The 72,089-nt window shown below is 37.0% G+C and overlaps 1 protein-coding gene and 2 pseudogenes across 1 annotated transcript; all 3 read left to right on the top strand.

Moving 5' to 3' along the window:
- Positions 1-23,785: 23,785 nt before the first annotated feature.
- On the top strand, positions 23,786-24,588 carry LOC145064607 (uncharacterized). Its single transcript, XM_079012021.1, has 3 exons — positions 23,786-24,027; positions 24,131-24,200; positions 24,277-24,588. The coding sequence occupies exons 1-3, from the start codon at positions 23,871-23,873 to the stop codon at positions 24,419-24,421; spliced, it is 372 nt and encodes a 123-aa protein (XP_078868147.1). The 5' UTR covers positions 23,786-23,870; the 3' UTR covers positions 24,422-24,588.
- Positions 24,589-30,107: 5,519 nt separating this feature from the next.
- On the top strand, positions 30,108-31,088 carry LOC145061880 (nuclear transcription factor Y subunit B-3 pseudogene; annotated as a pseudogene).
- Positions 31,089-62,288: 31,200 nt separating this feature from the next.
- LOC145062027 (fasciclin-like arabinogalactan protein 2 pseudogene) lies at positions 62,289-63,811 on the top strand (annotated as a pseudogene).
- Positions 63,812-72,089: the final 8,278 nt, after the last annotated feature.

Genomic DNA, 72,089 nt, shown 5'->3' on the forward strand with positions numbered 1-72,089 from the left:
TGACACGTCGCTTCGCATTACGCCCAGCGTCCGAAATGGAGTACGCCCCGCGTAATTTCGGTCCTGACCCCCTTCCGAGTGCGAGACAGCTATGCACCGCTGGCAACCTTATCCGAGACTACGCCCAGCGTAGCTCCTTCGACGTGCAGCGTAGATCCGAGCTTCGCAGCCTATAAATAGCTGTGGGGATTTCCGAACTTTTCACCCATTTTTCACTTCTCTCTCTACAAACTTTCTCTCTCTAAGTGCCCTAAGCCTCCCAAAACCCTTGGTATATCCCCTTAGCTCCCGAGGGAAGCCCCGAGGCACCCGGAGTCCCGAGAAAAAGTGTCTTTCGGTTTCGAAACACTGCTCCAAATAAAGCCCAGTTTTCTTTAAAATCCGCTGTAAATGAGCTGCGCTTATGCAATTTTTAATATAGCTTTCAAATAATTATAGTAATGTTATTAGATCCTTAAAATAATTATTTGGGCTATTATTATGAGTTATATTGAGTGTTATTTAACGCTTATATAATAATAATAATAATAATAATAATAATAATAATAATAATAATAATAATAGCTAGACTATTAATTAGTCGCGGTTGACGTTAGACTAAACCCTAGTGGTATTGGTACTAGGTTTTATCGAAGGAAAATTGTTTTGAGAGTATCGAAGCGCTGTCCAAGTGCTGAGTCGCCACCTTTCAGGTGAGTGCATAGTTACTTTCAGCTTACACATAGATATGAAGTATTTTATATAAATTACATGTTATGTGTGCATATTATTTGAATACTTGCTATCTATGTTGGATGAACGTTTTTATACATGTTTTCAATGATTTAAACTGTATATGTATTTTATATCTACGAAAATGTTGGGTAAAACATGGGTAGATGTAATAGGTGATGTGTGATAAAATGATGAGAGGCCTCGATGTTGATGTTGTTGATTCTGTCATCTAGCGGAGTATGGATGACGACCACGGACTCTTCTAGACAGTCTAGTGGAACACTAGCAGGCTCTCAACCTGTAGGTGTTTGTGAACGATGTGTTCACCGGTGTACTCCATCCCCCACATGGTTGCCTTTAGGACATTTATTGCTGAGTAATCCCCTTAGCAGTAGTGTCCATCCCGATGATGATCCTTAGGCTAGGTCCCTTATGATAGGTGTTTAGGGACGTAAAGTGAGGATAACGGGAACGGGTAATCGGGTTATTGTTGATTGATGAAATTAATAAACTTATTTACTGTGGCTTGAAAACCCTATGTTCTCACCAGGCTCCCCAGCCTGACCCACTCAGTTTCTTGTATTACAGGTAGTGGCGTATGAGCATAGATGTGATGTTTGGATGAGGGATTACGGATATAGGCCTGTAGATGTGAAATAATGTAGTAAGGCTTATATTGTACTGTTTATGCTTTTGATCTGTATCGAACGTGACATCCCAAGTCTTTTAATGAAATACATTTCTTTGGAAATGCTTTTGATAAATCTTTATCATATTTTGTTTTGGGACAAATTCTGCAACACTTTTATTTAAAATGTTACTCTAATTTTTAAACAAAGCATAAACAAAATCGGTCTTTTCTGGCCGTGATTTTGGTGATGTCATACAATCTTCCACCAATTTGGAATGCTCTTTTCACCATTCTATTTAAGTCCTTCTCTGAAAGAGTCACAGGAAGTGACTGTGCAAGCAAACTCTTTCTGGGACTAATGTACTGACTCTACACTAGGGAAAACATTGACTAGGGTTCTATTCTTTGGGCTCAATTCATCCAGAGCACTCATTCTGTAACTCGTCATAGTGAGATCTCCTGTGCGAGATTTTGGACTGTGGTGGTCAACAGGGCTATTAAGCAGCTAAAGATTATAGTGATGTATGATGTGTTGATGGCTTCTATTGCAACATTCCACACAACAGGGATTATCATGGCAGACCGGTCAAAGTTTGATTTTGTTGTTTCAATTCTGGAGGCATTGTTTCGTGATGTTCCTCCATCAAGTAAGATTCTCAAAGGACATCGTACTCTCACTCCTTCAGAACTTCGTCCTCTCACTGATGAATTTCAAGCTATTTTGGCTAAGGCTAACAAACCCAAGAAAGGGGCAAAGGATCTAAGAAACCTGCCAAGAATGATTCTGCGAAAGAAGGACCCTCTGCAGCTACGAAACCTCCATCTCAGAAGCGAAAGGCTCCTTCAACTTCTACTGCTGCACCCAAGCGAAGGAAGCAACCTGCAAGAAGGCGAAAGTCTCCCACTCCAAGTCCTTCTCAGAGTAACGACGAAAACTCAGATTTTGAGACTGAGTCAGAGATTCGCATTGAGGAGGATCCCCCTATTCGCAATGAGGATGCTGAACCTATTCACATTGAAGAACAGGAACAAGTTCGCACTGAGCGAGAGGTAACTCCACCCGTTCATGATTCTGTTCCTTCTCCTCCTCCCTCACCAAAAACAACTACCTTTGTACCAATAACCATTGCTCCGCTCCCAGGTGTATCATCCCAACCTCCCACAATGATTCCTATCTCCATACCCATTTTCACTGATTCCACAATTCCACCCCAATCCTCTTCAGCTCCTGAATGTTCAGTCAACATATCTGATACGGGGGCTAACACTTCAGGTTTTTCAACCCATGTTACCCCACCCATCTCTCCCATTCGTACTGACGATCCAAAGATGCTTTTTGGAAATGATGACAATGAAGATTTAGATGCTTTCTCTTTCATTCCTTATCAAATAAGGGTTGATAATGATAATGATGTATCTATTTCAAAAGCAGAGTTCAAGTCTATCCATGAGAAGCTTGATTAGTTGCTTCTCGCATCCAACGCTTCTGCTTCTGAAGCTTATTCAAAAGCTGATGTTGAAGCCATTCTTGAGCGAGTCACAAACGAGCATACTACTAATTCTTCCTCTTTCTCTAAAGCACTTTCGGACTCAACTGTTGTATGCAAGGAAACGACCGAAAATGGCGATAAACTAATTACTGATACAAGGTTGTTTATGGATGAATACCAGGTTACCTATAACAACAACACCTCCACCACCAACAAAGCGATTCAAAATGTTGGTGCCATGTTTAAAGCAGAGAAGGCAAGCTTTGTTGAACTTCGCACTGAGTTCAAGACTGATCATGAGGCACTACAGACTACTATTGATGCAAGACTCTCAAAACTTCAGGCAGACTTGGCAATGGAGAGAAAAATCATGGATGCTCTAGCACTAAAAGAGGAAAAATGTAAGGTGTTGGAGACCAAACTTCACCATACTCAAAAGAAGGTCTGTGATTTGCTAGCAGAAAAGGCAGTCACGCGTAGTTGCATTTCTGATATTAACGGACTGATATCTGATATCATTGAGACCTGAGACCCTATGATTTCAATTACCGTCCGAAAGCATCTGCTTGAAAAGCTGAGACCGGTGTTCGCAATGTTGCATCGTTTGGAGGGTGTTTCGACGCCGATGTCGTTTCCGAATCAAGAGGTAGAAGATAGCTCAAAATTTCATACGGAGGATGTCAAACCCAAAGTTTCTGTTAAACCACCTCCTGTCGTCAAGCAAGATTCGAAAGACAAGGTTCCGTTATTTAGCAACGAACCCATCATAGACAACAGTGAAGATGAACAACCTGATGAGGCTGAGATTAAAAGGCAAAAGGCTCATGAAGCAGAGATTGACGAACATGCTCGCATTATCAGAGAGGCTGAGGAAAAAGAAAGAGCTGAAAAGGAAGCTCATGCCACTCTTAAAAGTAAAATCTTGCTTTTTCCAAAATGGACCCTGAAGCGCATGCAGAACCAAGTTGTGGATATGCCAAGTCAAAACTAGTTGGATCCTATTGCTTCCTTTGAAGTTCAAAATTCACAGGATTCGCAGTTTGACCTTCCCATCACTCCGAAGGTGTTCAGGTTTTGTGCCTTCATAAAGGTTGCCAGTGTTCCTTTCTCGGATAGCGTCGGTGATCAAATGCTGTTTAACTTCTACTTGAAACATATGAAGCCTCAGTTCGAGACTTGGAGTGCAAACAAAGTTGTAGTTGTGAAGGTTACTAGTCCAATCGAGATTGAAAGCTTCCCTAATGCAAAGTTTAAAGTTGCGAGAGGATCTGCATGTCAAGCCTGCAAATTTACTCTCACAGATTTGCCATGCTTGAACCCCAATGACTGGATGGTGATTTACAATATCTTGCTGCGAGAGAAGGAGAAGTACGAACCGGTGTTTTCCCATCTTTAGATTATGATCAAGTCTTACATTCAGGAAGTTGGGACGATGGATGTAGAAATTGATGCGGTTATAAGACAAAAACCAAGTATTGTTCCAAAAGAAGCTCTGAAAGACTTCCAGAAGCTCAAGCCCAGAAAGATTTACAAGGAAGGATGGTTTGTTGTTTATACTGCGAGAGATCGTCCAAGTGCAGATCGACGCAAGTTATACTTTCATCTTGAAGACAAGCACTGTTTGCTACTTCTTGTTTGGAGTTCATTTTGGAGCTTGTTGTGAAGTATAAGGACAACAACAAAGATGATGTGAAGTGTTTCACTGATGTGATCACTTGGAACATTCATGTTCGCAAGCTGCTGCTGAGTTTCATTCCTAAAGTCTATGAAGTGCAGAAGCGAATTACGAATTAACATGGCCATGGTTTCACTTAACACAAATGGGGAGATTGTTGAAGATATTATTTTGCGTTGTGTGCCTATGTTATTTAGTATACTTTGTATTCACGGTTTGGGCCTATCCAACCGTGTTTGTTATTCTAGGGTTTAGTATATTAGGTGCATGCATGCATTCTTATCATTAACGCTTTTCTTAATTGTCTCATTTATTGTTCTGTAAACCCTAGCGCACCTCTACAGAGGAAGTTCTTAATCAAGCTCTTCTGAGGTGTGACTATATTTTAATCATTCGACATACGGATTGATTCATTGATTGTTCTTGTGTTTATTGTTCGTAATTATTTACCTGTTAAAGATCTAATCGATCTAAATATGGGTTGAAAATGGACATTTTCTGCAAAAGGGGTAAAATTCTGACATATTGCAGTGAACAATGGATGCAAGCTGTCATATGTACTTTTAGCACGGGCTGGTTCGGAACTTTGAAGAAATAAAAGCTTAAATTCAAAAGATGAAGTTTGATCCGTACATTGGGCTGCATTTGATTCTTCACTGATTCTCTAGTGGTCAATTGTGTGACTGTGATGAAATATGATTAACATTCTTTGCAATTCACTGGTATCAAAGAACGAACGAACGAAAAAAAAAAAAAAAAAAAAGGCGAAGGCTTTACAGAAAACTTGCATTGGCACAATAGGATTCGCATATGGAATTTGATGTTCGTCTCCTAATCGGTGCAGCAGTTCTTAATTCGTTCATTGAAGGGAAGATGTACCAAAAGCGAAACTCAAGATCAAGAACCGAACCTTACAACCAGAAACGAACCTTACAATCATAGACGCGAACTCACAAGAAGCGAAAGTGAAGAAGCGCACTTGAAAAAATTGGAACCCAAATAAACCGAATCGTTCGGTCTATTTCGGGGGTGTTTGGGGTATCTTTTCAAAGGGCAAAAGAACTTTTGGGAAAAGTTCCAAAAAGTCACGTTTCCCTGACTTTTCCAAAAAGTCAGTTTTCCCTCTTTAAAAAATTCAAAAGGAGCTTTCAAGAAGCTTTTCCCAAACATCTTTCGTATGTTATTTTTCCCAAAAAGTTCTTTTCCCTCTCAAAAAGATATCACAAACACCCCCTTCGCTTTGGGTGTGTAATCGACGGATTTGGAGCCAACTTAAGAGCTTTCGGTCCATGTCAATTTGAAATCGGAGCCATAAGGAGCTAACCTGCAATTGAAAGCGAACCTAAGACTCGCTTTTGGTCCATGGTCAACTGAAACGAAGGGCGAAACTCAGGCAGCAGGTCTTGGAATCGGAACTTCAATTTATAAAGCGTTCAGTTTAGAACTTAGTCTCGAAATCGTTATTGGCAAACAATCTCAATCGACATTTTCTTTATCAAAATTGACGGTTTCAGAATCCATGTCATAGTCGAAATCGGAATTTTTTTTTGGGATGAAATCAAAATCGTCGTTATTAAAAACGGGAATCGGGAGTTCTTTGTTTTGGCGTCTGTAATCGGAATTTACAAACGGAATCGGATTCGCTCTGCAACTCTTTTGTCGGCACTCTTCTGTATCGAAATCAAATTCAACATCGTCAAAATCAAAAGCGAATCGGGATTGAACATATTGCTTGGAATCGGAATGGTAGTGTTCGTAATTGCTTGGACCGATTAAAGTCAAAATTTGGGTTCAGGAACAAAGTTCATGATCACATTATTCATCTGCGTGGATTTGCGCACAACTCAATTAGAATCTGTAGGTTTCGACATGGATTATAAAAATCGAATTCGGAGTTGCACAACACAGTCGAGATGGAAACTGGAATTTTTAGACATCAATTTTATCATTTTCAGAAACTGGATCGGAGGATTGTAAATGGATATTTAATTTTGACTTTCAAAGTCAAAAGATGCGTAGATGTTCGTCTGAATGAAGAAGATGACACATTTTACATTCTTGGTCCTTGTAACTTCAGCGCTTTAACAGTTCCAGTTCTCAAATGTTTATAGACTTTTTAGTTTCTACCCCTACCCCTCCTATGGCATATTTGGTTATTTAGGGAAGCCTTTTTAGGGTTAATCATTTTATGATTCCCTACAATGCCTTTACAGTAGAAGTTCTTAATCGAGCTCTTCTAAGGCATTGATTTTATATTATGCATTTATTTTATATTTATGGTAGATATTTATTGTTCCCTATAAATAATCATTAGGTTTACTTTTGGTGTAAGCTTTTTACCAGATTAGGGTTTTTCTCTGTACGTTCATCTCATAATCAATACAAGAAAAACCTTTATCAGATTACTTGCATATGTTGGTGATTGATTCTTGAATGTTCTTGATATTCTGCATTCGTAATCTCGGGTTTATTCCCAACAGCCCTAAATCCACAACCAGACAAGGAACAGGAATTAAGGCGGCGGAATCACACACTCTAAGTCTGTAGAATCTTAATTATATATGACCCTGCGTTCACACTAAGCCATCATAGCTCCCTGCAAGGATCTTTAGTTTTTCTATGAATGATATGATTTATTCGGATGAGGGAGAAATTTACGATTATGATTTTTAATTGGTGAAAATTCGATGCTTAATTTTTGTTGTCTGGAAATGTACCAAAAATCCCAGGAGGGTTCCTTGTTGCTTTATCATGTCCTGTTGTTAAACTCCTTCCGCTCCTCCGTCACTCCACTTTGTTGGACAGTCTCTCTTGAAATGTCCCGTTCCACGGCATGTGCGGCATACCGGACTTACTCCAGCATCGGGGGTTGGAGAGATACATTGGGCCATGGTCTTACAGTGGCGGGCAGCGTGCCCCTTCCTGTTGCACCTATTGCAATGCAACTCCCGGTAGACTCCATTATGATGGAAGCTACACTTGTTGCATTTTGGGAGATTTTCAGCATATGGTTTTCTCAGTGTTGAGGTAGTGAGGTCAGTGGGGGTATGGGCTGCTACAGCTCGTTGCCTTTTGGTAGGTGCTTGAGTCAAACTGCCCCCTTTCCCATTTCAGGACTTTCGTTTCATGTTCTTGGGTTTGGGGTTTGGGGTGTCCTTGTATGCAGCCATTCATTGGTGCCCTTGGTTAATTATCATGATTGGAATCATCGACACCGATTCCATTTTTGTTTGTGTTGATAGTGTTGAGTTGTGTCATGACAGCTGTCACAATAACTTGAAAAATAGCGAAGTCTATCTGCAGGATTGGTATTTTGTTGGTTGGCCGCTTGTTTCCATGTGAAGGCATGATTCCGTTGCATGGCGAGAAACAAGCTCGTAAGTAAATTTGGTTGTTTCTAGTTGTATCTCATATATATACATTTATGTATACACATATATAAATCACATGTTTTGTTGTATGATTTTCCAAAAGTTTCGATCATATTATCGTATTGTACGAACTTTTAATTTTATCAAAATAGAATATAGCTATCAATACAATTACTTGATTCGAGATACATGGATTCTTGGAGGGCGTACCTCCCTTGATTTACTACTACTAGTTGTGATGAAAGACATAATAACCCTAAGACATAATGCTAGTAGTGTAGTCACTAGCTCAATTGACTGTCCTAGTCTATCATATGCCGAAATGACGGACAAGGTGCCTAGCCATTTCACTCATCTCATGAGTGGCCTCTTCCGCTCTCGGTTCTACTAAGGCTGCCCTAGCCTCAGCTGCAATGATTTTTTGTCTCAGGATGACCACTTCCTCCTCTAAGGAGTGTAGACGGTTTGTAAGATCCTCTTGCTCTAATTGCTGACTCATCATTGCTCCTGAATGGTGTTCTTGTCCTTCGCGGAGGCGTCGAATTCGCATTGTCGCATTTCGGGCTTCGCCTCCCATCTCCCTTACTTCATGATGGAGAGCCTGAACTTGGGTGCCTAAACGAGCCATTGGTGGTACAATTAGAGGTAATGCTTGATGGGTGAGGGTGTTAGGGCCCGAGATGTGGTGCTGTGGGTGTATGCCTAATGTGGATCGTTGCTCGTCTCCTCTAAACCAGACATGTTGTTGGGTTACCCCTTGTGGAGGTGCATCCTGGACAAGGTGAATGTTAGCAATGAAGCTTGCCCTTGCATGAGCAATATTTTCTTAATAGGTATGTTCATCCCAATAGAACTTCTATTGGATTTTTACGTACCTGGGAGGAGAGAGATGAAAGGGTCTCTTGCCCGCTCCTGTTAAGTTAAGACTCGCTAAGGATATCCCCGGCGCCTTCATCCTCGTCTGAGTCCTCATCAGAACCCTTCCCTAGTAGTCCATTTTTTGGTATTCTTCAGGACTCACTTCTGGGTTCTCCCCATGAACTTCTTCTGGCTCCTCCTTGATTCACCCATTAGCTACTAAGGCAGGATAGTGGGGGTCTTCGTGGTCAAACTCATCAATGTAGCTTGTGCGAGAATAGAGGTATTGTAACACTCTAAAATTTCCAACCAATTTAAACTTTTCAAAAAAAAACCCATATCATCAAGTTATTACAAAAAGGTTTTCAATACATTTATTATCAGAGTATTCCCAGAACCATATCATAAAACATAAACATGAGGAGCGGTACGATCATCCTTTGCCTTGCCACGGTCTCCTGAAGAACCTGAAACATTAAACCACAACTGTAAGCCCGAAAGCTTAGTGAGATACCCCCAAAATACCAACCACATATACCATACACACAACATATCACAACATAACAGAACAGAACAGCCATGCACTTCGGGTCTGCTGTGTGACTGGTCTGTCGCATTGGGCCTACAGTCTACCTGGTCCACTCTCCGAGTCTAGCCATATACATCGAGTCTACAGTGTGATTGGTCCGCCCGCACTGGGCCTTCAATCCACCTAGTCCACTCTCTGAGTCTACAATATGACTGGTCCGCCCGCACCGGGCCTTCAGTCGGCCTGGTCCACTCCCCGAGCCTCGGTACATCTGGTCCGCCCTCTTAGGGCCTACAGTCTATCCGGACCGCTCGCTGGGCCTTCGGGATAACCAGTCCTCCCTAGGTATGTTGGCCTACAGCACAAAGCAGGACCCGCCTCAACCCAACCCCAGTTCATCAACCATGTGCACATAAACATATAATCATATATCAAATCACAACTAACCAAACCGATCTTAGCAGATCACATACATAGCACATCCCTACCAGGATTCCGACCTAACCAGTCACTAGCATAGCATCATCCTATAAACCAGGCTACCGACCCTACCAGGTCTCTAAGATACACCATCCTAACTACTAGGATGCAAACATAACAAAGCAATTGTTGGGTTTTGAGCATTCTAACACTCCTTAGTGTACATGCAACCCTAAATACCTTGGATCTATGTTTTCTCTATTATACATGCAAATAAGAACTTCCAAGGTATTATCCTAATCTAGCATACAAAAACAATGAATGTAACAAGATAGAATACATACCTCTTGATGTAGGAAGTCTTCATGAAGCTTGAGTGCCTAGTGCCCCAAGTGTGACACCTCAAATGGAATCACAATCATCAAAACACTTAGAATAGCTTGAGAGAATTCTACACTTCATGAAATCGGCTAGCCCTCTCTAGAATAATACTAGTCACCGATTTTGCCAAGAATAATATCTTTATATAGTGTTACAATTAGGGTAAACTCTTAATTGTCATGGCTTTCCATTTCCCTGGATCCATGGGTACAAATACACCATGGAGCATCCATGGACCATCCTATGGGTTTTAGCCCAACTTGATTATCCATGGAGCATTAGCCCACTATACAAGTATGGATGATTTACACAATCAACCCATATATTTAATTAGTCTTCTTTTGATCACTTAATTAATCCTAGATTAATTCTTGATCAATACTAATTAAATAATCTTATTATTCTTATTATTAATATACTAGAACTTATAATATATTAATAACCATAAGTGTCTTATTTCTCTCATTATAGTCTATCCAAGTGCATGATGGTATGCAACCCAAATGGACCATGCCGGGTCGGGTCAAATCTTACCAATTATAGTTATGGACTTAGACATTAATCCAACAGTCTCCCACTTGGATAAGTCTAAAACTATTATTGCGTATGACTTCAGGAACCAACTGGCAATCGTAGCTCTCAAAAGCTTCTGTCGAACTCTGACCTTGTAGATGAACTCTGACCTTTGTCAATGACTTGTCCATTAGATAAGGGATCATATATTCCTCCATTCTAGATATCATATGGACTGAGACATGGATTATAATCATTCTCTCTGTCCATTTGTTGTTTCCCGATTTCCGATTTATGACGACTGACTAATTAAACAAATCAAATCAGTCCTGGCCCGGCCGAGCACTTCCATTTGTCATCATCAAATCATCGAGGGGCCCACAGATATCGCTTTTATCCCGAAGGTAAAAGGAACAGATAAACTTCGACTCATATGGCTTGTTCTACTACTTGTTGAATCATACACAAAGGCACGTTTTATAGCACCGAGTTACCAAATGCATTTTCGTGCTATCAATGTACTATCAACTCATAGTAACAACTCATATCTCTAGGTTTGAAGAATATAAGATATTATCGTCTCATGATCACTCGTGATAAAATCCATGAAGTGATTCCAATGAGCGCGGGTTGAATCCAATACTCAGAACTTATGAGCACTCATGAGTGTTGTAGCCCTTTGTCCAACACCTTAGACCTCTACAAGCCAACTCATGCCAGTCTTAATTCATATCTACTTCCAACATATGACCGACTGTGGATGGTTTGAATAACTTAGTCATTCCGGAAGAATAACCCAGTTTATTCGGGAAGTCAAAACATGCAAAATGAAACACAATAATAATTGAATCCAATATGGTATCAAAACCTATCACCATATGATTACACATTATTCATTGTATACTGTTTCAGCTATCAACTTTATTCTTGAATTTAAAACAATAGTTGTCCCATGCTCCAAGCATGTACACTATGTTTTCTAAACACTAGTCATGCCACACACCAAGTATGCATACTATGTTTGTCTATGATCTTTACTTTGTGAACTAGATCAATTGAACATAACTTCAATGATTCTCTTTTCACACTCCCAAATCCTTACTGCAAATGCAAGAATTCCAAATTCATGCCATTTACTGAAATCTGGTAGATTCTAAACTTATATGCATTGATCCTCTCGTAATGATTATGCACAAAGTCATAAAGACTTGGCAACAATCATTACAGAGTATTCCAAAGGAGATCATCTCCTTGGAAACATCCTTCTTGCATTAAGTTTCCTAATCTTAAACAGATTGAAAATTCAAACTTTGAAACATTTCCAGATTCCATTTTTGACTATCACTTCTGAACAAGAGTTGCCTCCTTACAGATTATGTCAATATGGTCCTTCCAGAATTATCACTATACTTCCAATTGTCCTTGAGTAACCAATCTTTGGTAAACCTTAGATTGTCCTCGACAATTGTTTAATCCTTTTAGTCATATCTAGTTCTAAACCTTTTCCCTTCTTAATGCCCCAAGCATTTGGAAAATTTTAGAACGGATGATTATAGCACATGTAATCGATCCTATATCCGAAGCATATGGGACACGATTCATCATGTCTCACATAAAGACTAAACCAGTCTTTTGCTATAATATTTCCATTTCAATTTGCCAAGTTCTCATAATTCAGATTATGAAAAGGGATGCCGTAATCATAATCGAATTTTAGAACGCAAATAATGGACCCATATACATAATTTCCTTATGTTGAGCCATTCCAACATGAAATTCATATATATCCTTGACTAAATGATTAAAACCTCACGATCTAAGCTTATAGATTTGAGATGAAGTATAATTTCCTCTCCCTTAATTATAGCAAAACAACTTTTTCCCAATTGAAACTTTTGTTTTCTATAATTAACATTGCTAACTTGCAATACTTATCATAATTATCTTGCTCCCACTAACATGATGATTATTAGCATAACACTTATGCTCCCACTGGCTTTGACATGTACCCAGAAATCAGCTGGACTTCAAGAAATCAATACTTCATTGATTTTCTTACCAAAGTTCAGATTTCTGATACTAGATTGTTTTGATAAGACTTTATCAAAATCATACACCTTCCCTTAGATAGCACACTTGTGTGTCTAAACAGTTATGAAGAGGTATGCCGTAATCATAATGGTTAGACCTTTTTGCCACTTCTCACAAGTCCATATTAGTGTGCCGGTTAACCACACGCGCTCCCTAACGACTTTGAGAATGCAAATATCACAATTGCTATCTAGATAAAATCTACTTAGTGAAAGTGTTTCCTCACCATCATTTTCATGAATCGGAGAGAAACCTTATGACACTTAGATTTAATGGTGTATGAGTTCCTACCCATATGAATTTGTCAAAACCATAATCATAAGACAAAGATAATGACAAATCCAAAACCATATGGATTGAACTCAATCTTAACTTCTTGCCACCTGGCAGCTCAAGGGCCTACCATTGCTTCCAAGTTGTTGTGCAACTAATTGAGAACTCTAAGAACTCATATGCAAAGCCAACTTTAACTGGAATGGGCACAGAATATGTCAACACGATAGGTTGTAAACCGCAAGTCGTGTGCTAGTGAAGAACTTCAGGTTTTATTCTTGATTAGTTCCTGAGACTTTCAAGACCTTTAAGACTCCCACTGTCCTCTTGACATATAAGACTTCCTTGTCAAACATCCAAGAGATAGTGCGGATTCTAATCAAGATGAACACTTCACACCATTGGCCTTAGTTGGTCTTTGTTTTATCCAAAACATCACAACTTACCAATTTCAAATGTACAAGAGTAGAAAACTTTTACTCTTACATTTGACAAGTGTTTTAAACCTTCTTTAAGACATGTCACTCAAGTTACAATCTTGGAGTATGACTCTAAGTCTTGTATTGGAACGAAGTATGACTCATCCTCTTGATTTAACCATTTCAACAATTCAAGATCCCTCTTCTTAGTCATAAGAATGCACTAAGATTTCCTTAGAAAACTAATTGTGATATGGTTTCTTAATCATTTAGATGATCACAAAACTGATACTAAAGTACTCTCCCATCTTTTCAGATTTGAGAAACTTTTATCCTTCTGCCTAATTTGATTCTTCTTATTCGCTCTGCCATACATTGAAACCTTTTCCAATGTCTCAGAGTTACACTTAAGCTTGTAAGTATAATCATATTTACTGAACTTAAGTAAATCATGACGAATAGTCTTATCAATCTTTTGTGGTGGACTTAATCAGTGCACAAGAATGTGTACTCGATCCCTTAGTCCATTACTTGACTCACACATCCATGTGATCGAGTAATTAGTCTTAATTTTCCAAAACTTGAAAGTTCTCATTCATCATGCTATACAACTTGCATGATTCCAAGTTCCGGTCCAATTGAAACTTGGGTGATGAGAATCTTTCCTTATTTGGTAAATTTAGACATTACCACAAATGAAAGAATCAATTTCATATTTCCACTCTTGCTATTATTGGAATCATATAAGCAACAATTTTTTTTCTCAAATGCCATTGTAAGGATATTTTAAAATAAATAAAAATCAAAAATTTTCTTTTATTTTAACACTTTGCGGAAAACTTATCCTTACAATCCATATGAAAACTTGTTGTTATCTATTCCTAAGCAATATCTCATAACTCCTGAGAAGTAGCTCAAGAATCCGATCTTCAAACTATGCGATAGAAATCCATCTATGCGATCAGATTCAACATATTCTTTCTTTAAGTTTCTTCACTTTTCTTTGATTCTTAAAACATCACCATGCGACCCGGTCACATCATGTATCAAGAATCTCAGAATAGAAACTTAACAGAGTTAGATAGTGGACTTTACCTGAAGTAGAGTCAAACTCATTGACTTTAACATCCTTAGGTAAATTTGGCAGCTTCGCAACCAATGCCCCTTTCTTTGGCAATATAAACATATGGACCCTTTGATAAAGGTGCACAGGACTATCACAGACTTAGTTTTTCTCTTTACCATTTGGTCAACCGAGTTGACTATGGCCGATCCCTTTCCATTGGGAAGAGAATGCTTTTCTGGATTTCCTGTGTCACTATTGTCAATGTCCATCAAGTTTTAAGGAAGTTGATCTTAGCAAATAGATAAGATCATTAAGGGTCTTGTCATAGTCTGTTTCATAGGTGTTCCAAAAGAACTCACTATGTGACTTAGAAAGTGATTGAACCACCAACTTTCTCAAGACTTTGACACCCAACTCTCCCGGCTTGTCAATATGTGACTACATCTCCAAGACGTGACCACACCTAGACCTTGCCTTGCCAATAGGGCCTGAGTGACCTTAAACTTTTTTCAAGAACTTGTGGGTTGGGGAGAATAATTGGAGGAGGTGAATGAAGTATGATTTCCATGGGACATCATCTTCATTAGGAAACCTTGTTTCAAGAGATTTGGGAAGATCATAGGTGTCTATTACAGACATCTTTTGGGAGATATTCAAGATAGTTGATTTAAAGTACTTAATATGACACCCAATATGAAATATTAAGGCTAGGACCCAACAAACTATTTTATAACTTAGAAGAGGTATGCCGTAATCCAAACTATAAAATATTTGAAGGTAGGTGAATGACGATTCACCAATTTCCACCAAGATAAACGAAATGTATTATTAGGTTTTAATTGGTTTTGAAACTCCTAGATCTTTGAGATTCATTGAACTGTTCAAAGGCATGTTTCAATCTCGAGTGTGCCCTTCAGGTTTTGTGACTGGGATGCCGAGGATCACAAAACAAGGTGTGAAGTAACCATTCAAATCACTTGGTACCCTTAATAAATTACCCCTCAATCGATGTGCCGGTTAACCACACACGCTCCATCGATACTATGATAAATATTAAGTCACCCTTTACCTACCTTGTTAAGTCCAAGTTAGCGTGCCGGTTAACCACACACGCTCCACTAACGACTTAGACAAATTGTAAAGTGTAATTTCATGGGTTAGCACCTTATTCACATTTTTCCTAAGTAACTAAGATTGGGTATTATTAAGAGTTTAGTTACTTAGTATTATCATTAATACTTTTAATGAAGGGAGAATTCTAGTCCTGTCAAACTCGTTCGGCTAACGACCCTCCACCAGTCAAGCAAGCGGTGGGTGAGAGTGGACACCCATTAAGTTGCCATTTTATAGGCAACAACCTTATACCCACCTTATAGACCGGCTTCGTGAATGAGGCGTACTAGCGGTAAGACTGACTTTACTCTTATACATATATATATTATTAACTTATAATATTATAAAGTATAAGGGTTGAATTTTAACTTTTAAAATTCTAAGGGCTAACTTGGAATTAAAGTATTCATACTTGAAAACTTTTTCAAATTCCAAAACTTGAGGGCAAGTTTTGAAACTATTCAAAACTAATTAATTCCATAACTTATGTGTTTAAAGTAATTTTAATCCAAAAACTCTTCAAGTTCCATAACTTGAGGACAAGTTATGGAAGACTTTAAACTAATAAAAGAACTAACTTTTTCTTTATTTTATAACTTATGGATTTAATTATGGTTACATATTTTCCTTTAATGAAGTGACTCTTGAACTTCCATAACTTGAGGACAAGTTATGGAGTCATAAAAGTTATTCAATGACACAAGACTCTTCATTTTGTAACCATTGCCAACTCTTATGAATTTTTATGAGTCTTTAATGTGACTCTTCATGTAACTTGAGGACAAGTTACACAAACACATTTTATACTCAACTCTTAGATTAAAATGGATTGAAAACAACTATTTCTCTCAACATTTCTATTAATCTAAGCAACTCATAAGAACAAGATAATCAAATCAAACTTTTTCATGTAATTAGTCTAAACCTTAAACTAATACAAAACATGAATCTATTGACAATTATCTTTGAAAATGGATTAGCATGAACATTACCACACCAAAAACAAGTTTATAAGTTCAAAAACAACTTAGGGTAATGTTCCTAGTCCATTTCTAGCCAAAAACGTCGAATATATGCTGTCTGGGGCTCCTACTCGGCGAGTGCATGAACCTACTCGGCGAGTAGGATGGTTTTACTCATGGACTCGGCGAGTTCATCAGTGGACTCGGCGAGTCCAATGCCCAGAAAGCCAGAAAATCGAGTTTTTCAGCATTTTTCAGCAATTTGCATCAAGTATAAGAGAAAGCAAGCCTGGGCTCTGATACCACTGTTGGGTTTTGAGCATTCTAACACTCCTTAGTGTACATGCAACCCTAAATACCTTGGATCTATGTTTTCTCTATTATACATGCAAATAAGAACTTCCAAGGTATTATCCTAATCTAGCATACAAAAACAATGAATGTAACAAGATAGAATACATACCTCTTGATGTAGGAAGTCTTCATGAAGCTTGAGTGCCTAGTGCCCCAAGTGTGACACCTCAAATGGAATCACAATCATCAAAACACTTAGAATAGCTTGAGAGAATTCTACACTTCATGAAATCGGCTAGCCCTCTCTAGAATAATACTAGTCACCGATTTTGCCAAGAATAATATCTTTATATAGTGTTACAATTAGGGTAAACTCTTAATTGTCATGGCTTTCCATTTCCCTGGATCCATGGGTACAAATACACCATGGAGCATCCATGGACCATCCTATGGGTTTTAGCCCAACTTGATTATCCATGGAGCATTAGCCCACTATACAAGTATGGATGATTTACACAATCAACCCATATATTTAATTAGTCTTCTTTTGATCACTTAATTAATCCTAGATTAATTCTTGATCAATACTAATTAAATAATCTTATTATTCTTATTATTAATATACTAGAACTTATAATATATTAATAACCATAAGTGTCTTATTTCTCTCATTATAGTCTATCCAAGTGCATGATGGTATGCAACCCAAATGGACCATGCCGGGTCGGGTCAAATCTTACCAATTATAGTTATGGACTTAGACATTAATCCAACAGCAATAACATAACAAACAACTACCCAGATTTCCATCCGATAAAGGGCCGACCTTGGTGCCTTAGACCCTGTCGATAAAGTGAGGATAACTCACCTCGCAACTGCTGACTGAAAAGATAAGATCACGCTTCTCCAACCTTCGACACGAACTCCACCACTGCTAATACCACAAGACTGAACATAGTAAATACCAATAGTTACCAAAATACCCCTGGAATTTAACTGGTCAACTCTTGGTCAAAGTCAAAGTCCTCAGTCAAAGTCAACCTTCCTGACTGACTCTACTCGTCGAGTCAACCTGCTGACTCGTCGAGTCCCTATCCTCAAAAACTCCCAATCTATGACTCAACTCGCCGAGTCGCACCAAGACTCGCCGAGTCCAACCAACTCTGAGTTACTTCCTGCTCAACTCACCGAGTCGTCCCTCGACTCACCGATTCACCGCTCAACCAAAAAGGTTAGGACCTTACGACTAGACTCGCCGAGTCTAAGGAAATCTTCAACAGACTCGCCGAGTTGTTCTTCCAACTCGTCGAGTCCATGCACATATTCATACAACTCGCCGAGTGAACCCATGTGACTCGCCGAGTCCAGACGTGACATCTTCATCCAGACGATTTCAGGCCATTCCAATGCTTCCAATACATAGATCTGGAATCCTAGGGCCAGATTCACATGTAAAGTTTCCAACTTTACGTGCATGCAAGGTTCAACAAGCTTTAAACAAGCTAAAATGAAGGTTTAAGGCAAGGACACTCTCAAACAAGACCCAAAGTTATCACTTTCCGAATTCATGGGTCACGACCAGTCTAGATCTGTAGTAGCAACCACAGATCTGAACCCAAAACTCGAAAAGAGACTCATATATGACGATTTGGCCTTAAAACTTCATTCATGAACAATCTAAGCACAACCAAGCCAAGGCAATAGCTTTTTACCTTTAATCTGATGCCAACAAGCAAGGAAATCAGATCCACTTCGCTCCTCTATGATCCCACCAACTCTTGCTTCAAGTAACCTTCTTCTCCAAGCTCCACAAAACACTTAAATCCCTCTCACTCTCAAATTAGGGTTTGGAAACGATGGGGAAAACTTCTAGACATCAAAGGGGTGCTAAAGAGGCTGGGGTGGGGCTTAAGGTTCCTTATATAGGGTGCAAACCCCAGGAATTAGGGTTTCTCATTCCAACACGGAATCGTCGAGTCCAGCCTCTGACTCGGCGAGTCCGGTCACTTAACATATACCCGACACCCGCTTAGACTCGACGAATTATAGCTCCTACTCACCGAGTTCCTTTCTTCCAACTTACAATTTTACCCCCCTGAACTCTTGATTCTGACTTTGGGATGTTACAGGTATGAGAAATACGTAGGGGTGTAAGTGTGTGGTTTCATAGTATCCTAAATTACTCCTATAGTATTTTAAATGTTGCATATGATTCTGGGTATCTTGGTGTTGGTAAGTGTAGACTCGTCGTTTACTATGACTATTTCCCAGCATATTCTAGTTACACCTCGGATAAATATAGTTGATCATGCTATATTTATTCAAGGTCTAATTACATATCTCGAGGCCTACCCGTAGTTTTCAACTCATCATACTACTTTTATTATGCCCTCGTTATGACACTGCCCTAACTTGTATGTACTTATACTTAAAATATTATTATATTTTTAAAAGTATATTTGTAGTCAGAGTGTTTTAGCCCCATGGTATTTATAGTTGTATATCTTGTATGATTTGATATACTAGTTCACTATAAACAATGCTCTGATACAAATCTGTCACACCGCCAAACCAGAACGGCAAAAACATCTGGGGACAGGTATTCAACCCTTCTTAAGTTTTAAATGAATTTGAAATTCCTAGATTCTTTTGAGATTCATTGAACTTTTCAATGGCATGTTTAAATCTTGATTATGCCCTTCAAGTTTGTGACTACGATACCGAGGATCACAAACAAGGTGTGAATAACCATGCAAATGTGCTTGGTACTCTCGATGTAATTTATCACCTAATAAATGTGTTGGTTAACCACACACGCTCCATTGATCTATGATAAACATCGAGCTACCCTTTGTCACCCTTTCTAGTCCCAAATTAGGGTGTCGGTTAAGCACACACGCTCCACTAACGACTTGGCAAGGTGCAAAGTGCAATTTCATGGAACAACATCATTTTCACATTTTTCCTAAAGTAATTAAGATTGTGAATTTTACGGAAACATTCAGTTACTTTATAAATCATTATACTTATTAATGAGGAATTAGTTTGTCTTATCCTACCCGTTCGGCTAACGACCCTCCACTAGTCAAGAGTGTGGTGGGTAAGAGTGTATACCCTATGACGGTCATTTTACAGGTCGCTTCCTTAAACAACCCTTATAGACCAGCTTTGTGAATGGGGCCTACTAACGGTAAGACTGACTCGTCTTATACATATATATAATTATTAATCTTTTAATATTATAATAGTATAAGGGTAGAATTTTAAACTTTTAAAACTCTAGGGTTTAGAATTTAAATATTTCAAAATTAAAACTTTTTAATCAAAATTTAAATTCCAAAATTTGAGGGCAAGTTTTGAAACTTTTCAAAGCCTTTCAGATCAAATTAAAATATAATTTAATTAATCAAATAATTTGTCATTATCTAAATTTGACTTAATTCAATTTATTGCAAGATCATTCACATCAAAAATACAAATAATTATCTTTATCAAATAAACTAATAATTATCTTATAGTTTGACAATTATCTTCTAATTGGATTAAGATATGCATTACCATAACAGATAAAATGATTTTTTTATTAGAAAAACAATTTATAGTAATCATCAAAATCCAATCTTAGCCAAAAACCCGAAAATTTCGTCAGATCCCATTCCGTGTCGTGGAAGGCTATTCCATGTCGTGGAATCAGATAGAATCAAAAAAACGAAAATTTTCAGCTTTGAAAAATTAACATAGCATCAAATACAATAGAAAAACGACCTAGGCTCTGATACCACTAATGTGTTATGAGCATTATATTATTCCTATGGTGCATATGCAACCCTAAAGCTTTGGATCTAGGTTTTCTCTAATTGTACATGCAATAATAATCATCCAAAGCTATAACCCTAATCTAATCTAGCATGCAAAAATTGAGATTCATAACTAAAACAAAGTTAGAATCTTACCTTTCAATTGTAGTTAGCTTGATCTTCAACCTTTGAAAACTTAGCACCTCAAATGTGATGACTCTAATAGATCACAAACACCAAAAACAATGGAAGAATATTAGAGAGAGGCTAGGGATCACAAAAATCGGTTGGTACTCTCCTTAGGGTTCAAATGGCCGAATTCTAGAGTCCCATGGGGTCTTTATATAGTTGAGCAACTAGGGTTTCAGTCAAAACCCTAATCCGGTTGCTTAGTCCTTAAGAAGCCCATAGGATCCTTCTAGAAGGCCCCTTGGATGAATTCTATGTGGACTCCCACATAGATTTCGTCCATTGCTTCCTTATGGATCCTAAGCCCAACTTTGTAACTATCTTATAATTACAGTACCGGTCCCCTCAATTTAATTAATTTCTTTTGATCACAAAATTAATTCTAAATTAATTCTTAACCAATATTAATTAAATAATATGTTTTCTCTTTTAATATATTATTCCTATAATATATTAATAAATCATAATTAACCTCTTTCTCCATAATTCATCCAGTTAAGTTGCTATGGTGAAGGCAACCCAAAATGATCATGCCACTATCGGGTTAAGTACATATCAAATATAGTTATGAGCTTAGACACCTAATCCAACAATAACTGATACAAACAGAAGCACAAACTTTATAAACTTTACAATAATTATACTAATGGCCTAAAACTCTTTGAATCTCTCAGCATAATGTACCTTCAAACCATTACATGTGATATAGAGAAACTGAGTGGGCCAAGTTGTGAAACCCGATGAGCACATAGGGTTTTCAACCCACAATAATATAGTTGTATATTTTATTCTACACAATTAACCCAATTACCCATTCTTGTTATTCTCACTCCCTGATTCTAAGGTGATGATATCGTTTGACCTATCCTAAAGGATCTCAATGAGTAGACAATATTACTATGGGGGTTCTGTAGCAATACATATCAATAAGGCAACCCTGATGGGGGGGGGGGTACCCGAATGAACATCTTTTCTTTTCCCTGAAAAATATGATCATTAACACCCCCAATTTGTGTTCCATACGACTACCTAGAAGTTAGTGGTCATCCTCTATACCATGTTAGATGACTAGTCCCAGTAATACATATAGACAATGCGTGACCTCTCATTGTTATTTTATTCCCTAAAACCCTTACTACCCCAATACAATTTAATTATGATAAAGTAAAATCATATCACTTTATCGTATATAATACACATGTCAAGAACAAAGATATAAGCACGTATAGCATTTAAGAATACTTCATATCAATATGTAAGCCGAAAGTAACTACACACTCACTTGGCAGAAGTATGTGACTCAAAGTCAGGGAAGTGTTTCGCCTTCACACTTTTCAAATACCTAAATGTATAGCACTAAGTATTAGCCTAGTTTCATAATCTTGGCAACTGTTTACATAATAGTCTTGATTCCTCATTAATACCAAGGTCTACATCAAGATCTATTAGTTAGGAATAACTAGGTAGGATCATATCAGAAGTAGGGTCCATTTGGTATACAGAGTATACTGTTTGAAAATCTCACTTTAAACACCTCACTAAATCCAACCTAGACATCACTCTCGTATGTAGATCAATCGGTATAATGACTTGGAATAATTTGATTTATAGGTTCATAATAATGACTTATGACTATAAATATAAGTCACACTGAGAAGTCTAGAGTGTAGCTTAACTTACAGATATTTTTCTGATAAAAGTCTGGAAATTGCACTGGAAGAGCTTCTACTTGATAGCTACTACTACTTCTGGGATCGTAGGGCTCCGGAGAAGACTAAAACTAAGGGAATATATGCCAAAATCGAAGGAAACTTGTAAGAAAGAGAGAAGAATGGGAAGTGTGGAAAACAAATGAGGGCGACTGTCTATTTATAAGGCCAAAATCGGACCTGCATGCCGCACCCAGACTATGTGTGTCGCGTACCCCTGAGACGTTGTTCCCCCCGTTTTTCTGCCACTTGTCGCAAATATGGTGGTCCACGCCCCACCTTCTAGAAAGTACGCTTCGTGCAACCTACTTGCGCGTGACGCTTCTTAGAAAACTTCAGAAAATTGTATCTGCTTCAATACGAACTCCGTTTTCGACGCTCTTTATATCCACGTGTAGCTATCGATGAGATCTACAACTTTCGTTTAGACTATGTCGGCTAATTTCATTTTATTTTTAAAGTTATATATTTAACGGACTTAGACTGTTAAAGTTCGTGTAAAAATCATAACTTTTCCAAATGACATATGTTCTCGATTGTTGTTATATCGACGAACTGGTATTGACGAGATCTCCAACTGTTGTTTAGATTGTTTTTCCTAATAATCGACCGATTTGAATTTCGTTTTCTATGCTAACACAACTATGCTGAAACTTTTGAAAAATCATAAATTCCTCTTTTGAAGTCAGATTTGGATGTTCCCTATTTGCTCAAGTTCACTTTTACGAATACTACGACTTTTATTTAGATTATCTCCCCTAAATAATCTTCTATTGAAAATAGTTATTTTTCGCCATGAAGAATAATTAGGCTATTATTCTTTAGTCATCTAACTCTATCTTGCGGGCGTTACACTCGATCACTCATTATATTGTTATAAATGTTAATATGATGTGTGTGTGAGAGAGAGAGAGAGAGAGAGATAAAGGGTCCACCGACCCTTTGTGAAATTTTGTCTTTTATAAAAAACAAAAAAAATCATTAAAAGTATCTTGGTAGGTTCACATAGCTTTAACCGGAAATTTTAACAAAGTTAATTGAAAGGACCACTAGTGGTACAAAATTAAAACTAAAAGGACCACCAGTGTAAGGTTTGCTCCATAATAACTATCTATACAATAAAGAAATATAAAAGTCCTAAGAATTATTTTAGAGAAAAAAATGACAACCATAATGAACATTTGTGAAATGTTGTCTATGGGTTATTTTCTTCATTATCAGTAAAAGAATCTAAATATGATTATAGAAATATATTAAACATATGAAAAGGCCAAAAGGGAAAGAAGATGCCAAGGCTTTACTGCCACTACTTCCATATCCAAAACTCAATAGATATACCAAGAGACACACCTTCCCTTTTGAAACCCCATAAACCATGGCTGCCAATATCGCCATTTCCACTTCTTCTTCTTCTTATTCTGCAACTTCACTAGCTACCAAACTTAATATCCCACCAAAACCCTCTTCATTTCGATCCATCTGTCCTCCAAGAGCAAACTCAAATCGTCGCTTCAAACTTCATGCAAAATTAGGTTTCTGCCCTTTTTCATGATCAAGTTACAGTCTTTTCTTCAAATTCGATCTTCTTTTGGGTCTTTTTGCTGTTCTACAGATGGGTTTTTCGTAATTTTGCAGGAGGAGAAGATGCGGAAGTCAGTAAAGACGGAAAGAAGAAGTTCATTACTAAAGAACAAGAACCAGAACAGTAAGCAATTCGATTCTTGACGTTTTAGAGAGAGCAAAATTGCATCTACTTATGGTGTGTAATTTGCTATGTGCAGGTATTGGCAAACAGCAGGGGAAAGGGAAGGGGAGAATCCGATGATGACGCCTCTACCATACATTATCATATTCGGCATGTCGACTCCATTTGTCATATTGGCTATTGGGTTTCTTAATGGTTGGATCAAGGTGCCCATCCGATGATCAAACCAGTCTTTGTTTAAATTCTAAATGTGATTGATACCTTTCTTGATCTTTTCATTCAAGATATGCATAGTAATTGTTTTCATGAGTTTAACTATACGAAATGTTGTTGTATTGAATCATATATTTAAATTTTGTATGAAAAAAGAGGCTCTAAATTTACACGATTAACTTGTTCAAATGGTTGAAATTTCATTATGATAATTGATAAGTTAAAGGTCTTACATTTAAAATTAAATGAATATGTATATATCAATATATCATTGTAAACAACCGCAAGTGCACCGATTTATTTTTTGTCCATATGGTGTCCTTCAATTATTATTTTTCTTTTTGGTTTCGCTATGGCCTTTTTCACTAGCTATTGTTTGGTTTCACCTCAAAACATTGGGAAGGAACTATTGCACCAAAATCCCATTTTAGTCAGAAATTCGTTTTGTCTATAGGAGGCCCTTAAAATTATTTTTTTGTTTCATTTTAGTCCTTTTTAATGCTACTACCCATTTATTGCTTTGGTTTGTCTAATGTCAAGTCCATGCCACGACGGAGACGAGCTCAAAATCTCTAATAAATGAAGGTTTTTTTTTTTTTTTTTTTTTTTTTTTTTTTTTTTTCAACTTGTCACTCTCTTATTCAATTTGTCAAATGTCATTTTGTGGTTATTTTGAATTATATATATTTTTCTATATATCATTTTATGAGTTTTTCTATTTTATTAAATTTCATATAATATTTTAATGTAATAATTGCATAAATGTAGTAATAAATAAATATTAATTTCAATAATAAACATATATTTTAATTTCAAAATTCTCAAAATTAAAGCTTATTAGTTTCTTTTCTTTATTTAAATTATTTGTTTAAATTTAAAATATAAAAAACATTTCAATTATAATAAAGGTAAAATGAAACATTTGTCCTACGAATTTTTTAGGGTTTACCTGTAGAGTCCCTAAACTATTTTCTTGGCTTTATAAGGGAACGAAGTCGTGAGCAACCTGTCTTTTTAGTCATATTCACCTATTTTAGCAGGTTTCAATGCCACATCAACAAGATTTGACCCATCAGCCATGCCATATCATCGATTACCATTACCCCACCCCTACCCAATACCCTTCTACTCTTCCCCACAAGAACTTCATCGGTGACCATCTCCGATCACCATCTCCTATTCGAACCACCTGAAATTAATTTGCCCCTTTTTCCATTTGTCACCCATTTCTTTTATATGAACCCTAACCCCACTTTTACTCTTGATCTCTCGACAGAAAACAAAGCAATTCTCTATCTCCAATCATTCTTGTCGTCCTTAATTGCGACTTTCTCAGCACTTCATCTTTTCCTCTCTCCTCTTTCTCTCTCTATCTCTACATCGATATATAAATTAGGGTTTTTGGCCCTTTAATTGGTTCTTTCAGATGAGTGCCTTGTCCGAGCCTGTTGCCTACAATAATAAAGACTCCGATGAAGAATCCTCATCTATTGGTACAAGTATTGTTTCCACTGCTACAACTCTACAACTGATACTTCTGCTGTTAACGAGCCTTTAGAAGACGCTATTGTTGTTGATTCTGGTACCTATGGCAGCGATGATAGTGATATTGGTAAATGAGGTGGAATTACAGGGGATCCTCTGAGAAAGTTGTTGGCGGGGGAGAGCGGAATCGGGTTGATGGAATGGTTCTATGTGTCCAAGTTTCTGGCTCGATTTGGTTTTACGGTGGATGGGTATATTGATGGGAAGAATGACCAAAGGCTTGAGGATTGTCTTCACTATTGCATTGTTACCGGTAAAAAGGCTCTTGAAGATGCTGATATTGGTGGTGAGAAATGCTCTAAGGTTTGTTGTTCTATTGAATTCCATTTGGGTAATTTGAAATGTATGAGTGGAATTTAATGGATGTGTGTGGATTTGGACGATATCAAGCTTGAAATTGAAAATATGGGATGAATTAAAATGACACCAACTGAGGTTTAGTGAATGGATGCCCAGTAAGCATAAATGGAAAAATGTGAAAGATTTCATCATTTTGAAACCTTTTCTAATCGTTATTTATCTTCATATGCATATATCTCTGTAAATTTTCTGATTGAAATCTGTTTAGGATCTGTTATTTATCCCTTCAGGTGTTTAGATGTTAGTGTGTTGGGTAAACTGCTTGAGAGGAAGAAGACGATGGTGGATGCCTGGTAGATTGTGTTCTTGAGAGAGAGAGAGAGAGAGAGAGAGGGAGAGAGAGAGAGATGGTCCAAGGGTAGGAAAAATTAAAAGTCGACGTGGGAAAATTTGTCAACAAATGTCAATATGGCAAAGGGGTAACCGAATGACCCCTTCACTTTGGTCAAAAGGACGTAATCGACCCGACAAAAACGACTTCGTTCCATCGTAAAGTCAAGAAAATAGTTTAGGGACTTTACGGGTAAACCCTAGAAAGTTCGAAGGGCAAATGTGTCATTTCCCCTATAATAAATCATTAGTTTTCTTATTTTCTTATAAATTCAAAGTTCTCAAATATTTTGATCTTTATATTTAACATTTTTTTTTAAATTAACTCATGTAATACATGGATCTCACAACTAGTTACGCGAATATATAAGATATCATATAGGAAATGGATATAATAGAAGATAAAGGAGAAAGAGGCAGTTGCCGATGATAAAATAAAAGACATGTAGTTATGGTTACACTACAAAATAACACATCTTTATAAATTAAATGTGTTCATGTCTATATATAGGGTACATACAAAAATAGATGGATTGCTATAAATCTAAATTCCTTTATGACCAGTAGTCATATGTAGTTTCTTATTTCAATCAACTCTAATAAATGAAAGTTTTTTTTCCACTTGTCACACTCTCATTCAATTTGTCAAATGTCATTTTGTGGTTATTTTGAATTAATTTTTTTTCCACATATCATTTTATGATTTTTTTTCTATTTTATTAAATTCCACATAATATTTTAATGTAATAATTGCAATAAATGTAGTAATAAATTGATATTAATTTCATTAATAAACTTACCTTTAATTTCAAAATTTTCAAAATTAAGATTTCTTTTCTCTATATATTACATAAGTTTATTTTAAAAAAATTAAATATGAAATTCTAAATATTTGAGAAGTTTGAATTAATAAGAAAAATAAGAAAATATTGAATTATTAAAATTAAAGTGTTTTTTTTTCTCTTTTAAGTTAAAAAAAATAATTTAAATAAATAAACAATGAAAACTAATGAGGCTTTAATTTATGAATTTTAAGATTATAAGGAAAGTTAATTAATGAAATTGATATTCATTTATCATTACATTTAAATACTATATGAAATTTAATAAAATAGAAAAAACCAAAAAAATGATATGTAAAATAAAAATTAATTTAAAATAACCACAAAATGACATGTGGCAAATTAAATGAAAACGTAACATATGACAAATTTATTATAATATGATTCAGTGAGCTCATTGAGCATAATTCTAAAGTTAGTATAAGATTTGGGAAGCTTATTTGTCCTCACAAAGAAATAAAGTCATAGTCCACCAGCCGAAAGGATTACCATACAAAGTGTTGAATCCTCGAAAGGATGAAACCATTACAAATTCCACCATCCGAGTAACACTATCGCTACACAATAATCATTCACCACCTGTAAAAACACACAGGCGCTTTCACATCACACAAGGGATTTACACATGTTTATCAACCATGTCTCGACTCAAAGAAGATACTGAAATTAATGTCCAGCAAACCCATGACATGTTTGTTGAGTACACGACATTTGAGTCAACTAAATTATCTCACAATACATGTTATTGATGCACCACCCATCCATGTGCTGATCCAAGAAAACATATAGATAAATTTTTGATCGGTCAAGAAAACTTAGAGTCGTTTTTTGGTAGATTACTAAGGGGTCTAAATAGATCTAGTTGTAACATTCGTAAAGTGGAATTAAAGTTTTAATTTCTAAGTATAAATTTTTATAGATAAGTTATTTTTTATTTAGTTAAAAATATTATTTAAAATGTTAACATTTAAGAAAATGTATTTTAAAAATAGGATTTGACTTTTCAAGATTTGGAGTTACTGTATTTGATCTTGACTTACCATTTTGAACTAGATTTTGGATTTATTTTGTAAGGGTGTTAACTTTAGGGTTGAAATGGAATTTTAAGGACTTAGAAGTTTTAAATAGAATGTTATATTTGGTTAACTGAAAAATAGCGAAGGAGGTTTGCTCTTAGAACGAACTCAAAATTTAAGTGAAATTAAAGTCTCATTAGAATTCTTTAGGGATGAACATGAGTCGGTTTGGATCGGTTTTTTGTTAAAACCAAACCAAACTGTAGAAAGTCGATTTTTCGGTTTTTAAACCCATATAGGTTCGGTTTTTGCATGGTTCGGTTTTTCGGTTTTCCAGGTTGAGTTTATGGGTTTTTGGTTTTAAACAGCGGGTTTATAAGCTCCTCCTTTTTTTTCCTAGTTTTTGGGTTCAAACCCAGTGAAAATACGTTGCGATAAATAATATTGTATCTACTTTAAATAAAGAGTACAAATTCTAATATTCTAAAAACATAAAAGTGTTTAAAATATCAAAGTTTAACACCATTAACAGTTTGTTGAAAATAAACATAAATTAAAGTCTAAAGTCTAAAACTAAAAGTTTAAAACATAACTAATAATATATATGTGGGTCAGTTCGGTTTTTATGGGTGGTTTTATACGTCAAAACCGAATCAAACCGTTATTTTTCGGTTTTTGTAAAATCCAAACCTAAACCGTCGGTTATTGTTTTGGTTTCGGTTATGTAGGATTTTTGGTTTTCGGTTCGATTTTTGTTTATCCGTAGAATTCTAACAGCTATTGAAATAGTCTGATCTCGATAAAAAACTGTTTTATGATGACACATTGGTCTTGATATGTTTGAGACGGAAGTGGAGATTGGTTCACTCATTGTGCTCCACTTATGATGGGACTATTTTATAGAATCTCCATATCACTTGTTTGCAAGATACCTATTCATGAATTTTATATAACGCTAGACAGCTTGATGATGGAATCTCCATTTTCAAAGCTCGATGATGGAATCTCCATTTTCCCGTTTTCTCTTTACCAAAGAAGTGGCTGTGTTAGGTGGATTATACAAAATTCAATGGGGAGAAAAGAAAGGTCTTTCATGTCGTAATTTTAGTGGTCGATTTTGATAAAATTATGTTTCAATCGTTTTATTTGCTTTCTAACAAATACCTATACATGATGAATACATCAGCCTACTCTAACCTTTTTTATTTTTATATTTTCTGCTAATTTCTTACTATTTTTTAATAAAATATTAATTGTTTAAAAAAAGTCATAGTGGATTAGTGGTTCATTACTATCAGCAATTCCAAATAAATGTCTTATTCTTCTTTCTAGGCTTTTTTGTTGGTAGGACCAAGTTTCGTTGATCGGATGGCATGGGATGAAAATTCTAATATTTATGACCAAAAGTACAATAAATTCCCAAAGGGGAAGTTTATACAAACGTAGGGTTACTCAAGGGACTATTTATGCAGTTCCTTCAAGATTCCCTGCGATTTCATACGAGCAAAGAGCCACAACATCATCCAGCCGTCCATTTTTCTCTACCCCACCTCCCCATCCAACGGTAGATAAACGTCCCACGTCACATTTTTCTTATCATGAAACAAACAGCTCTCATTCCACCACGTGTCACAGTCGATGCGTTATTACTACCTCGATCCGACGACCGTCGTACTTTTTCTCACAACTCAACGCTTCTTACAGACCCCAAGCTTCCCGGAGCTCCGGCGTACTCATCACAGCCGGAGGATTACTTGAGCTTCGCGCCAAATAATCCGAATTATCCTTTGAAAAGATTAGATATTCAAGCCTATGGCGGATTCGGATAACGAATCAGGAGGTCACAACGCCGGCGGCGAGTTATCGGCGAGGGAGCAGGACAGGTTCCTGCCGATTGCAAACGTGAGCCGGATCATGAAGAAAGCGTTACCGGCAAACGCGAAGATCTCGAAGGATGCAAAGGAAACGGTGCAGGAGTGCGTATCGGAGTTCATCAGTTTCATCACCGGAGAAGCGTCCGATAAGTGCCAAAGGGAGAAGAGGAAGACAATCAACGGCGACGACTTGCTGTGGGCGATGACGACGTTAGGTTTTGAAGAGTACGTGGAGCCTCTGAAGGTGTATTTGGCAAAGTACAGGGAGATAGAAGGGGAGAAGACGACGTTGGGAAGACAAGGCGAGAAGGATGGGTCATCGGGAGGCGGTGGTGATGCGGCTGCTGGCGGTGGAGGGAGTGGTGGCGGTGTGAATTCGGGTGGGTATAATGACAGCGGTGGAGGGATGTATGGAGGGATGCAGAACAACATGATGATGGGTCGCCACCACCACCAGATGTACAATTCGGGTTCTTATCATCATCAAATGGGTATGGGGTTAGGGAGTCCAAAGGGCAGTTTGGGCAGATCGGGCAGCATCGGTGGTGGAAGTGGTGGAGCTTCCACTGTGAAGCCTAGGTAGGTGGTGGCTGAAATATTTTTAAAAAATCAACTTTTTTTTTTTCTAGTCTTTTCTAATATATTTTTAATCAGTCTCATTAACATGTGGAATTTTCAAATATAATTCAACAATCTTATTTTGTTTTACTTTGTAAATAAATAATTGTTAATGAAATGTGTAATTATTTTTCATGTAAAAGTAAGCGATTTTAGATACTTAATTGTGAAGTGAACATTTTTTTTTTCTAAAATAAATATTATACTTATACTGTATATTATTAGAAAATATATTAATTAGAAATGAACCGAACAGACTTTAGATTTTTATATTTTATATTTTTGTCATAAAATTTTTGGATATTTATGCGTTTGGTACTTATAATTTTGTAATTTACAGAAAAGATGTGTGAGACTTTTTATTAAAGAAACACTAGTTATACTTAAGATTTTTATATATTGGCAGGTCTAACTATATATAGAAAATAAATTATAAAAATTGTTTTCCTAATTTATATAAAATTGTGTTTTTTTTATAGAAACATTCTGTGTGATTGAAAAAATAAAAAAATAGTTTGTAACAAATTTACATATTACTTCCCCATAATATATTGTCCTGTTTCTTCCTTACATTTTTTTTGTTTTCACATTTTGGTCACATCAATTTTGTATATTTATAAGTTTAACTCCTATATTTTCGTAGTTATGTTATTTCGACCCCCAAGAGGGATAGTAACTTCGTAGTTGAGGTTGACTTAAAAAGATATTAGTAGTATGTTAAATATGTCTTTAATTGGTGTAAGAAATAGTTAATGGATTTAAACGTTATTTAAATGTTGTAAATTTGAATAAAACTTGTTCTTTATTTAGCTTAATTCTTATTTATATAGTTATATGGTTTAGCTATTTGAGTTTAATAATCTAATATAGTTTTGATAGAGAATATTGAATTATTCAAGCTTTAACAGTAAAAAAATCTCGAGCCATTCAGGCCTTCATGACTCGTCGAAATAATAAGTAGATTTCAATTGCGAAAAAAAATAAAAATAAATAACAAGTAGATTGCAATTTTACGAGTTGAACTCGAGTTTTTGTTACTCCTTTTTAACCTACTTAGAACACAATTGTTTTACATTTCATCGTTTTATAGGATAACCACAAAACGACAAAAAAATGGAACAGTCTTATCATGGAATTTAGGTATCACATTCAGTTTGCAGAATGTTTACATGAATGTTCTAGGTGGTTTGGTGTAGTCTTGGTCATTTAAATTGGCCATGCCTCTTTCATTTTGTTTAGGATTTATTCTTTTATTAGTTGCGAGACCCGTATATTATACGGGTTGATAAAAACATAATATTAAATAGGAACGATTAAATGAGAAGTTTATTTGAATTTGAAATATGAAATAAGTGAAAATTATGAGAAAAAAAGAAAATGCAAAAAATAAATTAATTAAAGTTATATGTTTAATTGTTAGACCGTGTATTAAACCAGTTATTATAACAAAATGTTAAATACAAAGGTTTAAAGTGTAAATTTATTTGAAATTGAAATTGAAATTTCAAATTTGAAATTAATAGTCATTATGGTAGGTTTAATTTATAGAAACTAAATTAATGATATATTGAAAATGAATAATGAAATAAATGACAAGTGGAAAATAAATATATCTCAAAATTATGAGAAAATGACATGTGGCTAATTGAATGAGAGAATGACAAGTGGCAATAACATTTTTATTTATTAGGGTAGATGTGTAGATTAAAAAAAATTTACGTTATGTATAACTAACTAGGTGTGAGACCCATGTATTACATTGGTTTACTTAAAAAAAATTAAATATAAAATTTTAACAATTTGAAAATTTTGGATTTATAAGAAAAATGAGAAAAAATTTTATTTATTAAAATTAATGAGGCTTTAATGTATTGAATATATTACATATATAAACCTTTTCTAATAAATACTTACATATATATATTACCTTACATATTAAATGTGGAATTTTAATTTGATAAAATGAAAAATACAATAAAATGACAAGTGGAAAATAGAAAATCTAAAAATTTTAGAAAATGTCATGTGTCTAAATGAAGAAGAAAATGACATGTGGCAAAAAACCTTCATTTATTATTGTAGACTAGTTGTGAGACCCGTATATTATACAGATTGATTAAAACAAAATGTTAAGTACGAATGATTAAATAGAAATTCTATTTGAATTTGAAATTGAAATAAGTGAAAATTATCAGAAAAAAAAACATGCAAAAAATAAATAAATTAAAATTATGTATTTAGTGTGTACTAAACGGGTTAATTATAACAAAATGTTAAACATAAAGGTTTAAACTGTAAATTTATTTGAAATTGAAAATTTGAAATTAATAGTCATTATGGTAGGTTTAATTTATGGAAACTAAATTAATGATATATTGAAAATGAAAATTAAAGTAATGACGAGTGGAAAATAAATATATCTCAAATTATGACAAAATGACATGTGGCTAATTTTATGAGAGAATGACATGTGGCAAAGTCATTTTCATTTATTAGGGTAGACTAGTTATGAAACCCGTATATTATACGGGTTGATTAAAACAAAATGTTAAATAGAAACAATTAAATGAAAAGTTTATTTGAATTTAAAATTTTAAATAAATAAAAATTATGAGGAAAAAAACATGCAAAAAATAAATAAATTAAAATTATTGTTTAGTTATCAGACCCGTATACTAAACAGGTTAATTATAACAAAATGTTAAACACAAAGGTTTAAACTGTAAATTTATTTGAAATTGAAATTGAAATTTAAAATTTAAAATTTGAAATTAATATCATTATGGTAGGTTTAATTTATGGAAACTAATTAATAATATATTAGAAATGGAAAATGAAATAAATGACAAGTGGAAAATAAATATATCTCTAAATTATGACAAAATGACATGTGGCAAATTGAATGAGAGAAAGACATGTGGCAAATTGAATGAGAGAAAGACATGTGGCAAAATCATTCTTATTTATTAGGGTAAATTTTTTTTAATATATTTATTATTCAGTAATAATTAATACTAAAGTGCGAAAATAGTTTACATGGTTTCTTGAAAATTATTACTTTTAGTCCAAAAAATTTATTTTATTGTAGTTTTGGCCCGTAAAATCTTGTAACTTTTTATAATCCATATTAATATGATTTTCTTTTCTTTTTATTTATTTTTTTAATTTTCCGATTAAAAAAATAAAAAAATAAAAACAAAACTCTCCCGTACTACCACACTCACCCACCACATCTTTAACATACATATTATCCATCTCTCTCACTTTATTGTGCCACCGAAAACCATCACCACCAGCTGGAAACTACTGCTACTGATGGGTTTTAGTCATAAGAACATCCTATGTGCTCATACAAACCCTAATGCTTGGATCTAGGTTTCTCTATTGTACATGCAAGTAATCCAAGACTATAAACCATAATTCTAGCATACAAGTAATCATATTAACATAAGAATGGGTTTAAGATATTACCTTGATTGTTATGTAGCAATAACAATCACAATTCCTTCTCGTAATGACTTTAGAAAGCTTAGAGTCACAAATGTCACTCCTCTAATGGTTCACAAACACCAAGAGCAAGAGGATGAAGAATAAGGAGAGAAGGAGGCTGCCCAAAACGTGTGGAAACCCTAGAAGGAAGCTTGTCCACGTTTTTGGGGCATAAGGGCTCTATATATAGTGAGGCTATTAGGGTTATCTAACAAGGAAACCCTAATTTGGATACTTAAGCCCTAAGCAACCCATGGACTCCTTTCCTTAAAGGCCTTGGACGATTTCTAATGGGTTTCCCCATAGAATTCGTCCACTCCTTAATATAAGGCAATCCATAGCCCAAATTGCAATTATCTTATAATTACAATTCTAGTCCCTTAAGTTTAATTAATCTCTTTTAGTCACAAATTTAATTCTTATTAAATCTTGACTAATATTAATTAAACAATATGATTTCTCCTTTAATATATTATTCTCATAATATATTAATAAATCATATTTAATCATTTCTCTCCATAATTCATCCTATCAAGTTGCTTTGGTGAAGGCAACCCAAAAGGACCATGCACCATCGGGTCAAGTACATACCAAAATAGTTATGGACTTAGACACTAATCCAACAGCTACCAGCCGAAAACCACCGCCACAACCGTCAGTCTTCCTCTACTTCGTCTCTCTTTTTGTCCATTGTCTCATTCTCCGACATCGCCTACCTGATGTTAAAACATATCTTTCTGATTTAGTTGGAGTTCTAATCTGGAAATCCATCTCGTCGGTCTCTTTCTGGAACGTCATTGCTAGGGATGAGAACTTGGTATGAAAACCCGACCCGAACTGAAACCCGAATCGAACCGAACCGAATTATGCCCGAATAAGCAAATTTAATTCGGGTTTCGGGTATCTATATTATGCTTATTCGGTTATCGTGTTATTCAGTTCGGGTTACACAAATAAGAGTTTATTCGATTCTAAATACCTTACCTGAATAAGCATTCCTCGTCCTCTTTCTCTGATCGATAGAAATCAAAATCACGATTCACACTTCTGTCATCGTCGTTCATAACAGAAATAAAAACCCTATGTTCGTTGTAATATCCTGACTTCCATGTATATGATTTATTTCTTGAAAGGCAAAATCCCCTTGGATCTCATCGAGTTGATGGCCTCAACTCGACGTGTTGAAAGCTTTTGGGCCGCAGACTTTTTTGGACCAAATCGACGAGTTGGTAAGGAAGAACTTAACGAGTTGGCGGCTGGATGAGAAACCCTAAATTTTAGGGCCTGCACCATATATAACCTCCTTAAGTCTTTGAGGTTGATCTCTTATCAGCCTCCAAACCCTAATATCGACCTTGTGAGCCCTAATCTTCATTTCCTCTCATATTGTGAGTTAATGTGGCATTTTGGAGCAAAGAAGGAGAAGATTATGTGAAGGAAGCAAGGATCTAGAAAGCAAAGCCTTTAGTCTCCAGTTTGACACTCTTGTGGACTGTTGTGAGTATTCAATATCCAATTTATATATATATATATATATATATATATATATATATGTAGCTAGATCTTGAGTTTTGCCCTTTTTCCTCCTTATTCTTGGTTGTTGCATGCATGGACTTTATAAAGTTGGAAACTTTATAAATATCCATGGCAAGATGGCCTCATAGTGGGTTAGATCTGGCTTTTTGCCAAGCTTTGATGCCATGCATGGATTTTAGGGCGTATTTCCCCCTTTTGGCCCATTTTGGCTTCAAGACATGCATTGGACATGCATGTCTATAAAGCATCAATCTTTGGGACGTTTTTGAGGTTAGGACCTCTTCTGGAAAGGATGGGTTTTAGATCTATAGGGTTTTACGCTTAATGGTTAAGCCTTTGAGTTTTCAAGCCTTGGATAAGAGCTTTTGAGCATTTGGGGTAGTCCCAAAGGATAAAGTTGGAAACTTTATACTTTAAGACACATTTGGAGTTCAGATCTGAGCCTTAGAGTCCCTGGAATCGAAGAATAAAACTTGACAAGTTGGCTAGGGTTTTCCAGACTTTCTGAGTACTAGAGGAACTCGACGAGTGGCTAGGTGCACTCGATGAGTTGGGTCAACATGGACTATTGATCTTGACCGTTGACTTTGACTTTGACCATGGTTGACCAAGTTTGGCTTTGAGGGCATTTTGGGTATTTTGGGGTTTTGATAGAGATGGTCACCTGTTGGTTGTAGGCATTCGAGTCAGGAGCTGAGATTTGAGAGTTGGATCTTATAAGTCAGTGCTGCTTGTGAGGTGAATTTTCCTCACTGTACTTATGGGTTGAGGGCACCAATGTCGAACCTTTTGGACTATTATCCTGGTTATCTTAGGATATTATTATGTTGTTATGATCTGTTAGATTGGTATCCTGGTAGATAGGAACATGTTATGCTTATTGATCTGTATGATTGGTACTTGCATGTTGATTGATTATGTGTTTATGAGTTATGTATATGTCGGCATGTGGGTTGAGGGGGTCATGATTTGTGTTGAAGGCCAACAGACCCAGGGAGGCCTGCGAGGTGGTCAGTCAGGCTAAAGGCCCGACGAGCGGTCCGGATAGGCTGTAGGCCCTACGAGGTGGTCCAGTCATGCCGAAGGCTCGGGAGCGGTCCAGATAGGCTGAAGGCCTCGTGAGGCGGTCCAGTCAGGATGAAGGCTCATATGTGCATGTTGTTGTTGGTTATGTTTATGTGGTGGTATTTTAGGGAAGACTCACTAAGCTCTGAGCTTACTATTTTTGGTTGTGTTCAGGTACTTCAGATGATAGCAGAAAGGCGAAGGCTTGATCGTGCACCTCCTCGTATTTCATGTTATGATTTCTAGGAAAAAATCTGATGCGAAACCTATTTTGAAAACAATATGTAATAAATGATGGTTTTTGGATTTATGTAAAATTTTTAAATTTTTCAAAATTTTATGGATGCTACACTCGTTCTCGTCATTTCAAAATGACCAATATTCTCATCTATTTCCAAACTCGAAATCACTTTTGTCAATTCTTCCTCTTGTTTCATGCTTTCAAAAATCGACCTTTCTTATTGTCTCTAAGAATTCACTAATTCCTACTTTGTCTAGTCATGGAAAATTGGGCTCCAACGTAAGAAACTCAAGTAAGAAATTAATTCTCATTATGTTAATCTACTATGTAAATGTTATTCTTTCAATGTGTTATTGTGTTATGTTATTCTTTGAATGTTTTATGTTGATGTATAAAAGTACATTGTTATTCTATTATTCATGTTATTCGGGTTATAGAATCCTAATAGGTCTTTAATCATCTTGTACATGTTATTCAGGTTATTTGGGTAATAACTGAACCGAACTGATTAATACCCGAACCGAACCGAACCCGTATTGGTTAATCAATTCAGTTTTTGGTTCATGCAATTACCCTTATTCGGTTTTCAGGTTATTCGGGTTCGGTTCGATTCGGTCCAGTTCCGACCCGAATAACATCCCTAATCGTTGTTGTCGGAAAACACATAGAGGGTTTGTTTTTGTCTTCGCTGAAAGATAGAAGGTTTGTTTATCTGCACTGCCAAAACGATGGTTTTCAGATTCGAGGTTTTCCAGGAGGTAGTGGTGGTGTTGACTTGTGGTGGCGTAATATTCTACATATTTTTGTTTTCTCATTTTGTCTTCTTTGTTGTATTCGTCGGAGTCGTTGCCCAGATTTGTTCATCCAACCAAGCTTCAACAACGATGGTAACCGATGTTGTAACTCGAAAAACCTAAAGAATTCCTCATATTTTAAGTTTGCGGATCAATTATCGTTTGGAGATCAAGTTCAATGACATTGGGGTATAAGATCGACGACGCTAGTGTTAGGGTTTCCAGATGGTAGTGGTGGCGTTGAGGTTAGGAGTGGTGACGCTAAGATCTTTGGGGAATGAGAGAGATAAATGGGAAGTTCGACAATGAAGGCGAAGTCGTCAAATCATTCATCATTGGAGTTCAAATTTGTAGCTTGATTCGCCAACGCCGGTGAATGTGACACTAGGGTTACAAATAACGACGACGCTAGGATTTTGTTGCCTCCAACAGGTGGTGGGAGTGGTGTTTTAATTTCTTGACATGTGGTCGTGGCAGCGACGATAACATTCTTATTGTTCCACCAGGTTGACGTCGTGGTGTTGAGAGGAGATATAAAGAAGTTAAATATGTGGTAGATGTGGTAGGATAGTAAGGGTAGATGGGTGAAATTTTTATTTTTGAATTTATTATAAATACATAAATTAAAAGAAAAGGGAAAAACATAAAAGTAAGGGCATAATCCTCATTTAAAGACGTTTCAAAAAAATTTAGACCAAAATAGCTATAAAATTTCTAATTTGTACCAGTGGTAATAATCAAAAACGTTTTACATAAAAGTGGTATTTTTAAGTTAAATAGAGGGGACAACTTTTGTAGTTTTGTTTAATTAGTAATATTAGAAAATAAAATGGGTCCCACACTCATTCTATCCAACATTACCCTTATAAACTTGGGTTTTTGTCATAAAAGCCCCTAAATTTACATAAAAAATCGGTTATGCCTAAAATCGATTTTTTTTTGCCACAGATGCCTAACACTTGCCCCTCATGTTTCATTTTAATGTTTTTTACCGTTTTCCCTTAACCAACCGGTTACATTCCCATTTGCAACCGGTAACATTGTTAAGCCCCTCTCCTCCGTTTTTCCTCCGTTAACACTTTGTCAACATTGAGACAGACACCTACCACCCTCCCATGCTAGTACTTCTTCAGACGTAGGTAATAGGAACTCAAACGTTAAACTCCATTTGGTGAAGCATTTTCATTGTCTGAAGCTAGGGTTTTTCAAGAGGTAAGAAATTACGGTCTGATCATGGTTTTTATGAGAAATCATCTCCATTAATTGCTTACTTTTCATGATAATGGTTGCGATTGTGCAAGGGTTAGAAATGGGTTCTTCAGACGATGGTTACGACGACCCATTTGCTGGAGTTTACGAATCATTTTCTGGGTTAAATGAGATGGATTTACATGGATCATGAACCATAAAAAGAGTTTGTATCAAGGCTTGATAAATGTAAGGATCATTTTCTTAACATTCTACTTTGTGATGCGAACATTAGAAATGCAAGTATGACTGATGAGGTGAAAGATCGAGTGGACCATGGTAATGATTTGCCAAATGATGAGGAGGCAGAGGAAGAAGTGACTAACAAATACAGAATACATGATCCAAATGTTAGGTGGGATAAGATGGAACCTAAGTTAAGGGACGTGTTCGAATCACTTGCACAACTGAAATTCTGTGTGACAAACTATGCAGTAAATGGAGGGTACCAAATATACTTTCAAAAGAGTGACAATAGAAGAATTGTTGCAAGATGTGGTAAGAGACATGAAGATAATAAATGCCCTTTTAGACTTTATGCAACTTGGATGTACAATGATAGAACCGTCCAAGTCAAGGCAATGAATTATGAGAATCTTTGTTCTAGAGTGTTTAAATTTGGGTCTATTGTTACCCCGGAATGGATTGGAAGAAACTATGTTACTGAGATAGCAAATAAGCCCAAAGTTAAACTTAGGGAGATGATCAGTGGCATCAAACAAAGATATAGATGTGTGGCATCTATAGGACAGGTTAGAAGGGCAAAACAGTGGGCAAAAGAACTGATTGAGGGTAAATTAAATGAACACTATGTAAGAATTTGGGATTATGCCCAAGAGTTGTTGAGATCAAACCCCGGGTCTACATGCAAAGTTGGTGTTACTAACAATCCAGATGATAAGAATTATTTTAAAAGGTTTTACATATGTTTCAAATTTGTACGTGTTTGCTGGAAAATAGGGTGTAGGAAGGTAATAGGGTTGGATGGATGCTTCCTAAAGGGTCAGGTAAAAGGTGAATTACTCACACCCATATGTAGAGATGCTAACAACCAGGTGTTCCCAATAGCTTGGGTTGTTGTTGATGTGGAAAACAAGGATAATTGGACCTAGTTTCTGGAGCTTCTGAAGGATGATCTTGACCTTGTTACTGGTGTAGATTTGGTTGTTATTTTTGATCAACATAAAGTAAGTTCCCTTATAATCATAGTATATTTCAATTTGATTATTTCAATATGGTTATAAATACTAAGATAATATGTTTGTTCACAGGGTTTGCTTGAATCTGTTAAGGTTATTTTGCCACATGTGGAGCACAGGCAATGTGTTAGACACATTTATGCAGATTTTAATAAAGCTTTCTCTGGATTGGAGTTGAAGAAGTTCTTTTGGGCTTGCGCAATGAGTTGTGTTGAAGGTGACTTCTTGAGAAACATGGAAAAAATAAAGACCATAAGCCCTAGTGCATATGAGTATCTAATGTCAAAAGAACCCAAAACATGGTGCAGAGCTTACATGAGTGTAGGGTTTGCTTGTGAGGCAATGGAGAATGGTATTTCAGAGTGTTTCAACTCCATAATTGTAGAAGCTAGGAAAAAACCTTTGATTACAATGCTTGAAGAGATAAGGATATACATAATGGACAGGTTTTCCTTTATGAATCATGAATGCAGTAAATGGAAAGGTAATATATGTCCAGAGGTGATTAAGAAGATGAATCTTTTTGGAAAGAACTTTAGGTAAGACACAAAATAATTGTTTCTTTTTCTAACTTTCATTATAATTGATATATAATGACTAATACATACTCTTTTGTCTTCATGCAGGCTTTGGTTAGTAGTGCATAGCTTAGGAAATGTATTTGAAGTGAGAAGAGCATGTTCTAGTTACAAGGTAGACTTGGATAGTAGGGTTTGTTCTTGCAGATTATGGGATTTGTCTGGAATCCCTTATGTCCATGCCATAGCAGCCATTAATTATATCCATCAAAATCCAGATGGATGTATTAGTGACTACTTTTTAGTGAATAAATTCAAGGAATGCTACTCTACAAACATCAGACATGTGAATGGGAGTAATATGTGGCCTCTAACTGGATACAACAAGCCTTTGCCACCTGTTGGTAGGAAAATGCCTGGTAGGCCCAAAACTAAAAGAAGAAGGCATGCAAGTGAGAAAGAGAGTAAGTTTAGTTCCACTTCAAGGGTGAAACCCCCAAGGACAGTAAGATGTGCTAATTGTATTGAGTATGGGCATAATAAAAAAGGCTGCAAGAATGAAAAAAAGGTACCAATTCCTATGCCACCAAAGAAGATTGGGAGGCCTAAGAAATGTGATGTAGCTAGATTCAATCCACATGTTTCTGTACCCACTCAGTCTAGTCAAAAAGCAAGTCAACAGGGCAGTCAACCACTTGTGACATCAACTATAACCACTCAACCTAGTCAACAAGCAAGTCAACAGGGCAGTCTGCATGCTTCAAGTTCTAACACTGGCAAGAAAATGAGGAAATTAGGTTTAAGAGGCCCAAGTTTCAGAGTTGGTGACATTGCATCTGTGGGTACTCATTCAAGTGAAGTAACTGTCCTAGATATTAGAAGGAAGAAATTGGCTGTAAGAAGGCAAAATAGGAAGTCAACAACCAAATTTCAGGATGAATTCAACAACCAGGTTCCAAATGAGGTTACTCAAGCTCCTGCTCTTAATGATGTTCCTTTGGTGAATGAGATGATAGAAGAGGAAGAAACTGAGGTGTCAGTGAAGGTGACAGAGCCAGTTTTTAATGAAGTTCATTTGGTCAATAACCAAGTTCCAGTTGTTAATGATATTCCAAATAATGTTGCTCAAGTTCCTGCCGTTAATGATGTTCCTTTAGTGAATGAGGTGAATGAGGTGATAAAAGAAGAAGATGACATTATGGTGCTAGAAGAAGAAGCAGTTATGGTGCTACAAGAAGAAGCAGTTGATGTTCCAACAAAGGTTGCCCAAGATCTAAAAAAAAGTTTTGATGAAGTTGGAGAAGCAATTGATCAAATTCTTGGTTCTGGAAATGCATCAGATGCATCTGATGTTCCATTGGTGAATGAAGGTAGTGCAGAACCTGAATTCACTGAAGGACATGCATCAGATGTTCTCCCAGATAAAATAAAGATAAGTGTTGAAGGAATAGCATGTAACATCCGGGTTCCCAGGTATCATATTTTTGTTCTTGTATTTTTGAATGTTGTGGGGAGACTCGGCGAGTTGGCGTCTAAACTCGCCGAGTATGGTCGCGGATTCGTATGCGAGTTCACAGCTGGACTCGGCGAGTTCACGAGTGGACTCGGCGAGTCAATAGTGATTAATGAAACCCTAATTTCCAGGGTTTGAGACCTATTTAAAGGCCCTTAGGGCCGTCATTTGCGTCCACCAACCCCCAGAGAGAAACCCTAAGAGATCTAGAGCGTTTGTGAGGAAGGAGAGGCCATTTTTATCCTTTTGTGGGTGTTTTTGCAAGAAGGAAGTGACCAAGGCAAGAGGAGGCTGAAGGAGGTGCGATTTTGGGGGTTTTTGAGCTCATAGAGATTGTATTGAGGTATTATTCTCGGACCTTCTTCAGTTTTGTTGTTGATTCTTAGTGTTAGGGTTTTCTAACCCTTTTAGAGGTTGATTAAGTGGAGCATTTGGTGTAACACCGTAAATTTCAAAACAATTTTTCATTTAAAAATAATCGTTTAATTCTTAAAAACACTTTTCTTAAAATCTCATTCATAATCGAATTACAAAAACATAACTCCATTTTCACTTGCATAATAAACCAGGATCCTCAAAACATGACTCTTTCTCTGGTGTGTACAATCGAGTCGGTGCCGTCCCGTGATCCTGAGAGAAACCTGAAACACATAACACAAAACACTGTAAGCACGAAGCTTAGTGAGTTCCCCAAAATACCACACATAACACATATTAGCCACTCAAGGCTATAACTCTGTGGGTCCGTGGACCCTACTCTGTGAACCTTCCGGTCCTAACTCTGTGAACCCTCCGGTTCTAACTCTGGGAACCTTCCGGTTCTAACTCTGTAAACATGCACATCATAAATCACATAGAAATAATGCAGTACAACACATAACATACATAGCATACAAATACTCTGTCACATAACTTTGGTTACCTACTCAAGGTAAAGTATAGTGAGAAGACTCACCTGGCAAGCAGTAAGCAGATATCCTCATGCTTGCATCTCGAACTCGCCACCATCTATCACATAAGGCAAATGCTCTCATGAACATAACTCTCGAGACTAGACTCAAACCTCTCTTGGCACTCTCTTAAGGGTAAAAGACCATTTTACCCCCCCTCCCCTTCTTGGCCTAAAGACCACATTGCTGACCAAACCCTAAAAGTCAACAGAAGTCAACGGTCAAACTTTGACCCAACTCGCCGAGTGCACTCTGGTGACTCGGCGAGTACACACATGTCCACTAACTCTTTGTCCCACTTGGTACGTCGAGTCCCTCCCTATACTCGACGAGTCATACCAAACAGGAATCGCGGGGCCACCCCGACTCAACTCGCCGAGTCTCAAGAACAACTCGGCGAGTACCACCTTGAACTCCAATCCTCTAACCCCCTCCTGACTCACTGAGTCATCCCCCAATTCGGCAAGTCTATTCACTGAGCAATTTACGTGAAACCCTAACCCTACTCGCCGAGTCTCAAGAACAACTCGGCGAGTTCATGCCATGCACAAACTCTACTGACCTCCTGAGGTCAGATCTGTTTCCCCAAACCATAGATCTGGCCTCCCCAAGCATGAATGTCACGTAAAGTTCGAAACTTGATGCTTGTAGAACCACAACAAGGCATCAAAAGGAGATTTAGTCCCAAAAATGGCAACCTAAGGCCAATAACCCCAAACTGGTCCATAAAGCTCCAAGGGTCAAGGTCTCTGGACCTCTTTGAGTCCAGATCCAAGGCGCAAAATCGAAGAGGGACCATTTGCTTCACATAATCACTCTCCAAAGGGGTTAGAAAACCCTAAATCTAATGATTAACACCAAAACTGAAGGAGGTTCGAACCATTACCTTAAAATGATGTCTCTAAACTCTGGAACTGCTTGAATCGCACCTCCTCTTTGCTCTTGTCACCTTCTTCTTTCTAAACCAAGGGTTCAAGGATCAAAAAGTGACTTCTTCTCCCTCACAACGATTTGGCTCACTTAGGGTTCTCTCCAGGGACTGGTAGCCGCAATGGGAGGCTATAAGTGCCCTTAAATAGGCTCCAAACCCGGGGGATTAGGGTTTCATTAAACAGCGTGGACTCGTCGAGTCCACTAATGGACTCGCCGAGTCCGGACGTGAACCCGGATGAACATCCGCGACCCTACTTGGCGAGTCTTGGCTCCAACTTGCCGAGTTCCTCCTTAAACACCAAAATAATTAAATAAAATAATATACCTGGGAAATCAGGATGTTACATTTGGTCCCTTCTCGAGTTTGTGCTCTGGATCTGGACCCAAAGAGGTCCAGAGGCCTTAACCCTTGGAGCTTTATGAGTCATTTTGGGAGCCATGAGCTTGGGATGTCATTTTTGGGGCTAAATCACCATTTTGGACCATTTAGATGTTATATGAGTGTCAAGGTCCGAACTTTACGTGATTATCATGCTTGGGAAGGCCAGATCTATGAATGTATGGAACAGATTTGACCTCAGGAGTTGTATGGAGTTTGTGCATGGCATGAACTCGCCGAGTCCGAAGACAGGCTCGACGAGTAGTATGAAGGTTGCCCGTAAATCACTCAGTGAGTGGACTTGCCGAGTTAGGGAATAACTCGGTGAGTCAGGGAGAGTCAGGGGAGACTGAGTTCAAGTGGAACTCGCCGAGATGTTCTTGAGACTCGGCGAGTTGAGTCGGGGTGGCCACGCGATTCATGCCAGGTGGAACTCGTCAAGTCAGGGGAAGTACTCGACATGCCAAGAGAGGGACTAAGAGAGTCAGTGGACACGTGTAGACTCGCCGAGTCGCCCTAGTGCACTCCACGAGTCGGGTCAAAGTTTGACCGTTGACCTTGTTGACTTTTAGGGTTGAGTACAGTTGTATTTATAAGAGTATTTACTTTATGTGATTAGGCGGAGGCTAGATCACATTCCTACCGAGTCAGATATTTACCGAGACACCGAGGTGAGTCTTCTCACTATACGTTACCTAGAGTGGTATATTGTGTGGACCAGAGGGTCTTATGTGTTATGTATGAGATTATTTGATATGTGTTATATGTATGTTGTATGATGTTATAGACCGGACCGAAGGGTCCAACGATACAGACTGGGCCGGAGGGCCCAATGAGCTATGACCGGACCAGAGGGTCCAACGAGCTACGGGACTGGAGGGTCCCGCTGAGACATATCGACCGGAAGGTCGTATTATAGCCTCGAGTGGCGTATATGTTGTATGCAGTATTTTGGGGAACTCACTAATCATTTATGCTTACAGTTGTTGTGTTATGTGTTTCAGGTACTAGTGATGAGCGCGGGAAGGCACCAACCTGATTCGTACACACACACGCATTGGAGTTTATGTTTGAGATTCTGGGGAGATGTTTTGTGATGATAACATTTGATACAATATGTTTTGACATTATTTTATGAGTAAATGTATGTTTTAAAAATGAAAAAAAAAAATTGTTTCGAAAATTTACATTGTTACAAGTTGGTATCAGAGCCTTGGTTTGAGGGATTCGGATGCATCTTCGGGCGTATCTGAACTCAAACTGAGGATTTGAGGAAAATCTTGATAATGAAGTAAAATTTTTGAAAAGAGTAAAAAGAGTTTTGAGACAAACAGAGCAGAGCCGTGTGTACAATCAGCCAGCGCCCGAACGGTGAATCCCCAAAAGTACCCTTACATTATGTGTTATGAGATATGTTATGTTACATTATGCATGCTAGAGTAGGCTAGATATACATATTAGGACTAGAGTGGCCTGATTTGTGATGCCTTAGCCTAGGAGATTTCTACTGCTGAGATGCTTTGAGAGCGAGTAGATAGCCGTTAGGAGCTCATGAGAATAGAGTACTTGTAATCCAAGATCCAAGGAGGAGGACTTGGAGTGAATGCTGATGCGGTGTGGTCAGTAGTATTGGGCCCGTACTACTGAAGACAATAGATTAGTGGGCATTCCAAGTAAGAATCTTTTGGACAACGGAGGACAAGTAGGGTTGCGTCATCGAGTATGTGTATACTCGATTGAGTCTCTGATAATTTTTGTTGTATTTCAGAGGCATCATGGTTGGGACTTGACACACACCTGAGAGCAGTAGTGTCAGCGACGAGGATATCCGTTGATTGATTCATGAGGAGGTGGTTGCGGCCATCCGGGCTGAGATTCCTGAGATGTTTGGGGAAATCAAGACCACGTTGATTGAGACTTTTGATGAGCAGCACGCAGCTCTGACTGAGGCTGCTGCAGCTGCAGCTACTGCTGCTACCAGACCTCAGGGAGGTGACTCGTTGTTGTTCTGGGAGTTCAGCAACACGAAGCCACCAGAGTTCGATGGGATGCAGGACCCAATTACCGGCTAGAATATGCTACAAGAGTGGGAAGGAGGGGCATATCGCGAGGGATTGCCCTAAGGGATTTTCGGTTTGCTTTCATTGCATCCAGATCGGCCATCGGAAGACCGAGTGCCCTCAGCTTCTTCAGGAGTCAGCGCAGGGATCTGCGCCTGCTGCTAGGGCTACCGAGGTTCGGCCGGTGAAGGCCGAGGCCCCGAAGGCTCGTGGGAGAGCATTTTAGTTAACCGCGAAGGAGGTCCGCGCGGAACCCGATGTTGTGGCTGGTATGTATTCTCTTTTCATCTTTTATTTGAGTTGAGTTTTTATGCTTATATGATGATATGCGTAGGTACTTTTCTTGTGAGTTCTGTGCCTGCGTTGGTATTATTTGACTCGGGTGCGAGTCGGTCGTTTGTTTCCGTAGCATTTAGTCAGCATATTAGTATCCATCGAGAGGCATTGGATCGGCCTCTGCGAGTTTCCATAGCTGATGAGCGAGCAGTGTATGCTTCAGATGTGATTTGAGGATGTGTCCTTGAGATCTTTGGTGTGGGGTTCCCGATAGATCTGGTTCCGATCGCGATGGGGGACGTGTGTGTTATAGTGGGTATGGATTGGTTGAGCCGGTATGGGGCTGTGATAGACTGCGAGCGTCAATTGGTGACGATTCGAGACCTTAGTGGGGGAGTTCTTACGGTGTACGGCGAGGGTACACGTACGGGGTCAGCATTTTGCTCGACCGCCAGAGTAAGACAGAGTCTACAGCAGGGCTATAGGGGATTTGTGGCATATATGATGGATGTGAGGGTTGATTCAGAGAGACCAGAGTCAGTTGATGAGGTCTCGACGGTGCGTGAGTTTCCGGATGTGTTTCCAGAGGAGTTGTCGGGTGTGCCTCCGAAGAGGCAGGTAGAGTTCGGTATTGAATTGGTTTCGGGAGCTGCACCTATTGCCAAGGCGCCTTATCGCCTTGCACCTCCGGAGATGCAGGAGTTATCCTCGCAGCTTCAGGAGCTGCTGGGGAAGGGGTTTATCAGGCTGAGCAATTCGCCTTGGGGGCGCCTATTCTTTTTGTCAAGAAGAATGATGGTTCGCTCCGGATGTGCATTGATTATCATGAGTTGAATAAGCTAACGGTCAAGAACCGTTACCCATTGCCGAGGATTGATGATTTGTTTGATTAGTTGCAGGGAGCACCTTGGTTCTCCAAGATCGATTTGAGGTCTGGGTATCATCAGGTGAGGGTGTGGGAGGAGGACATCCAGAAGACAACATTCCGGACTTGTTATGGGCATTAGGAGTTCGTGGTGATGCCTTTCGGACTCACCAACGCACCGGCGGTGTTCATAGATCTCATGAACAGGGTGTGCAGACCGATGTTGGATCGCTCAGTGATCGTGTTCATCGACGACATATTGGTGTATTCGAGATCCAGAGAGCAGCATGAGGAGCATTTGAGGGAAATCCTCGGAGTTCTGAGATCGGAGAGGCTTTATGCCAAGTTCTCTAAATGTGAGTTCTGGCTACGAGAGGTTCAGTTTCTGGGGCACCTCATTAACCAAAATGGGATATTGGTCGATCCGGCCAAGATTGAGGCGGTCATGAGGTGGGAGGTGCCGAGATCACCCACCGAGATCAGGATTTTTCTGGGTTTGGCCGGCTATTATCGGAGATTTATTAAGGATTTCTACAAGATCGCCGTGCCACTCACCAAGTTGACCCGGAAGGGTGCTGCATTTTCTTGGGGTCCGGAGCAGCAGACCTCGTTCGAGACACTTCGCCAGAAATTATGCGAAGCCCCAGTGTTAGCCCTTCCGGAAGGGATGGAAGATTTTGTGGTATATTGTGATGCATCGATATCCGGATTGGGAGCGGTGCTTATGCAAAGGGGGCATGTGATAGCATATGCATCGAGGCATCTTAAGCCTCATGAGTCGAGATATCCCACTCATGATTTGGAGCTGGAAGCGGTAGTGTTCGCTCTCAATATCTGGCGACATTATCTGTATGGGGTTCGGTGTACGATATACATGGACCATAAGAGCTTGAAGTATTTGATGGATCAGCCCAACCTGAATATGTTCCAGAGGAGGTGGTTGGCTGTGGTCAAGGATTATGATTGTGAGATCCTGTACCACCCGGGCAAGGCTAATGTTGTAGCCGATGCATTGAGCCGTAGGGCGGAGGGCGCCCCAATACGAGATGTTTGTTTGAGATTGACAGTGATGACCCCGGTGTTGGATGCTATTCGTGGGGCCCAGGCTAAGGCTGTGAAGCCAGAGAGCCAGAAGAGAGAGCGAGTTGTCGGGATGGTATCAGAATTAGTTACCGATAGTCGGGGGCTTATGACATTTCAAGGTCGGATTTGGGTACCGTCCGTGGGCGGCATGCGTACCATTTTAATGGAGGAGGCTCATCGATCGAAATTCTCGATCCATCCCAGGGCCACTAAGATGTATTTGGACTTGAAAAGGGATTATTGGTGGCCCTATATGAAGAGGGATGTCGCATGGTTTGTAGAGAGATGCTTGATATGTCGCAGGGTGAAGGTCGAGCACCAGCGTCCACATGGTAAGCTGCAGCCATTAGAGATTCCCGAGTGGAAATGGGAACAGATTACCATGGACTTCATCACCAAATTGCTGAGGACCGCGAGGGGTGTCGATGCAATTTGGGTGATTGTGGACAGGTTGACGAAGAGTGCTCACTTCCTGGCCAACAGTGAGAGCTCTTCTGTGGAGAAGTTGGCGGAGATGTACGTGAGAGAAGTGGTATCGCGACATGGAGTGCCAATCTCGATTGTCTTAGATCGAGATGTACGTTTCACTTCTAGATTCTGGAAGAAGTTTCATGAGGAATTGGGTACGAAACTGCATTTTAGTACCGTATACCACCCACAGACTGACGAGCAGAGTGAGCGGATGATTCAGATGCTCGAGGACATGCTTTGAGCATGTGTGTTGGATTTCGGCGGGAGTTGAGACACGTATTTGCCCTTGGCGGAGTTTTCTTACAACAACAGCCATCATTCGAGCATTGGCATGCTGCCCTTTGAGCTGTTGTATGTGAGGAGGTGTCGGACCCCTATTTGTTGGGGAGAGGTAGGGCAGCGTGTGATGGGTAGTACCGAGATTGTGCTTCAGACGACAGAGTAGATCCAGCAGGTCAGACAGAGGTTGTTGACCGCTCAGATTCTTCAGAAGAGTTATGCGGATAGACGTCGGTCCGAGCTCGAGTTTCAGGTTGGCGACTTCGTGCTCCTGAAGGTCTCTCCTTGGAAAGGAGTGATCTGATTCAGGAAGAGGGGCAAGTTGGGGCCCCGATATATTGGTCCTTTCAGGGTGATCGCGAGGGTAGGCAGGGTAGCCTATCGTTTGGAGTTGCCAGCAGAGTTGGGTCAGATTCATGACACTTTCCACGTGTCGCAGCTACGGAAGTGTATAGCCGATGAGTCGACAGTGGTGCCATTAAAAGATATTCAGGTGGATGTGAGCCTGAATTATGTTGAGAGACCGGTGGCGATTAGGGATCGGAAGATCAAGGTTTTGAGGAATAAGGAGGTACCTCTGGTGCAGGTCCAGTGGCAGCATCAGAAAGGGTTAGAGTTAACTTGGGAACCAGAGCGTGAGATGCGGGAGCAACATCCAGAGTTGTTTGCAGATCGAGTCTTCGAGGGCGAAGTCTGATTCTATTGGGGGAGAATTGTAACATCCGGGTTCCCAGGTATCATATTTTTGTTCTTTTATTTTTGAATGTTGTTGGGAGACTCGGCGAGTTGGCGTCTAAACTCGCCGAGTATGGTCGCGGATTCGTATGCGAGTTTACAGCTGGACTCGGCGAGTTCACGAGTGGACTCGGCGAGTCCACGTTGTTTAATGAAACCCTAATTTCCAGGGTTTGAGACCTATTTAAAGGCCCTTAGGGCCGTCATTTGCGGCCACCAACCCCCAAAGAGAAACCCTAAGAGATCTAGAGTGTTTGTGAGGAAGCACATGCCATTTTTGATCCTTTTGTGGGTGTTTTTGCAAGAAGGAAGTGACCAAGGCAAGAGGAGGCTGAAGGAGGTGCGATTTTGGTGGTTTTTGAGCTCATAGAGATTGTATTGAGGTATTATTCTCGGACCTTCTTCCGTTTTATTGTTGATTCTTAGTGTTAGGGTTTTCTAACCCTTTTGGAGGTTGATTAAGTGGAGCATTTGGTCCCTTCTCGAGTTTGTGTTCTGGATCTGGACCCAAAGAGGTCCATAGGCCTTAACCCTTGGAGCTTTATGAGTCATTTTGGGAGCCATGAGCTTGGGATGTCATTTTTGGGGCTAAATCACCATTTTGGACCATTTAGATGTTATATGAGTGTCAAGGTCCGAACTTTACGCGATTATCATGCTTGGTAAGGCCAGGTCTATGAATGTATGGAACAGATCTGACCTCAGGAGTTGTATGGAGTTTTTGCATGGCATGAACTCGCCGAGTTCGAAGAACAGACTCGGCGAGTAGTATGAAGGTTGCCCGTAAATCACTCAGTGAGTGGACTTGCCGAGTTGGGGAATAACTCGGTGAGTCAGGGAGAGTCAGGGGGGACTGAGTTTAAGTGGAACTCGCCGAGTTGTTCTTGAGACTCGGCGAGTTGAGTCGGAGTGGCCCCGCGATTCATGCCAGGTGGAACTCGTCGAGTCAGGGGAAGTACTCGACGTGCCAAGAGAGGGACTAAGAGAGTCAGTGGACATGTGTAGACTCGCCGAGTCTCCCTAGTGCACTCCACGAGTCGGGTCAAAGTTTGACCGTTGACCTTGTTGACTTTTAGGGTTGAGTACAATTGTATTTATGAGAGTATTAACTTTATGTGATTAGGCGGAGGCTAGATCACATTCCTACCGAGTCAGATATTTACCGAGACACCGAGGTGAGTCTTCTCACTATACGTTACCTAGAGTGGTATATTGTGTGGACCATAGGGTCTTATGTGTTATGTATGAGATTATTTGCTATGTGTTATATGTATGTTGTATGATGTTATAGACCGGACCGAAGGGTCCAACGATACAGACTGGGCCGGAGGGCCCAACGAGCTATGACCGGACCAGAGGGTCCAACGAGCTACGGGACTGGAGGGTCCCGCTGAGACACATCGACCGGAAGGTCGTATTATAGCCTCCAGTGGCGTATATGTTGTATGCGGTATTTTGGGGAACTCACTAAGCATTTATGCTTACAGTTGTTGTGTTATGGGTTTTAGGTACTAGTGATGAGCGCGGGAAGACGCCGGCCTGATTCGTACACACACACGCATTGGAGTTTATGTTTGAGATTCTGGGGAGGTGTTTTGTGATGATAACATTTGATACAATATGTTTTTACATTATTTTATGAGTAAATGTATGTTTTAAAAATGAAAAAAAAATTGTTTTGAAAATTTACGTTGTTACATAGCAAATTTACTTGAAGTAGGATATTTCATGGCTGAAATTGAAAGCATGGGATGGTTGGAAATTGAACTTGATGACACTCCACCAGTTGAGATGGTAATTTATTAACCTTGTAATTTTAAATATATGTTTTTCCCCTTTATATGATATGGTAATTTATTAACCTTGTTATTTCTTGCATCAGGACTTAAATGAGGATGAGCCTGATGTTGATGAAGGTGAAGCTGACTTTATAAATGATGTTCTAAATGATGGTGGTGTGATTGAAGGTGAAGGTGAAGCTGACTTTGTAAATGATGGTGATGTGATTGAAGTTAAAGGTGTTGAAAATCAAGATGATGGTGATGTGATTGAAGGTGAAGGTGTTAATCATGGGAATGAGGTTGCTGGTGATGTTCTAAATAACGAGGTTGTTGATGATGGGAATGTGGCTGAGGATGAAGGTCATTTGATAGTGCCCAAGACAAGGAAAAGAAAGCCATCAGAGAGGATCACTAAACTAAAACTTAAAAAGTCAGTTTTTGATAAAGATGGGGGTGGTTCCACATGTTCAAATCCAGTGAATCTGGAGTAGTTATATATATATATATATATATATATATATATATATATATATATATATATATATATATATATATATATATACTAGGCAAATGCCAGTGCGTTGCACATAAACAATTATATAGTTGAAATCTTTACAAATATATGTTTTTTTAATATAACAATAACGTTGTTGTTAAATTTGATATAATAATTTGTATACTAATTTGATATAATATATTGATTATTTTGAATTATATGATGATATATACATCTATTATAATTGTATAATCTCCACCGTTTGAATAACTTCTACCCGCGAGTTACTCATGAATAAAATTAAATATAATATGGTTTAATGTTATTTATATTTGTTGTTATTCTTAATTAATTTTTTAAAAATTTATTTGTTTAACGCTTTATTTCTATCATTATAATTATTTAAAACACCAAAAATTGTTTTTGATTTTAAAGGTAACAATATAATCATTTATATAGAGTTACATTTAATTATTGTTATTGTAAGTTATTTTAAGCTACTTATTTGAAAACTTTTAACGATTATACAAATATCTTTAGGAAATATTTTAGTTAAATTGAGATTATTATTTATCACTTTTATTCACAAAATGTTCATTGGGTTTTTTAGGTGGAACTGAAATTTATATTTAAGTTGACATTGTAATGTTATATTTAAATTAACAATTTAAGTATTTTGTCCAAAATGTTCAAAAGTTGTAGCTTTAAAATGATAATGGTTTACATACAACAACATCTTAATCTAATAAATTAAGTATAATATGTTAAAAATTAAATACATAACTTTATAAGTAGAAGTAAAGATGTTATTTTAATATTGAAATTTAGTTTATTTATGATTACATTTTAGGTTTGATATTTATTTAACCTTATTAAGCAAGTTATAATCATTATTAGAAAGGCACTACACTTTATCACTTTTAACTACTTTACAAAATATTATTTGAGTTATTTAAGTTAAACTAAAATTTATATTTAAGTTGATCATGTAATGTTATATTTAAATTTATAATTTAAGTATTTTATACAAATTGTTCAAAAGTTATAGCTTTAAAATGAAAATGGTTTACACCTAACAATATAATAAAACTAATAAATTAAGTATAATATGTTAAAAGTTAAAAAAAATTAACTTTATAAGTATAAGTAAAGATATTCTTTTCATATTGAAATTTACTTTGTATATGATTACACTTTATGTTTGATATTTATTTAATCTTATTAACCAACTTATAACCATTATTAGGAAGAAAATGAAAAGTCATGAGAGTTTCAAATGAATGTGGTGAAAGGAAAAATGCTAGCTTTATAAGATATATATATATATATATATATATATATATATATATATATATATATATATATATATATCCTTACTATATTATTAAGGATATTGCTCATTTCTTGAAATTTAAGAGGTACTACACCTACTGCATAACATACAATCAATTTATTCATACATTTTAATACTCCTATCACATTTCCGTTTTACAAATTAATTGCATTAAATATTCACATTTTTGTTTGACAAATTAATGGCATTAACATTGACGTTTCATAAATTGAATCAAAAAAGTAAACATATTATTTTTTTCCTCTGTCCTCTACACTCGCATTTTCCCTCAAACAAATAGCAAAAACCCTATTTTGAAAAGCCGACACCGCACCTCATCCGCCTAACTCATCGTCATCATCACCATCGGTAGCGAATCACCATCCACTCTGCAACCTCGCTCCACCCACTGTATATGTATCTGATTGCCGTCGCCGCCACCTATTGTACTCTCAACAACACTTTTTCGGTGACAGGAAGCCACCACGCTCTCTCTTTCCTGAATCATTTCCGTCTTCAATAGATGCTGGTTAACCTCCTATTTCATCTTTTCCTCTTCGTATGCAATCAATTTAAATATAAAATGTATTCTTAGCAGCTATGTGAATGAAGTATTGGTGATTTTTATTATTAGCTTTATATTTCAACTTTTTTGTTAAATAACATCAGGAAACTTGAAGCATATTTTATGTAAAATGATATAAGGGAGGCCTTGGTGGTGAATATGAAATCCCTCACTATGAAAAAAATGCTAGCTTTAACAAGGTTGTAACATGCTTCATATCTAATGCAATGGTAAGAATTCTTTGGTATCGTATACTCTTGTTTTTTATAATATATATACTCAGGTAGTTATGTTTTGTAGTGTAGGTACACTGGTAACCTAACTACTAGCATGTTAGAATCATATCTCTGTTTTTTTTTTTGTCAAGAAGCCATATACACAGCATGTATTTTTTGAAATTATGTGTCAAATTCAGAAATTTGTTTGGTTCTTTAATTTTAGCTCAAGTTTTATGTTTATACTTATGATATGATTCATAATATGTTTCATAATACCATTTGTTTGCCTCTTTAAGTTTAACACTTATGCTCAATGACAACGCTATATTGCAGTGAAATAACACCTGAGGGTCCCTAGATTGCAAATCTTGATCATATTTTCTTTAATAGAAAGAACATAACTATTGTAAGTATCATGCTTCTTGGTTAAATCTTTTCTACATGATTAGGATTATATATTTTGTCTAACAATTCTTATTAATCAACTCTTGTTTTGGTTGAATTGAAGAAGCCTGAACAAGAAACTCGCATCCTAGAGGTTTAATCTTTAATGTTTTTATGTATTCTTACATAAAATTTCTATTTGTATTGGTTATTTTACTGATTTTGTATATCTATGGTTGAATTGAAGAAGCTTGAACACTAGGTGTAGATCATTTGGTGTGCAAAAACAAGTCAACAGAATAGATAAGGGAAACGAGGTAGCCGAAACAAAGAAAAGAATTTGCGAAAAGGAAGTGTCTATAAGTAGTTTTGAGGATCTGGTATAGAGGAACAAGATTATGCATATCGCCAAAATCAGTTATTATTTATTTATTTTTATTAATCTTGTTTTACTTCAGGTCTTTTGCTTCACTAGAAAAAAAGTAGATAATTTTCACTGTTAATGTATTTTTTGGTGTTTTCTGTTTATGTGGGTCTCAAATTATTGGAATAGGAGGTTGTTAAATCCATTTTGTTCTTCATTGAAAAAGATGATTACATCATCCACTTTGTTTTTATAAACTGAGAGCTTAATTCATGCTTTTAAAAGTTATTTAAATGGCAGGCTTCTGACCATTGAGGAACTTTATCACAAGACATGGCTGCTACACAACTGCTACACAGGTAAGGGTAAAATGATCGAAATACCCTTTATAAAATGTGTGTATAGAAGTTTCGTGAAGAATATACTAAGTAAAATATAATTTTAATACAAAAAAATAATTAATACATGGTGAAGATTTGGTTATTATAATCATCACATTAGGTCACTGTAGATGGGTCTGGGAATAAGCAAGTTAAAGGTAAAAAGAGAGGGATTCATGTTAATCACACTAGGTCAGCCCTCTGTTAAGTCCCATATTTCTTCTCCTTTTGAATTTCTCTTACAAACAATTTCCTTGCAATGTACTTTTTTTTTTTAATTTCCATTCATCTGGTACGATAGTGTTGTAAATAGCAACTAACTTTCATTGATTTAAGCATCATACTTTTGTTTAGGGTGCTGATTTTGCCACTGGAAATTTTAATTCTTCCACTGAAAATTTAATATAATGACAATTATACCCTTGATCTAAATTTATAGATATTGAAAGAGAGAGAGAGATCGTAGGGAATCTAGGATACGTTACCAAACGAACAACGTTCCATCTTCTTCCTTCCTCCTTTGCGCATGAGGTCGATTGACGTTCACAATATTTACACTCTTGGTAAGTTATTCACCATTGATATATGTAATCAAGAAAAAGTAATTATAGTTAGGATGCATATTTTATTTCATGGCCTATTCGTTATGTGCAAACAAATAATTAACATGAGGGAAAGAGTCGCCGCCTCGCAAGGGATACTCTGACCAATTATAGTAGGGTGTTTTTATTTGAGCAATATTTTGTAAATAAATTCTTATAGTAACTTACTTTTACTTTTTATCCAAAACTACCATCAATGTTTACTTCCAACCAATTATAGTAGGGTGTTTTTATTTTAAACATAGAACTACAACATCAAATATTTTTTTATTCAAAACAACGTACATCGTAAATAATATTTTGATGTTGTTATCTGTAATATGACATATTTATGAAAAAAAATTATGGGCAGACACGAAACTATAAGAAAATTTTTATTATTGCATCTTACTTTCATTTTCTATTTTTATCGTCTAACCGAAATAAACTATGTACAAACTTTTTTTCACGGTGGTACTCTTGGTTAAACTATCAACTCTTATTTCACGGTCTATATTTTTTATTTTTAAATTTTGAAAGATTTCAAAATTTCAAATATTACATCCAAAATCTCAAATTTTCAAAATTTCATATATTTTTTTCTTAGAATATATAAATTTTTGAATAGTTTTTTTTAATAAATACAATAAAAGATCTCTCTCTATATGTCAATTAGTCGCTTGACCTCAATCGACTGCCTAGACCAATTAAGGAACTCTACCTAAGTGTCTATTTATCTGTTACCTGTCCGTTGTGACAAAAAAACAACATAAATCATAATTATACTGAAAAAAAACAAATATTTAATCGGGTTTGTAATCAAGAGTGTACATTTATATATTATTATTTTAACATTTGCATAGTTTGACTGACGATGGTAGAAAAAAAAATATGCCTAATGATGTGATACAACTTGATATAAATGTACAAAAAGACATGTATATGTGCAACATGATTATTATTTTATCATAAAATATACTTCATCTAAATAAATTGCTTTATCAAATGTGGTGTATTAAAAAATGTTGCACAATTAATAATGCACAATCAATCATGTATTCATGTATATTTATAAAAAATTCTAAATTTTTATTTTTATTTTTTATAAATTTAATTTCCGCTACCATGACTCTTACTGATAATTGTTTATATGTAGTAAACTATTTTTGCAATAGAATTAATCGTCTCTACAATTTAATTTTTGAATAAAATATCCGCACCCGACGCTTGGCGCGGGTAAACGACTAGTATATATATATATATATATATATATATATATATATATATATTTATATGGGGGATTTAGGCGGGATGGTATACTTGGGCATTTGCACATGAAGCCCTTTTTGGTACATTTTGTACATCTTAGTTTATACACCCACTAATTGCACCTGTCATCCAGTTGTTCTGATGTACCTTTTGGGTTGCCTTTTTGGGATATATTTTTGTCAATTTGGTACAAATGGATGGATGGTACATGTTAGTTGATCTTTTGTAATCTTTTGTAATGGTACATGAATATGATGTAATGAATCCCCTCATTATGGTTATAATATGTTTGTTATTTTATATTATGTTTTTTTGATCCATACCATTTGCATCTATATTATGTATCATTTGTAACTACAATTAGCCAATTTCAGTATTGTACTTTACCATTTAGCAATTTAATATATATTATGAACCATATGTTTGTTATTTTACCATTTGCATTTCACAGATAATTTGTATTTTACCATTTCACAACATTGTACCATTTCATTGTTCTTTACCATTTCACAACATTGTACCATTTCATCATTGTAGTTTACCATTTGCATTTCACAAATAATTTGTATCTAAAATTTTCATCCAAAACAATAGTTACTAGCCAATTTCAGCATTATACTTCCATTTGCAACTAAAATCAATCCAAACATTCTACCAAAAGCCAAGTTGATCCAAACATTATACCAAAAGTCAATCCAAAATGATTTACATCTTCAAAACAACTATTGTCACCATTACAAAAATAAGAACTAAGAGACATACAATTATTTCTACCAAAGTCTTCAACTGTCCATGCCCCTGCCCCTGCTTTGTGTGAGTTGGGTCGATAATGTGGCCATCTTCTTCATTGTACCATTTGAAAAAACCGCAGTCCTCTTCTTCCACCTAGAAAAAACAATAATTTGTATGAATTACATACCTTTTATCAAGGTTTCTCAAGAAATTTACAAATTAGGGCAAATTGTTTACCTTGTAATTAGGGCACCCGTAAAACTTCTTTCCATAGTTCTCAGGTGTTCAAGCAACAGATACCTTGCACACATCTCCACAACCACATCTAACTATTCTTTTCTTTCTCGATGTTGGACCACCTTGGAAGCTTGATTTGGCAGACGAAGTCGACATTTTACAGATACTTAGGGTAGAAGACGGTGGAGAGAATAGAAGACAGGGGAAAGACTTTGGATCAATGTTAACAGAAGACGATGATGTTTGGGGGTTAAAAGGGTGGATGTAACCGGTTGGTAAAGGGGAACCGGTAAAAAAAACATTAAAATGAAACATGAGGGGCAAATGTTAGGCATCTGTGGCAAAAAAAATCGATTTTGGGCATAACCGATTTTTTTAAATGTAAATTTGGGGGCTTTTATGACAAAAACCCTATAAACTTTGATACCCCTTTTCTCTTCTCCGATATCTTTTTCTGTTCTCCTATATAGGACATCAAGAAAGCTAAAAAGATATATTGTCGAACCATCATCCTTAGCTCATCGACACGAGACTGTCGGCAAAAACCCTTGGTTTGTCGCAGAAAACAACCAAAATGTCGCCTCCTTATTCCTCCTCCTTCACCTCTTTCCTTGGCAAGAGTAGACGGGGCATGATTTTAGTAGGTGCTTCACGATGTAAAAACATTCATTATGGGGTAAGGCGTGGGTTCGAATTGAAGAACACCTCCATCGTTCCCCCACATGACGCAACCACATCCAAACCTTTACATCACATATTTTGGTTTTGGATTTGAACTTCAGGTTTGATATGGTTTTGGATTTGAGTTTCATATTGGATTTTGGTTTCAGATTTATGGTGTAGGTTCGAGTTTAAGATGTATTTTAGATTTATGGTTGAACATTAGGCAACTTTGTGTTGAGTTTGTGGTGAATTATGTAATATTGGATCTATAACTAGAGATGGTGATCAAGGTTGGTGTTGGGAACCGCATTATCTTCGTTCATTTGGGAAGGAATACTACTAAGGTGAGGTGAGTCCCATTTCAAACAATATATTAATAACTTACTTTATTTATAATATCTTATATAATAATAAAAAAGAAATAAAAAAATAAAAATATATTATTAAATGTAAAATAGTCATTTGTTGTCGGGTAAGGACCAAATCCGAAACAGAACTAAACCACATTGATGGACCGCGTTAAAAAAAATTTAGAAACCGAACATGTTGACTACCCAAGCCGCATGGACCATTCATGTACTTTACTCAAAATTTGATGAAATATCTTTTTTAGCCATACTCTCTAGTTGGATTTCACAAATGTATTTTGTCGTGTTTCATGTAAAATTGAAACACTAAACAAGTCGAGAGAGTTTCACCTTAATCTTGATATGACATGTCAATTTGTTTATTTTTGTGTTGAGTTAGCAGGGTACGCTTTAAAGATAACAAATATGTCATGTCATGTTGAGTTGAAACAATAAAAATGTTGAAAAAATAAAGGTCATAGAGACGGAAACTATTGGTACATTTTATTCTAGTAATCTAAACAATGTGGTTCTATCTCACTCTTTTGCTTCAAGTAATCACATCGTCAAGAATCCGAATTACTTAAAGACGATATTAGCTCAATGCCTGAATCATACGCATAACCACAATGAAGAGACCACGATGGTCTCCCATCCTCTTCTTCATTCTATCTATATTTGCTTCTTGTTCCAAGATCACACACACATGATGACATGAACCCGTTTTCTTTTTTCCGGAAGTTTTCCTTATGTTCGGCGCCCAGAGAGAACACACAAGAAGCTATTGGATTTTGACTTTGTCAATTCCTATTATTAAACAATCTTATTTTCTTTTAATTCATTTTTTAAAATATTTATATTTCCTATTTTTTTCCCCTTTTCCTCTCTAACCAAAATACCAATAAATACAAATTATTTATAACTTCTTTTCCTTTTAAATAAATTGCCAACACTCTCTTAAAAAAAAATACAAGGAATACAATAATAATATAAAATTTTGTACTATTTTTTATTTTATCAATTAAACCTTAAAAATACCTATTCTTGTAAGTGATAACCACCGATTTATCTTTTTTGAAGCAAACTCTTATTTAAAGTAATTTGGGCTTTCAATTTATTTAACCCATCAAAATACACTAGCCATTATCTTGATATTACTTGTTATAAAATTTTATCACGATTTATGTAATTGGATTTCAACTTATTACTAAAAAAAATATCAGTTTTATGCACATTTGAATCGACAATATATCGACTTTATTTTATAATTTAACAAAAAAAAACCCCGATAACTAATTAAAACTTAATTACACAAAATAAATTAAATTTCAGTTTCATTACATAAATAAGTAAAAATCCTATAAACATCCATTTGATCCCTAAAAAGTTAAATATGCTGGTACAAATAATAAAACGATTAAATAACACATATTGGTTTCAACTTTCAAGATCTAATTTACAAATAATTATTTTAGTTGGAAAACATGCCTCTAATTTGCCTTTCTGAGGCTGTCTTTGGCATCTTCTTAGATACTCACCGACACTCCACCCGTAATCCATATACTTTCAATACTACCCCCTCCACTAATATCTTCAACAAGTTTACGCCTCCAATCATAAAAAACATGCAATTTTTTTTCCTATGTTGTTACTCATTGATCTTTCTTTTGTCCAAATTAACTTGCATTAATTGGGATTGAAGAGATCCAAACGATGTACAATTGAAAAAAAAAGATTTTAGGGGTGTTTCACTGCTTGGAATTGGATCGAACAAAAAAAAAATTAGATAATGAAACTAACAATTGAAATAACTAAAGTTGGTGCAACTTTGATTTAGAATTAGTTCAATCTCGAATAATGTATACAAATTTATTTTAACTATAAAACTAGAGATTTTAATCAATATCATCTCAAGCTTCAAAAATAAAAAGGGTTACTTGAGTATGTACACGACACGAATAGGAGGAGGTGATTGTGTAATTTGTAGAAAAACAAAAATGAAGAGAGAAATGAGAAAGGGGCCATATATGATAAAAACAAATGCTGGGGGCTGATATGGAAAATGTGACCTTGATCGATTATTTGTTTAATTGCAATTATTGAGTTGAATATTCAATAATAATTTCCGGTGGTTATTGTTTTTTATTATTATCTTTAAGTTTATATTTTCTTAAATATACTTTAAAACAACAAAACTTTCGTTTATAAAAATATATACAATCCTAATAATAATTCATATGGTAAAACCATAACCGATCGACATCGTTATTTAAATGATTAAAACTTAATTTGATGGTTATATATAGACAGAATTCCAACTAGGCCACTCACAAGTCACAGCTCTTCTTTACCTCCTTCACCACCCAGAACAGCCACTCATCGCCGCATCTCCGGCGAAATGCAGACGTTTTCGGCGGTTACTCTCGCGGTCCTTTTACTCATTTCTCTCTCCACCACTACCGACGCCCACAACATCACTCATATTCTTGACAAAAGCCCAGAATTCTCAACCTTCAATCACTATCTCACACTCACTCACCTTGCCGGAGAAATCAACCGCCGCCAGACTATCACCGTCTGCGCCGTCGACAATGCAGCCATGTCTGCCTTGATTGCCAAAGGCTTGTCACTTGTCACTATAAAAAATGTTCTTTCCCTTCATGTCTTTGCCGACTACTTCGGCTCCAAAAAGCTCCACCAAATCACCAAAGGCTCCACCTCCACCGCCACCATGTACCAAGCCACCGGTGAAGCCCCTGGCACCACCGGATACGTACATATCACCGACGTTAAAGGTGGTAAAGTTCACTTCACTCCCGAAGACAATCCCACGCAAACTGTTCTTTACGTAAAATCCATATTAGAAATGCCTTACAACATATCGGTCATTCAAATTAGTGAAATTCTACAGTCGCCGGAAGCTGAGGCACCGACATCGGCGCCGGATCTGAACTTAACTTCGTTGTTACAAAAAGACGGATGCAAAGCGTTTTACGATCTGTTATCAACTTCGGGAGCTATCGGAACGTTTTTAAGCACAGTTGACGGCGGAGTAACGGTGTTCTGTCCCAGTGACGACGCTATTACGGCATTCGCGCCAAAATACAAGAACTTGACGGCGGAAGAGAAGACGTCTTTGTTGCTTTACCATGGTGTTCCGATCTATAATTCCATGGGAATGTTGAGATCAAGTAATGGGTTGATGAACACGTTAGCGACGGAAGGGGCGAAGAAGAAATACGACTTCACTGTACAAAACGTCGGCGACGATGTGAAGTTGAAGACAAAAGTGGTGACGGCGGCGATTACAGGGACGGTGATCGACGACGAACCGGTGGCGCTTTACAAGATTGATAAAGTTTTGTTGCCGAGGGAGTTGTTTAAGGGGACGGCGGAGGCTGATGAACCTGCAGCGGCACCGAAGGCGGCGAAGAAGAAAAAGAAGGCGGCGAAGAAGGGTGATAATGCGGATGCCCCGGGGCCAGACTCTTCAGACGACGATTATGGTGGCGGTGATGCGGCGGATCAGACGGCTAGTTCCGGTGGGAGGCTGGTGGCGTCGGCGTTTACGGTGGTGTGTCTCGCACTCGTTTTTGTTTGATGAGGCTTTTTTTTGTTGATGCGATGGAGTGACGGCGCGGTATTATAGGTCCCACGAAGTTGACGCATAGAAGAACACAACCTCCTTTTTATTTTATATTATTTTAAAGTTTTTTTTTTCTTTTCCATTTTTTTATTTTGTAATATAAACGTTTTTTTTCCCTCGGTTTTGTAATTGTTTTGAGTGCTTGATTGATTTGATTAAAATAAAACGATACACATTGTTGTATTTTAGTTGTGTTTGTAGGTTACATTCCTTCGTTTTTTTTTTGGTTGGGAGTTTTGAAAACTAAATAAAAGCCTATTTCAGTTTGAAATCACTTTAATCGAAGATGAAATAATATTGAATTTTACAATCTAACTTGGTGATAGGTATGAATACCGAATTGAAGATATCAATTAATGAAATAGTTCAACCACATACATATGTATATACATATGAATTAAAATCAAGAAATTACTACTCATAAATATATACATATACCACATACATGTAGATTAAAATCAAGAAATTACTACTCATAAATATATGAACATTATAAGAAAAAGTTTTTATATTACATAAGTCAAATACAAATATCTAAGAACAAAGTCTATCTACTGTATTTGGTGATCATGAAATATACTCAAACATCATCAATCTAATTTTGATAACCAATATGATATTTATAAATCTTGAAATACTTCAATGTAAGCAGGGGCGGATTTAGGGGGTTCCGGGGTGGTACCGGCAACCCCTAAATTTTCCGGTCGCAGTGGAAAAATTTTTGAAAATTTTTAAAATTTTTATTTTTTTCTACTATCGTGCAACCTCTAATCTTCCCGTGCAACCTCTACTATGAAATCCTGCGTCCGCCCTTGAATCTAAGTCCATATGTCACATATGTTCTTTTCTTCATCCATGATTATTCATTTATACCTTTTTTGTTTGTTACTCTAGACAAAGTGACATACAACTTTTTGTGGATGAACACAAATATTCACAAGAATAACCCAACTATAGAAAGTGATTGGCTTTGGCTTTTATTGATTATCATTGCAAAACACAACACCAAGGAGAATTGTTTGCAGACAAATTTGAATGGTATATGTTTGTCAGATGGAGCTAAAACGACTCTTGAGTATAAACGTTCGAGCTCGATCTAACATTATTTCCAGAGATGATTTATGCTTCAAGTACACATATTATCAACATTACCGAAGCAGCTACTTTCAATTTGGTTCATGATTCAGTATTCCAAACAATTTGATGGATATTAGAACATTAAGTGAGTACAATGCTTCAGTCGCAAAGTTGTATTATCATAAATGGTATAATTTGTCTGAATTTACACATGTTGTGAATAACCAGATATCCAATTAAGCACATACTTGTTCATGAATTTATATATGTTGTGAATCACCATATATCTAATTAAGCACATACTTGTTCATTTGACGTTCTACATGATTTTATAGGTGTCAGAAGAATAGAAGAATAGCAGGTTGATGAAAATATGTGCTACTTTAGTACTTGTACTTTTGAAAAGAAAAAAAGGATATACAAAATCAACAATTGGCTGGATCGGATCACACACATATTTAATCAACATGTTCTCGAGAATTTCAACCTCTTCTTGAGCATGATTATCCTTACCCGTGACACCATCACCAATATTTAATATCCACTCTGTGAATCTTTAACTTTTGGACAACTATTTTGGATCACAACCTACACGTAAATGCATATTGACAATTAAGTTCATACCTAAAACTAGTGCCAATGCTTTGAATAATTAAGGGATACATGAACGATATCATGCCTACTACCCTTCGGTATGACATGTATATGTCTGAAATCCCCTCTAAAAACAACTTTCCCACCAAAAGGTGGAGAGATTATGCAATTGATTTGCACTCCTAAAATGTCGGCAAGATTCTGATCTAACGCTTCAACACATTGTCTATACACCATCAGATCCTCATTGTAAATGATTGATTTTGTCTCCTTAAGTAACTAACACAACTCACCATACATAACAATGAGATACACTAAGGTGGTGTTTGTTTTTTTGACAAAAAGACTTATTGACCTCTTATATCTGCGGCGAAAAGACATTTGAGAAAAAGACTGTTGTTTTAAAAAAACAATAGATATAAAAAAAACAATTCTTTTTAACCTCTTTTTCCAAAGAAATAAAAATAGATTTTGATTTTGGAAAATGTTTTTGTAAGTTCTAACCCTATGTGATATTTCTTTTTCCATCCCCCTATGTGATATTTCTTTTTCCATCCCAATGTCTCCATCACTATTGCCAATACCACTGTCGCCCACCGCCGCCGCCGCCGCCCCAACCACCACCTCCACCTCCATGTATGCCACCACTTCCACCCTAACACCCCCATCTCCCTTATTGTAACACCCACAACTTTGGACTAGACAGTTAGGGTATAATAAGCGATAAAATGACATTTTAATAGAAGTTTATTTAGGATAAATAATCTTAAGCAAAGTTATAGTATATGTGACAAGGATTTCATATATAAAAGAACTCTAATATACGTCCACGTAAGAAGAAGTCATGCTTCTTTGAAGTTTCGTGGTTTAAGTTTCGTGATTAAACCGACATGGCTATGCGTGTCGTAAAAAGTGAATTTTAGATAGGTTGCTTATTAGCCTAATCCATCTAAATGAAAGTCGTAGTAATCATGAAACCGAGAGCATGCATATAGAGAATGTCCAAATTTGAATTTGTATGAGAAAGTTATGATTTTTCGAAGTTTTAGCGCAACAACATGGACACAAAAATCGAAATTCAAATCGGTCGATTGTTAGCCGAAACAATCTAAATGAGAATTAAAGATCTCATGAATATGAACTCGTCAACATATAGACAATCGAGAATGAAGTTCATATGAAGGAGTTATGAATTTACATGGACCTCAACAATCTAAACCGATCTAAATATGAATTTTAGTTAGAGTGAGAGTTAGCGGTTAAGACTTTAATGAAAGTTGTAGATTTCATCGAGAGGATTCTGGGGATATAAAGAACATCGAAAACGTAGCTCGTACGTGAAAGTTATGGTCGTCCGAAGATCTACGAGAAAATACATGCACTGGTAATGTGGCAGCACCAGAGTGCGCCACATGGCATGGTCTGCCGTCCCTTCCTCCGAGAGACAAGGCGATGTGGCATGATGCGGACGAGACATTTGGCACCATGAGAATGTGACATATGTCGCATTCTAGAAGAATGGGATATAGATGAACCAAGCCGCAACACATATGATAAAGGAGGCGTTTGCGTCATCAAAGGGTGCGGGGCGCCCAATAAAATGTATGGCACGCACACCTGATCCATACCTATTATTTTCAAATTTCACTCATTTCCTTACAAACTTACTTCCAATCTCTTAGAAACCTATCTAGCATTTGATTTTGATTTTTCCTAACTTTTAGAACATTTTAGTAGAAACTCTAGAGCTCTAGGAGCCTAACGAAAAGAAGTGTTCGGGTTGGAGTTATTTCTTTGTCAATTTCCTGGTTTTTTGCTAAATAATTGTAAGTTAAGCTACATTTATTTTATTTCAAGTGTAACTTATATTTATGTTCATAATCGTTATTATGAACCTATAAATAAAATTTATCAGTGATTCCAAGTCATTATACCGATTGGTCTACTTACGGGAATGCTGTCTAGACTGGATTCAGTGAGATGTTTAAAATGGAATTTCCAAACAATATACTTTGTATACCAAATGGACTCTACCTCTGATATGATCCTACATGGTTGTTCCTTACTTGATAGATCTTGATGTAGACATTGGGATAAGTGAGGAATCTAGACTGTCATACGTCACCAGGAATATAAGACTAAGTCTTAGTGATATTCACACCTAGGTCATATCAAAAGAAAAGCCAATGTGCTAGGCGAAGTGTTGCCCAACTTTCCAATCATACACTTTTAACAAGTGAGCGCATAGTTACTTTCAACTTACACATAGACACAACTGTTCTAATTGCTTAAATGCTATGTGTGTTGTTTAATTGTGCGTACTATATTTATGTAATATGATGTGAATATTACTTGATTAAGTTGTTGTTAAATATGACTCGAGAATTTGGATCATGTTCATGGAGCATTTGGAGCACTTGGAACTCAATGGAACACTTAGGTTCATGGAGCATGTGACAGAGGAAAGGATCATCTGAGAAAGGAATGGATCGTCTGACAAAGGAATGGATCAAGTACCAAAGGAACAAATAATACATAAGGGGGTTTGGAGCACCTGGAAGAGGTTTGGAGCACTTAGGAGTGATATGGAGTAACAAGGGGACCTTGTTGCACCATTTGATGAAGCGTTGGGCCAATAAGGATGTTGTTGTGCCAAGGGTATTCCTTTTTGTGCCAAGTATATCCCTTTTGTGCCATGAAGAAGCCTTGTTGCGCCAAGCATGCCCTTATTGCACCAAGATTGTCCTTATTACGCCAAGGTGATGATGTTGCTCCAACCTAGAAGTGTTAGTGACATTCTTGATGCTTTTTGCTCCATACTTATGTTAGATTAGGTGTCTAACCCTATAACTATAATTGGTATGTACTTGAACTGATAGTAGCATGGTCCTTTTGGGTTGCCTTCACATGAGCAATTTGATAGGATGGATACTTGAGAAAGAGGTTATTTGTGATTTATTAATATATTATATGAATAATATATTAATTGAGAAATCATATTATTTAATTAGTATTGATCAAGAATTAATTTGGAATTAATTTAGTGATCAAAAGAGACTGGTTAAATTTACATATGGATCTTTTGTCCCATCCAAGGTTGTAGAACTCGTTACTCGGTACCTGTTCGGCCGACTACCGAGTAACGAGTACTCGGGAGTACTTGGGGAGTACTCGGATTTGGAAATTTGTGTAGAAATATTTTTAGGGAAATTATATATATCAAAATCATAAGATAAAATCATATGTTGATTGAAATATATAACAAAATTGGATACATATGAATACACAAAAAATGAAAAATACATAATGGTCTCACTTCGTGAATAATTACTAAAATTTTAAGATATATATATATATATATATATATATATATATATATGTAGTAATAATCACATGTGTGTATGTGTTAAATAATAAATCATTAAGTATATTACATGTATTAATCACGGAGTTGACCGAATTTCACAACACTAATCAGTTCGTAAGGGGCCGAAAGAGGAGTACTCGGGATTATGTAACTCGCCTCGGAAAGGGGGGGAGTAGCGAGTACTCGGAGGAGTAATCGGCTAACTCGGCAAGTTTTACAACACTGGTCCCAGTGACATGTATGAGGATATCAGTGGATTCTCCACTTGTGAGCTTGATCAGGGAAGCTCAGGCTGAGGGTGTGCGGCAGGAGAACTGGAAGCTTGAGAGGATCACGGGCGAGATCACCCGATTTGTGTAGGATAGTCATGAATTGTTGACTCGTTGCGGTCGGGTCTGGGTTCCGATGTCTGGTTGGGTCAGACAGATTGTACTGGAGGAGGCTCATAAGTCTCGTTTCTCTATTCACCCGGGGGCCACCAAGATGTACCAGGATCTGAGACTGAGTTACTGGTGGTCGTGCATGAAGAGAGACATCGCATGGTACATCGAGAGGTGCTTGACCTGCAGGATGTTCAAGGCCGAGCATCAGAGGCCGTTTGGCAAGCTACAGCCTCTAGAGGTTCCCATGTTGAAATGGGAGCAGATCACGATGGATTTTATCACCAAGTTGCCGAAGACGGCAAGAGGTTTCGACGCTATTTGGGTCATCGTGGATCGATTGACCTAGAGTGCTCATTTGCTGCCCATTCAGGAGAGCTCGTCGGCCAAGAAGCTGGCCGACGTGTATTTCCGCGAGTTCGTTGTTTGCCATGGGGTTCCAACCTCTATCTGTGACAACCCGGAACTTCTATCTTCTATAATTGGTCGGTTCTATCAATGTTAAACTCGATTCTACCACCTTTTAACACCATTAGAGGGTTTGTTAAAGTATTCTAAGCCTTGTGCAATCAAAATTTGGGTTATAGGTCGAGTTATTCCAAGACATATCACAACATTCGGGCCATACACCTTCTTGGGATGAGTGTATAGTCGTACACATGGGTGTGCGGCTGCACACCCACCCCATAACCGCACACTCGGGGTGATGGGTCACCCACCCCTATAAATATGAGGATACCTCCTCTCTTTCACCTTTTTCTTCTTTTGGCTGCACTCTACCACTTTCTCTCTCTAGAATCTTCATCAAAGAACCCTCCAAAGGCTTCAAAAAGGTAAGTGATTCATCCCCTAGCTTGTTATACTGGAAAAATCCCTTGATTCCTCATGTTTCAACCATGTTCTTCATCACTCTGGAGGTGTACGGCCGCACACCTTCATAAGGTTGGTCATACACACCTTAAAGGCTCTCCAAAGTGAGAGTTTGGCCCCTATCTTCCAGTTGGACTTGGTATTAGCCTTGATGCACCTCAAAATTGACATCTTGGACATGAACATGGAGAGTGTACGGCCGCACACCCCTCTGTACGGCCGCACACACACCTTTAGGGTCGTACACCCACTTTAATGATCATATTTAGCCTCAAGCTTGCAATACCACTCAGTATGGGACCTAGAACCACTCCTTGGATGTTTGAAGGACCTTGGAAACACCTCAAAAGCACTTCCCTTCATGAGTGTACGACCGTACACTCATGGGTCATACACCCATGACCGTACACACCCTTAGGGTGGTTGTACACCTACCTCATTCGATCATATATGGTTCTGACACTGAGTTCAAGCATTTATAGGTCTTTAGAGTGGTTTCCTATCATGTCTAGTCATAAAACATCCTAATCTAATACATATATGTGTTATTATATGTTAATAGGATCCATTTGCGTACGAAACATCAGTTGACACTCAGCATCCCTATCGACACGACATTCGAATCACACAAGCAAACGGTGAGTTCATACCCTTACGCTTTTAAGGTTTTTAAACATTTTCAGGGGGAATACAAGCCAAACACAAAAGGATTTTTGTGAACTAAAATAGAAATGTTTTCAAAAAGTTAAAACTTATGCAATTGATACGATCTAACGTGTTTTATAAAACATATAGACATTTATTCCCTTTGTATTATGCAGAGCATAAGGGACGTACTCAAAACCTAATTGCATAGTTTTCAGAACAGTACATGAACATAATATATCAGTCAAACTATAATAGGTATAGTTTGGGAAATTCATTACCAGTTTTACAAATTCAAACTACATACACGGTCGAACATATAAACTATGATAGATTTAGTTTATCCATTTCTACATACAGACAACAAGAGTATCATACTAAATAATTATTTTGTGTATTATTATTTATACTCTACTCAGTACACAAACGATTTCTAAAATGAGAACAACGATACAGAACAACACGTAAACTAGTTAATACAGGATTGTGAGACCTCTCTTCATTGTACCCTTCGGGGTACTGGTAAATCCTCTACATTTAGTATAGCCAGAGTCTCCTAGAGGGAGAGCATGAGATTTGTGAATAGATCTATTCGATACCGACAATCCCACACCTGATCTGTTAGCTACAGTTAGGCAGGCATGCCTGGGGTGACAAATTTCGTAACATACGACGCCTGAAGAAACGTCGTGGAGGTCATCAGTCATATTAACATGGCTATACAAACTCACAATAGTATAAACTAACCTTTGTTTACAGGATTATCATTCTTCAATAGTTTTATTTTAATTAATAAGACTACCTACATACTATACTGGAGGGTATTCCATGGATACAACGTTTGGTTTTATTTTAAGTAATAAAACGACTTTACATACTGGTGGTAGCCAGGGTTTTCAAACAGATCATACTTTACATACAGTTACAAAAAAACATGATAGAAAATATTGGATTTTCTGGAAAAGCAATCAAACGTTTATACAAATTTAGTTACTAGTTTTCAAAGCGAAACATGCTTTACACATAAGTGAAATCAAACATTTATACAAATTCAGTGACTAGTTTTCAAAACAAAAATATGCTTATGAACTCACCAGCTTTATGCTAATATGTTTTCAAAACCGCTTGTATTCTCAGGACAATAGTAGACAAGTACACTAGCCATCCTTTGGAGAAGACAGAGCGTTTTGGAGTCTCGTCTTTATCTTTTGCTACTTTTTGATGTATACAAACTTGTACCAAACAATAAATGTAATTATTCTTATTGTATTGTAATGGTTGTGTTTACTTTGGTTACTATGATGCAATTGTTGTGATACTACATATGACGTCATCCACCTCCGAATGTTTTCGTCGTTCGTTTGACGGTTCGGGAGTGTGATAGATTGGTATCAGAGCTATTGTTTATAGTGAACTTAGTATATCGAACCTTACAAGGTATAAAACTATAACACTAAGGGGCTGAAGTGCTCTAAACTAAAAGAATACTTTAAAATATAAGTATTTTCAAAAAGTATACAAGTATACC

Source organism: Lactuca serriola, chromosome 7, assembly GCF_051521515.1.
Source record: "Lactuca serriola cultivar US96UC23 chromosome 7, Lser_US96UC23_V15, whole genome shotgun sequence".
Lineage (NCBI taxonomy): Eukaryota > Viridiplantae > Streptophyta > Magnoliopsida > Asterales > Asteraceae > Lactuca > Lactuca serriola.

Coding starts and splice junctions, on each gene's coding strand:
- LOC145064607 (XM_079012021.1), top strand. CDS start 23,871: ATGGCTGCCAATATCGCCATTTCCACTTCTTCTTCTTCTTATTCTGCA. Junction 24,028..24,130: donor CAAACTTCATGCAAAATTAG/GTTTCTGCCCTT, acceptor GTAATTTTGCAG/GAGGAGAAGATGCGGAAGTC. Junction 24,201..24,276: donor AAAGAACAAGAACCAGAACA/GTAAGCAATTCG, acceptor TGCTATGTGCAG/GTATTGGCAAACAGCAGGGG.